The 59,877-nt window shown below is 44.5% G+C and overlaps 1 long non-coding RNA gene across 1 annotated transcript; it reads left to right on the top strand.

The window, feature by feature from the left end:
- Window positions 1-41,766: 41,766 nt before the first annotated feature.
- Window positions 41,767-42,714, top strand: LOC132219921 (uncharacterized). Its single transcript, XR_009449635.1, has 3 exons — window positions 41,767-41,902; window positions 42,164-42,294; window positions 42,608-42,714. It is a non-coding gene; the product is annotated as an uncharacterized LOC132219921 (long non-coding RNA).
- The last annotated feature ends 17,163 nt before the right edge of the window (window positions 42,715-59,877 follow it).

The following is a 59,877-nucleotide window of genomic DNA, read 5'->3' on the forward strand; positions in this document are numbered from 1 at the left end:
CTCTCTTCCTCTCTGTAGAAAATCAATAAAATATATTTTTAAAAAAATAAAGAAAAAGAAGCAGAGAATAAATAAATCTCAGATACTTGGCCACTAGCTTCTCATCCTATGGGGACACAGGGACCTGCTCTTTCATGCCAAAGGCACAGGACACGTTTTCTTTAAGGGCTTACTCCCAGTGAATGTGGTTGAGGCCTTAGTTTCTCACAAAAAGTTTTCAAGGAAATATTTTTGCCCTCAAAATTGCCTCCTTCTTTTCATCTAAAATGATGATTTATTTTATTATTCAGTGATTGAAAATTCATGAAATTTTGTGGTTAGAGCAAAAATGTGTCACACAATTCCATATGCCCATAAAGTGGGGCTGAGGAAATCTGACAGTGAAACCACCATTTCTCCTCCCAGAGTTTAATGGGCCTCCAGCCTCATTTTTTAAAACTTATTTTCCCCTTAATAAAAAACACATATTGCTTTCTTTAAAAAAAAATCTTGTCGCTATAAGGCTCTATAAATAAATATAATGCTCAAAACAGGGTACTTTCTTAGACTAGGTTCAAGATTCAAATTCTCAAATTATTCATAAAAATGATGCTCGGAAAGATAAAGTGACTTGACCAGATGCGTGGTCATCAGCAGAAATGGGGCTTGGACCTAGCACATGAGTTCTAGTTCTAGTACACTACTCTGCCTACAAACAGGGTACAACGTCTTATTCCATTTGAATGAGACTTCAATTATTGAATATTGGATATTAGGAATCGGCTCAGCTTGGAAAAGTCCTCCCCTCATACCATGAAGGCAGACAACACATCAAGAGTGTATATGAGAATCATTTCTGGTTCCTCCAAATCGTCTCTGACCTTGGTTCAAAGGAAGATGATGTTGAGAGGGTAAACACGGACAGAGGTGGCTCTCATTCCATTTCCCATTCTCTGAAGAGAGGAAAGGTAACATCTTGGCAGGAATAATTTCCTCGGGCTCCAAGGCCTGAAGTCCACCAGGACATCATGCTCTACCAGATGAGGACCCTGTCTCACATGCTCAGTTTGGGTGAGAATCGAGTTGTATCATAATGCAAGCCTCATGCCAATTGCATAATTGGATATGTAATCAGTACCTTCCAGAACTTCAGCCAAAAGCACTCCTGACAGCACTTCGATCTTCCTGAATCATCACCAAACCCCATGACTGGATGATTCACTGGCCTCCTCCAGGGTCATGACTATCGGGTGTTGACCCAGAAATGAGAACTAAGTTCATAAGGGGGGTGATCCACTAGTTGGAACTCTGGTTTTTCCAGGGCTTCAGCCTACCATTCCTTGGGTTTCTGAAGCGTGATGGAGGCCATGTTAGTCTCTTTCTCATCAGTCTAAATAAATGGGAAAAGATAACCAGAGACCAACCAGAAAACATAGGGATTTAGCATTTGGGAAGCCCTGGAATGATAAAAATCATACAAATCCACAATCTCCTATCAAAATTCCAGAAAACTCAAAAAGCTCTGAAAATTCAGTTTTTTACTTATTTTTTTGTTTGTTTTTTTGTTTGTATAATTGCAACTAATTCATTTGGTAGCAAATCCTGAGAGAAAAACTCACATAAGATTATTTTTAGTCTTTATTTATCTTATTTATCTTTCTTGATGATGCATAATAATACATTTTGATGCAGGAATATTACCATTTGATAAGGAGATGCTGAATTAGACCCCAATGGGGTGTTTCAGAATATACCACAATTTATTACTTTAATAAAAGCTGAAAACTTTTACACCAAAACATATCTTGCTTCTAAGATTTTATATAAGGATGGCAGCCCTGTAAATCTTCAATTACCATATGTGTTCTGTGCAAAAAGCTCGGGCAAGCAGTATTGTCTCAATTTAACAAATGAATAAACTGAGGCACAGAGAAGTTAAATGACCTGTTATCTGTTGCTGCGTAACAAATTACTTTCAACTCAGTGGCTTAAAACAACAATAAACATGTATTCTTTCACACAGTTTCTGTGGCTCAGAGACTTGAGAGTGGCTCATTGGAGTGGTTCTTGCAAATGGTCACTCATGAGTCAAGATGTCAGCCAGTTACTCAGCATATTTTATGTGAAGGTTTGACTGAGGCTGACAGATCCACTTCCAAGATGCTCACTCACATGGCTGCTAGCAGTAGGCCTCAATTCCTTGCAACATGGACCTTTTCATAGGGCTAATTGAGTTCCCTCCCAACATGGCAACCCCAGAGCAAGTAATCCCAAAAGGAGCAACATGGAAGCCACAATATCTTGTATACCTAGACTCAGAAGTCACATTGCATAACTTTCACAATAGTCTACTGGTTACATAAGCCTCTCTGATGTGGGAGGGAACTACACAGAGGACATGAATACCAGAAAGCGGTATCAATGGGAGCCATCGTGGAAGACTGGCTACCGAAATTGGGTAAAATCATTTTGTTAATATTTTGATGGAAGTCAGAGAAACTGGTCCAAGGTAATACAGCTGATTAGATGCAGAGTAGGACTTAAAGCCAGGCTGACCAACTCGAGAGCCTATGCTTTTAACTATGGCATGATACCACATCTTTAATTTATTTGACCACCCTCCTAATATATTATATATTTAAGTAAATTCCAATTTCTTGTTACTATGAATAACACCGAACACTTTCTACAGAAATCTGTACTACGTTTCTATTCCTGTGTCCATGACTGATTGATCTGGGGGTCAACAACTGATCCAATCAGGGCACGGTAGAAAGTCTTAGAAGATTCCACCACTGATTTCTTCCCTCCCTCTATGCAGGTGCTACTCCTCACATCAAAAGGTGAATTCTATTTCTCCTGTGCTTAAATCTGAGCTGGTCTTCGTGAATTTCTAGACCAATGATATATGGAAGAAGTGATGCTGTCTGACTTCTCAGTCAGTAGAAGCTTTGCAACTTCTGATCGGGTCCCTCAGAGAATTTGCTTTTGAAACCCAGCTGCAGTGCTGTGAGGAGGCCAAGCAGTCCCATGGAGAGGCCCATATGGAAAGGAACGGAGGTCTCCCCACTATGATGGTGGGACTGAGCTCCCAGCTAACAACTGAGAACAGCCTGCTAGTCATGTGAATGTGCCATCTTAGAAGTGGATCCTTTAGCCCCATTTCAGCAGCACCAGCTGATGCTGTACGAGCTACCCAGCTGAGCCCTGCCCAAATTCCTGACCAATAAATGATGAGATAAAATTGTGTTTTTAAGTCACCACGTTTTAAGGTCATTTGTTATTTGCAACAGATAGTTGGAAGCCAATTACAAGAATTTGAAATTTAGGTTGGAGATAAACAGATATTGGAAATTTTAGGAGCTGAGTTTCATTAAAGCGACCCTTGGTGTGCATTAGCATCACATGGAGAAACTGTAAAATGTAAAGTTGTAGGCTACCAACCCTTCCTCAAATTTTTGGTCCAGTTGGTTTGGGTAGAGCCTAGGAATATTTTAAGCAAACATTTTGAACAAGCATCCCAGGTGATTCTCATTTCATGGATTAAAACAATTTAAAACACAATTTAGAAACACATACACTTAGACTTTCCCTCACCCTGTGTCCCCAAACTGTCCTTGACTTGAGTCCCTGACAATCCAGTTTAGGCTATTTGTAGCCCAAAGTCTGGTTGGAACTCAAGTTAAGAAAAGCTCATGTCAATAAAAAAAACTCAGTAACGGAGATGGTGGTGCCTGAATCCTCATTAACCCACAGTTCACTTGAAGACTTAACTATCTTCCTCATTTTAGCATCCTGAAATATCTAGGATTGCAAGATTAAAGGCCTTTTTAAGCTACAATTTGAAATGTGTTTTAATCCTTGTTATATTTTTTCCCCTCCAGCAGGCAAATCTCATCAGCCACCTTGGGGATTCTTCTGGATTATATCACAGACAACAGGATTCTCTCAGTAAGACAGGCCGGCTGTGACTGCCATTATCTGCAGACAGAATTTCAAAGGGCTGGTCAGTGTGTGCGAACTCTGGCTGAGGTGACTGCCTTGGGGGAAGGTTTGCTTTGAGGAGCTCAGATAGGAGAGCTGATTTACAGGCCCTGGACTCCCACAGTCCTGCTTTTGTCAGACATGAATCGGGTCAAGGTCTGTGTGTTCTTTCCTGCTTGAAGGTTTATTTGGGAACAAGAAAAAAGAGGGGGTGGATCTCTGTAAGTTAAATTGGTGAACTAGTCACCTCTTCCCAAAAACAGCCAGTCCAAAGAGGCAAATACTCTGTAAGTGGGCATTTGATGGGGCTCACAGTGGACTTTTTAAATATGGCGTCGACACTAGCAAACTTGGGTAGTAAGTGAAATTTATTTCAACAACCTGCTCCCAACTCTGTTTTTAGTAACACCCCTCTCCGTACGTTACCATCTATCTTCATTTTGTCCTTCTGTTCCTCAGCTCCTCCCCAAACTATGGTTCCCCACCTCGAAGTGGCTTACTCAAGGAAGTACCTGAAAGCTCTCAAAGTGTTTTCTCCTTTTTCTTCTCTCTTCTTCAATCAACCCATTCCCTCCATGAAAACATACCCTTCTCAGTTTCCATTCTCTCTGGACCCTTTCCACAGCTCTCCAATCTGATGACTCATTCTTTCCATAGCACTAATAGGTGGTGATTTTATTATCTTTCATGTTCCAGTTTTGCATTTCCCTCAGGGAAATTGGTAGTTGGAGCTTCAGGCTCACTGGCAGTGAGATGAGAGGGTTAAAGCAAAGCACGGCCCTGTCCTTCTGGCACACTTCGAGGCCCAGCGGAGTCCCAGGCATTAGCTCGGGTTCCTGAGAAGAACTCAGCTCTTACAGAAAGGAGAGTACATTCTTAATATGGGTATAATTGAATACAATTGGACACTGAATTCTGGCATACAGATGACCTTTCTTGTGACTCAGTACCTATTTATTCTTCCCTGTGCAATTAACAAAGTGTATTTTTTAAATATGAGAAATAAAACCATCTCAAAAGTTAAATCAAAAACTGGAAATCTGACACTTATCTTCCCAAGCCATTACTGGCACATTCGGGAAGGTGGTCAACACTCAGGGCACATCACAGCCCTCACCCTGGGCTCCTCATGGAGAAGGAGGCACTGCAACAGACCATGTCACCAAAGCTATCTTCCCAACTGGCCTACCTTGGAAACCAATATTCCCAGCATGACTCCATTTTCAAAGGAAGAAATCTGAACTGGAAATCAGAAGGCCTGACTTCTAACCCAGGGTCTGCTGCTAACTGTGAGGTCTTGACTTAACAGTCAAATAAATGAAGAGTACAAATCTTGGAAGCTCTCTTCACCCTAAAATGTTTAGCATTCCAAGATTGAAGGCCTCTGTTTAAAATACTGTATAAATAAATTCCCTGAAAGGAATGACACATTAATCAGCTCTTACCCACTACCCCTTAACTCAAATGAGCCTCCCAGCTTAGCTTGCCCATTTTCTCACAGGTCCTGAAGGATGCCACAAGGATGGGTAATTTAAGTAGGGTGATGAGAAGGGGAAGATCTAGAAGATGGGGTTTCCTGAAGGAGGAGAGACTGGTGGGACACTCTGATGGACCAGGAGGAAGCACAAGGCTCTAGGGTCTAAACCCTGGTTTGGGAGGTACCAAGAGGAAAGGAAAGCAAGGAAAAGGCACCACACGCTAATTTTCCAGATTTCACACTTCTTTCTTGGCTGAACCTAAAGAAAACCTGCAAGGAGTCTGTCCCGGTGAAAGCTTTTTAGAGTCTTACAGAGGCTTATTAAATGGTAAGTATCTCCAATAATAATGATCCCAAGGAATTCTAGTCCCATCACTGCCTTGATGCAGGTCAAAGTAGAGCAGTTCTTTTTATTAAGCATACACGTTGGACCAGACACATGTGCAAAAAAGAGATTATCATTCCCATCCTATAGGGGAGGGGCACTGAGGTCAGAGAAGGTTCACTTGCCCAACATCACCCAACCAGCGATGGGCACAGACAGGATTTACATCCACACCTGGGTGAAACCAAAACTCGTGTTCTTTCCACAATGGCCACGAAAGGAGAGTTTTAGCAAATGAGTTTTTGATTTCCATTTAAGTGATAAACAAAGACAGTAATGATTAATATTCAATAAGGCCTATTATTTGCCAACCACTGTGCTGCATGCCATTACTTCTCATGACATTTAATCCTCATTCTGCCCCTATGAAACAGCTAATATTGCCCCATTTCACTGCTAAAGAACCTGAGATTAAGCAATTTGCCCAGCGACACATGGTTAGACAGCAAAGACAGGATTAAAGCTAGACAGTCTTAACCACTGCACAGAGCAAACTGCTTTCAGTCCAATCCCCTATAAATACAAACTTGCTTTAGGTTGGTGCGTTAAGCAGATGAAAATACAGTTTTGTTTTAAAAAATATATTTTTATTGATTTCAGAGAGTAAGGGAGAGAGAGAGAGAGATAGAAACATCAATGATGAGAGAGAATCATTGATTGGCTGCCTCCTGCACACCCAACACTGGGTATCAAGCCCACATATACTCTGACTGGGAATCGTGAGCTCCTGGTTCATAGGTCAATGCTCAACCACTGAGCCATACCAGCTGAGCAAGTTACAGAGATTTTAACTACAATCCAAGCTGCTAACAGATCCAGAAATCACTCTGATAGCAGCCTGAAGGCCTGAGGGCTGAATGTTTTCAGAGTAGCAGGCCTGCCCCCAAAGCTATTCAAGCCCCAAACAAAACTTTCTCTGAGTCCCGGATGTTCTTAAAGAACACGGGACAATTTCAATGGTCCCAGGACAAATGGCTGCCACTGGACCCCATCCTGCAGCAGTCTGACCCTCTCCACTCAGGGACTGGAAAATGTTCCTGGCATCTTTGCAGAGAAGGGAATTTGGGGTGGGGAGGAGGCAGAGAGGAACGATAAGGGGAGGAACAAAACAGCGTCTATGTATGTATAGTGCAGAGGGAGGCTGAGCCAATGAGAGATGGCATATTTCCACAACTGGAACCAAAACATGTTTCACAAACTCTGTTGACCTTGCCAAGGATTAGCTGCTAAAGGACATGTTAGGTACCACTTTCTGTTTACAAACTTCTCTTCCTCCCTGCATGGAGACGTGACTTTCCCTGTCCTCACTGAAGGCTGATTATCTGGTTACCTGAACTGCGTAAATGCAATCAACTCCTGAAGACTCTAGGACAAGACAAGAAACAAGGCCTGGACGGGTCCTGGACACAAACAACTGGTCTGTACTCTTAAAAAAAATCAGCTGTGAAAGCCAAAAAAAAAAAACAGCTGAGGAAATGTTCAGATTGAAGAGGCATGACCACTAAATGCAATGCACGATCCTCCATTGCATTTTGGACCTGGGGGCCAGGGGGCGAGGGGAAGGATTGACATAAAGGATATGATTGGGGCAAGTGGCAAAACCTGAATATGGAGAGTATATTAGTTAGATAACAGAGTTTTACTCCAAAGTTAGACCTAAGAGACTGGATATACAAATGGACGATGGCCAGTCCATATATAAAAATAGAGCTTAGATCCATAACCTGCAGCAACCTACCTAGAAAATGAACCCATGATCTATCATAACAGCCCAAGAAGCCAGCCTGCTGTCAGTCAGACCGGCAGGAAGCCAGCTTGCTGTCTCTAACAGCAATCCAGGGAGCTAAACAGGAAATTCTATAAAAAGTGGCCCCCAAATGGCCAGGACTTGATTAGTAACTGACAGTTTTCCTAATTTATGTCTCAGTTCTAACGTAGGACCAATCAGAGAAAGCCAAACATGTATCCCTAGCCAATAGGAAATCCCGCTTATAGTTAGCCCACCTCCAGCTTCCTTATGTCAACAGCCTCCAATCAGGGCCCGGGAAGCCCTCCATTCCTTCCACTATGAAGCTTTCCCACTCCTCTACCTGACCTTGAGACTCTGCCAAACCTCAGGTGCCGACTCCCTTGCTATAGCGAGCTCAGAATAAACAGCCTGTGCTTTTCTCACTTGGTGGGTCTTCATTTATTCCCATGTGGTTATATGAGAAATTGTCCTTATTCATAGGAAATACACACTGGAGTGTTTAGGGGTTCATGCAGTGGTTCTCAACCTTCTGGCCCTTTAAATACAGTTCCTCATGTTGTGACCCAACCATAAAGTTATTTTCCTTGCAACTTCATAACTGTAATGTTGCTACTGTTATGAATCGTAATGTAAATATCTGAGATGCAGGATGGTCTTGGGCGACCCCTGTGAAAGGGTCGTTCGACCCCCAAAGGGGTCGCAACCCACAGGTTGAGAACCTCTGATCTAGAAGGAGCGAGGGAGGGAGGGAGGGAGGGAGGTAGGGAGGAAACAAATGTGGCAACTAGTAGATCTGGGCGAATGGTGTGAGTCCTCCGTACTAGTCTCGCAACTCTTCTGCAAGTTTGAATTTTTACAAACTAAACCGGTTTTTAAAACTGTCCCTAGTTGATTGCTTACATCCTGACCAATTGGATCGCACCTGTTCACCGAAGATCTCGGATGATGGACTTGCATCTTGTCTGTGTCACTTTGTCTGTTCCCCTTGAAGAACCACAAATGCAGAAGCCAGGACCCCCTCCGCCCTCACATATTCCCACCCCCAGCACTTTCCTAACCCTCCCAGCAGTTACCCATGCGGATTCTTGGCTGCGTACAGAACCCGGGTGATCTTGAAGTCCCTTCTCCCTTCTTCCCTGGGCCAAGGGGCTCAGAAGAAGTGGGGCACTGCTCTCATTATCAGCACCTCACATGTACCCTGAGCCTCATGATGCAAGTGGCTCATGGACTGGAGATTGCAAGGATGTTTGGAGATGGGCCATCGGTTTCTTAAGGCTAAGCAGAGTTCTTGGAACTGGCTGGATTTAACCGTTTTACATTCCAAAGCTGCTGTATATGACTATTCCTTAACCTTGACTTCTTACTCTTCTTTCTCCCTTGCAACTTACTGGGGCACCTCTTATTTATTAAGCCTCTTTTATCCCCTCACAACCTTGGCTGCATGTGAGAATCATCTGAGGAGCTTTAAAAAATACTGATGTCGGGTCTCATGTTCCAGAGGCTCTTACTGAATTGGGCCCAGGTACAGCCTGCGATGTGGTTTGTTGTTGTCGGTGATTCTGATGTTTAAGCTCCCTGAAAGCTTCTGATGTGCAGCCAAGACGGAGAGCCACCGCTTCAATGCGCCGTCAGAGACATCGCCAAAGCCTTTGCTCCCAGGTTTCCCATCTTTCTAATTGGGGAGATTTCTGACCATCTTCTCAGACCCCACGGAGGGGGGAACTTCCCTCAAAGAGTTCACTTAGAATTCGCTTGCTCTTTACGAAGGTGATTTATTTACCAGCCTTTTTCTAACAACAAATTAAGGAAAGATGAGATTTGGGAAAACCTGCTCTGGTCGATAGCAATCAAACGTAATACTTTCCTATAAATAAACTCACCCCGCCTTTATTTACAGGGCAACCCCCACTCCCCTCAGGCGGCACCACAGCACTCGGCACCACAACACCCGTCCCCTTGTGACTGCAGAAGTTGTTACAAAGCAGAAAACAACGAATCATCCATCCCGCTGTAGTTATAAGATACTGAGAACGTACATGGGGCAAAGAGATGATGAAATTCCCCAGATTTACAGCAACAGGTGGCGGCCTCTCCTCGCAGGCATAGACATGGTCATCTGACCGCGCAGTCACACGAAAGACAGAACAAGGAGGCCCAGCACCAAGAAGTCTGTTGAAAGAATTGTGGCTTGAATTCAATGCGGGGGCGGGAGGGTGTTGAGGGGAGAAGGAGGAGACAGGAGGTACTGGAAAAGCGTGCGTTTGCCCAGTGCTCAGTCCAGATCATGATTAGAATCCCAAAGGGGGCGTCTAAAGAGATACTTGTCTACCTCCTATCCGCAGCTTGGCCCAATTAAATGAGTCTCTCTAGGCAGGGCCCAAGCATTAGTATGGTTTACATCTCCCCCAGACAGGCTCATGCGCTGCCGGCCAGACTTGGACTATCACCTGCGCGTAGCATCCTCTAATCTCACTGCCAGGCCGGACCCTGAGGGTCCCACACCCCCTCAACCAGGCTCTAGAGCAGCGGTTCTCAACCTGTGGGTCGCGATCCCTTTGGTGGTCGAACGACCCTTTCACAGGGGTCACCTAAGACCATCCTGCATATCAGATATTTACACTACGATTCATAACAGTAGCAACATGACAGTTATGAAGTAGCAAGGAAAATAATTTTATGGTTGGGTCACAACATGAGGAACTGTATTTAAAGGGCCAGAAGGTTGAGAACCTCTGCTCTAGAGCCACATCCCTTCCCTACCCCTATTCCCTTACTGCTCCTTTCTTCTCTTCTCACACCATTTCCCCATTACACACACATGTTCACACCCACACATTCATATACACTCACACTCACATACTCTAATACACACAGGCTCAAGAGCAAAATGCCCTGCAAGGCCATGTGAGTTATTACAGTTTCCTGCATGTGAGTTGTTTTCTTTATTACACTGGGGGTTTCAGGAAGCAAGTATCTCTTTTTACCCTGTGAGGGCCCCACAGCATCTCCCAGAGCCTCCGGCTCAAAATATAAGTGCCAAATGGTTGATGAGTGGATTGATCCATTCAGCCAGAACAGCCAGTTAATAATCAGTTAACTCACTGAGCCCAAGACTCGCTATCCTGAAGGAGCCAGAGAGCTACTGAATATCATGTACCACGGGCTGGATTTGAATGCTGGCTCCAATACCTATAAGCTCTGTGACCTTAAACAAGTGACTTGACTTTTCTCCAAACCTCCGTTTCTGCATCAACCAAATGAGAAAATATTAACCACCACGTCGTGGCATTGTTGGATAGTAGATGCAAAGTATTTTGCATGGTGCCTGACAGATAGTGAACAATAAATGGTTGCTCATTTTCACGGCTACATGTGAGGACTAAAGTTTTCTCTGAACCAATCCCCAAAGCCCAACCTGAGTTTGTATAACATCTTTTCTAAACAGGGACAATGATTAGTAAAGATGGGCTGCAGATGGCACAGGGCCCATCACCCTGCTGATGTACCGCTGGTCTGCCTGGGTGACTCTGCAGCTCCAGTTCCTACTATTCTCACTTTAAAAGAGCCACCCGTGAAGTGTCACTCCATGGCTCTTCTGATTCATCCTCCTTTAAATAATGGGAGGAAGAGCAGGTGATGAAATGTGGAGGTCGATTCTAGACATCGGCCACAGAAGCATGAATGATGTCAGCACAACCTGCTACCAAGGCAAGTGGTGGGTTCCAGCCCCAGAGGTTCTGATTCCACGAGTCAGTCCATGATTCTTCCTAACAACAGCCCAGGTGACTCTGAGGCAGACAGTTAGGAGCCATTCCTGGAGAAGGGTTGCTCTCACAGGACAATAAAGACAGGACACTAAGAAACAGTGGGTAGAATGAGTGTGGCTTCTGACGTCATACAGTCTTACGTTTGAATCAGTTGCTTAAACTGTTAGCATTAGTTTCATCATTTGTAAAACAAAAGCAGTAATTCCCCTCTTCCAGGATTATTATAAAGAGTAAATTCAAAAATACCTGTAATGCACCCAATACAGTGCACAGCATGTTTGGCCCTCAGCACAAGTTTATTCATTACGCACTGAAGGGTACAAAGCAACTTGCCTTTCTAGCCTGGGACACCAGGAGATGGTGATGCCCTTGACCAAGATGGCATAGCTGATTGAAATGAATAGGCAGGGAGCAGATATAGGGGTTCCCACGCTAAATGAGCTGCCACAGCCCAACGCAGACCTTCTTCTGCAAAGAAGGTGGAGCCTGAAGGCCAGTTCTTTGCCTGGCCCAGCATTTCCTACCTAGGCTGAGGGACCTCCTTTCACACTGTTGCTCCATAACTAACTATGTAAGTTCTTCTTCTCCTGAGAATGGCTTTGTTTCTCAATCCATTGCTGGTCCCAAAGACAAGCCCACAGTCTCACTAAGCAATAAACAATAGCACAGATAAATCTTCTAAAATATACAGAACTCCACCAAGCTCTTAGGCTCCTGATCCTGACTCCTCTGTGGGATAGTCCCTAGAAGTCCCTAGAAGCTCTGGATCTCTGCTTTCATTCCTGAGTGGGGTACTCACCAAGCTTCCCCACCTGCTGAGCTCCTCCCTTGGGTGGGGCATCCTGTCCTGCATGAAAGTCCCTCTTCTCAGCCAGAGAGCCATGGGGTCAGACTGTGGTGTCTCTACTAATGGTCCTTTGGGCACCCAGTTGTCTCAAGTGGGTGACCTGTATCATTGAGAAGCTCAGGCCAGGATAACACTCAACTTTTGGAGCCCTGACCTCTGGGGACTTTCCCTCACTTACTAGTAAGAGGTCGATAGGCAGTGAGTCAACAATATTTACCACGTGTTCAGAGCCCAGCACACAAGTGTGACTCATATTCACCCAGCACCCTATTAGACCCTGTCGCCTTGAGGGTCCAACAGGGTTCCAATGACAGCAACAACCCCGAATTTTGGAGAAAACTAAAGATTCCATCACACTACCTCCTCCACCTAGCTCTTTCCCGGGCTGTTCCCAAGAAGATGCTCACGTGTGCTGAAGAACACCCTTTCCTGGGCTCTCATATGGAGTTTGTCTCCTTCTTCAGCAATGTTCCCCAAACCCCTGCTCCATCCAGAGGCAGGCTGGTCTGGCCCTGTTGGCCACAACTCTACCATGCTCCACTGAGTCCCACTTCACAGGGCACTGCAGCCTTCATGCTCATGGTCCTGCACAGAGTGGGATTCTGCTCCGCCATCTAACCACCACCCCCAGGCTCAGTCAGAGAACCAAGAAAGAGAAAGCCCTGGAACCACACACTTCCTGCTGAGCTCAGAAGCCTCATTCCATCCAACACCAACCCATGGTCCACAAACCAGCTGTTTGGGCAGCTCCACCTCCACTCTCTCTCATTCCCAAGGGGCTCCTCAATCTTTCCTGCTCACAGACTTCTGGAAGTCCAGTTTTACTGGCCTCTGGACCAGATCAGACATGTCTACAACCAACAGAAAACACAGCTTAAGCCTTCGAGATAGGACCCTCACGAGCCACAGTTCTCTGAGAAACACCAGGAAAATATTCAGTCAGGCAGAATATAATCCTCAAGGGGCTTAAAATCTAAAACCTAAAGACTTACCGTGGAAATGTAAGATGATAGTATCAGGAAACTGAAACTGGGTGAGGAGGGTATGAGAATTTTCTGTGCTCTCTTTGAAACTTTGCTGTACATCTAAAATTTTTCCAAAATAAAAAAGTTCATTTAAAATAAAGATTTTAAGGGAAGGGAGGGAGGGAGGGAGGGAGGGAGGGAGGAGACATGAAAACACTGAGGGTTCAGATAAGGAAAGACCATGTCTAGTCAGGTGTCTTGGTTAGCTACTGCTACAAAAATATTATGTAATGAAGAACTTAATATTTAAAAATTTTAAAAGGAGACAGCCCTTTTTCCCCTCACATACACTTGTACACTACCCACCCCCCCCCGCCCCGCCCCCGCCACACACACACACAAATCTGCCACCATTACTACCTCCCTATCAGAGAACGAATTACAGGCCCATGATCCTATCCTCTTAAGTGGGTTCAATGTTGCCATCTGGGGTAACCATCAGTACTACTCACCAGATATTTCTGTCTCTCTACCTTCTGGGTTCACGGCAGGACTAAACTTCCTGGCCCCTTGTAAGCAATAGAATCATGTGACCAGTTGCAGCTGATCAGTTGTGACCAGAAGGGATGTGTTCCAGCAGACATTTAATTACAGGATAAAACTCTCCAGAGTTCCCTTTCCCTCTGCCTCAGTGATTACCTACATTCAAATTGGTGACTATTATGTCATTCTGACTTGACAGAATACGGAGCCTCCGGATGATCCACAATACATACCATATATAATATGGGTAGGAAATAAGCCTTTGTCATTATAAGCCACTAAGATTTTGGAGGTGTTTGTTATTGCAGCATAACTTAGCCTCTCTTAATTGTTACACCCTCTTTTCTTGATAGATATTCTAGTCATTCTCCTAACTGGTCTGCTGGTGAGCCAGTTATAGCATTCTGCTACCTGCCCTTCATTCTTCCTAGATACTTTCTAAATGCCTCCAAAATAAGTCAGTCAGATAAAGCTAAATACCATATGATTTCGCTTATATATGGAATCTAAAAAATACATATAAATGAAAAAAAAGACTCATACAGAAAACAGACTGATGGTTGCCAGAGGGGAAGGGGTTGGGGGGACTAAGTAAAAAAGGTGAAGGGATTGAAAAGTACAGATTGGTAGTTACAAAATAGTCCTGGGGATGTAACATATAGTATAGGGAATATGGTCAATAAAATATTGTAATAACTATGTGGTGCCAGGTAGATATTAGAAATATCAGGGAGGCCACTTCGTAAAGTATATGATTGTCTAACCACTATGCTGTACACCTGAAACTAAAACAAAATACTATTTAATGTAAACTGTAATTTTAAAAAAATAGAAACATTTTTCAAAAATAATAAAAGATACATTTTAAAAAGAATGTCTTCATGCCTTTGCTTGGCCATCTCATTGCCCAAATGTCCTTCCCCACATGTGGAAATTACATTCATCCTATAAGGCCCTGCTCGGACTAACCCTGTAGTCTTCCATAAGACCCAGATTGAAGTGAATTGCTCCTTCTGTATTCTATAATAGTTAATTTGATTCATTATTATAGATCAGTGATGGCGAACCTTTTGAGCTCGACGTGTCAGCATTTTGAAAAACCCTAACTTAACTCTGGTGCCGTGTCACATATAGAAATTTTTTGATCTTTGCAACCATAGTAAAACAAAGACTTATATTTTTGATATTTATTGTATATATGTAAATGCCATTTAACAAAGAAAAATCAACCAAAAAAATGAGTTCGCGTGTCAGAGGTTCACCATCACTGTTATAGATCTTATCATACCTCAGTAGGGAGAGTCAGACTCTCTGCTCCCTGAACCGTCAGTTTCCTGAGGACAGGACCTGGAGCCGGTTCATCTTTAAATTCTCTGTAGGACCTACAAGCACCTGGCACATAGCTGGTATGTTCCTACGTTACGATCCCCAGCCTTAAAATGCACTGCCTTTGAGTCTTCAAACATCAAACAACCCATTTATTAATTCATCTCCGGCCTACAAACATTGAGTGCCTACTCAGGGGCAAGCTTTAACTACACTGGGTGCTGATAATCAGAGATAAATGACATGATTCCAGTCTCCTGTTGGGAAAAAGGGACATAGCAGGTAATTTTAAAAATGTACAGCTATAATCAGTATAACTTGCTTCATCAACTTAAGGTCAAATGTACTCATTTGCTTTTGTTTCTACAATTAACAACTCAACTCAATTAACAACTCAGATGATTTAGGCCAAGTGGGTGGCGGGTGGACAGAGGTGGGAACGGAATCTTGCTGGCAGGGTCCATCCTTCTTCCACATCAAGCAGAGCAGAACCAGATTTGGTCCCTGCAACCCACACTCCTTCCGGTGTTGCTGTGGACCACGGGGCCCACACAGTTGAACATACAGTGTTTGTCTGGGTCTGTAGGGCTGTACTCATAGATACAGATCCTGCCCATCCTGCAACGCTGCCTCTGAGCACGTGTCTCTCTGTGGCTTCCACCCTTTGCTAAGCCACTGTTCTCCAAAGCCTAAGCTGTGGGCCAGCCCAGATAGCTTGGCCAGGAGAAACTTCCAGCATTGGTCACAATCAGTGCTGGTCCAGCCCTCCCTGACCAACCCTCAGTTCCTTACAGAGCTCAAGGCCCAGCCTAGACTCCCCCTTGCTTGAGATCATTTTATTTCAGGGGCCATGTTGCCCCTTCCCTATCACAAGCTTGGTCAGAGCCATCCTAGTCTACCCTGAAAGAGCTCTTTAACTTCCAATATCAAGATTTCAGAAATTGGGGTGTCAGCCCATGGCCGTCCTGAAGGCTCTGGATCATTACTCATATAGGTTCCTCCACCCCTTCCCCCAGAACTTTGTGTCCTAAAGAGAAAGATGGTTTTTGCTAAAGTTACCTGCTCACTCTACTCTTTGGACCATAGGCATACACTAGCTTTATGTTCACATAAATACGGGGACAAATTTTATGACCCTTCATGGGACAAAAAAGAGTAGCAGTCTCTCTAAAAAAAAATTTTTAAGTGGTTGTCCCTATTATATATATGACTAGAGGCCTGGTGCACAAAATTCATACACTTGGGGGCGGGGGGCGCGGGGGGGAGGGAGGCCTCAGCCCGGCCTGTGCCCTCTCACAGTCCAGGAGCCCTTGGGGGTGTCCGACTGTCGGCTTAGGCCTAAGCCATCAGTCAGACATCCTTAGTGCTGCAGCGGAAGCAGGGGAAGCTCCCGCCACTGCCACTGCCACTGCGCTCACCAGCCCTGAACCCAGCTCAGGCTTCTGGCTGAGGGCACTCCCTCTGTGGGAGTGCACTGTCCACCATGGGACAGCTTCTGTGTTCAGCGTCTGCCCCCTGGTGGTCAGTGCATGTCATAGCGACCGGTTGTTATGCTGTTTGGTCGATTTGCCTATTAGCCTTTTATTATATAGGATGGTAAAATATTATAATAGGCTAAGCACCAGATGCTATGGAGCCCAGCAGAAAAATATCTGATTCAAACTGGTGTCATCAGAGGACAGAAAAGGGAAGTCAGGAAAGGCTTCCTGTATCAAATATCGGCTTTATGATGCCCAGGTCATGCCTATGCTCTATTCTGAGTGCCTGTAGACCAAGGAGCTGGCATGGATGAACTCAAGTCCTCAGATGAATGTCAGCTTAAGAACAAGCAGAGTGTCCATGGATCTGTAACAGACCATAAAGTAAAGCAGGAGGTACAGTCTCGGTCAGGACAAAGGATAACAAGAACAGGAATTCAGGAAGCCAAGCACCTGAGTCCTGGCCCCAGCGATTACAGAGATGCCAGCCACCATTTTCAAACACTGAACTTATTGTCCAGGCCACCTTTTAGGAGCTGAGTAAGCCATGATGAATAAGACAGACGAGGGGTTCAGGCCAAATTATTCAGCTTGCTAAGGACGCCAATTCGGGAATAAGTACATGACACAGAAGCACAAAAGTGAAGGGCTTACCTATACCTGAGAAGGTCAGGGAGGGCTTAGGAGGGGGAAATGGTGTTGAAGGTAGATCTTTAGGGCCTCGGCTAGTCCAGATGATGCCCTTGAACAAATCTGGAAAATACCCCTGCCCCTGGGCTGTCACAGCGTCAGTGCTTGGTGAGAGGAACATGGGCTGGGTTCCAGGCCCCCCCCTGGGCAAGGTGCCTTGGCAGAGTGTGCAAGAAGCAAATGTGTTAGAGGTGACCCTGGCCCTGAAAGATGAGTAGGAGAGTGCCCCCAAACAGAGGGAGAACGGCATTCCAGGCAGAGGACAACTATCAGGAGAGCTCGATCCTGGGAATCTTTTAAACCTCCAGCCTCAGCAGGAAGTGGGCCCAAAGTGCAGGTGATCTGGGGTTTATAGGTGTGAATTTTAAAACAATGGCCACCAGTTAGAGAGCAAAGGGGGAAGCATGCTACCGGAGATGCGTTCTGAACGAGAGCTGAAATGACAGGCGGCTTTGTCAGTGGCAGAGAAATTATTCAGCGAGTTTCAAAAATGTAAAAAACACCTGGGGCCCATTTATTCTTTCTTTTTTATTTTATTCTTTTTTAACTTTCTCTTTCTTGTAAAATAGGATTGGAGAATAGATCTCCAAAAATAATTGTACTTAGATCTTCATTTCCCCTTGTGAGTTTGGAAAGAAACAAACTCATCTTACTTGGCTGGATTTGACCTTCTCTGTGGTAGACATATCCCCGCCCCCCTCCCCCCGCAAAAAAAAAAAACAACAACAAAAAAAACAGAGATGAGTCACTAGGAAGAACATTTTAATCAGACCATCGCAATTCATAGAACAATTCAAGGAGATAAAACACTTGTGAATGTGGAGTTTGAAACCAGCCCCCATGGGAAGATACCCCAAAGACTTGTATCTCTATCTACGTGCACGCATGCGCACACGCCTCCTCCCACCACCACCACCACACACACACACACACACTGAATTGTTGCACAATTACAGGTAGATCACTGAGTCTCCCTGGATTCCCATTTCCCCATCTGTCAAGTAAGGGATAACAGGACAGGAATTCAGGGAGCCTAGCACCTGAGTCCTAGCCCCAGCAATCAGAGATATGCAGCTGATTCAATGATTCCTATGATGGTTAATTCATGTGTCAACTTGGCTGTACCACAGCATCCAGGTATACGGTCAAACATTATTCTGGATGTTTCTGTGAGGGGGCCTTTGGATGAGATTAACAATGAATCTGTGGAGTGTAAGAAGGACACACAGAAGAAAAGAAGGGAGATTAAAAATGGTGGCAGAGTCAGTGGATGCTGCCCGGACATGCTCCCAGAAACAAACTGGTATTACAACTAAAATACAGGAAAACTTCCTGAATAATCAACGGAAAACTCGCAGGAAAGAACCCTGACACCCGAGGACCGAAAGTGGAGACAGCATAGAGACGGGTAGGAGGAATGAAGGCGTGCAAGGGCTGGGTGGGCTCCCACAGACAGCAACTGAAGTCCCAGAGAGATATCTCAGCTGTGGGGGATTACAACTCTGGGATCTAATCCCCAAGCTGGGCCCCTCAGCAGAGAGAAACTAAACTGAGGGGGGTAACCACATAACATCTGGCTGTGAAAAGCAGCGGGGCGCTATCTGCCAGAGTAACAGCTGAAAATTCAGGCACCTTTTTAAAAGGCCAACGCACAAAATTCCCTGTGGAGCCACCCACCTTGTGCTCCGGCAGAGGGAGGGTGAAGTGAGGGCAGAAACACTGAGTCTGTGGACTCCAAGTAAAGCAGCTTGCCCTCCTCCATGTGGGTGGGCCTCATCCAATCAGTTGAAGGCCTGAACGGAACAGATTGACCTCCCCCGGGCAAGAGGAAATTCTGCCAGCAAACAGCCTTTGGATTCAAACTGCATCTCTCTTCCCCCTGGGTCTCCAGCCTGCTGGTCTACCTGTAGATTTATTTTAGACATACCAAGCTTCTACAATTGCAAGAGCCAATTCCTTAAAAAGAAATAAAAATACATAGTGTGTGTGTGTGTGTGTGTGTGTGTGTGTGTGTGTGTGTGTGTGTATACGGGGCGCACATTCTATTGGTTCTGTTTCTCTGGAGAACGCTGAGCACTACTACCCCCAAACTCCTCTCCAGTTTTAAGAGGCCGGGAATCTCGAGAGCAGCAGATGGGAAGGAAAAGTTAGGCCCATTTCTCAGCCTGCAGCTCCCCAGGGCAGGGATGCCAAAGTGATCAGGACAATGTCTTCTTTCAGGAAGATTTGTGCAATGGGCCTCCTCGGCACAGCAATAAATACCAGTAGTTCCAAAACTGTACACCAAGTACTGTGGGGGTATGGACAGAGATAAATTGATATGAATGCCGCCAGGAGGAAACCCAAAGTGGGATATTATGAAAACAGCTTCACATTGCACCAGTTTTGCCATCTTCTGTCCATGCCTCCCCAGCTACTTGCCACATTGTGAGGCTGGTATCCCAGAGGCAGGAAACAGTTTTGTTTTGTTTTACTGGTGATTGATGAGGTGTTGCTGCAGAGCAGAGCATCTGCTGCAGGGGACGCAGGAGACCATCTCTGCAAGTGTCAGTGGAAGGAGAGAGGAGGGAGAGCAGAAGCAGGCTAACACTGAAGCCCATCTGAGGACCACAGCAACTCGGAAGGGCCCGCCCCACGCCAGCTGTTGTCTGGAAGCCCAGGGACCCTTTCATGCCTTGCATTTAGCTGAGTGCCTGGCATGTGATAGGCAATCAATGTGAGAAGGAAGGATGGAAGGAAGGAAGGAAGGAAGGAAGGAAGGAAGGAAGGAAGGAAGGAAGGAAAGGAAGGAAGGAAGGAAGGGGGAAAGGGAGGAAGAGAGGAAGGGAAGGGCCTTTCTCATTCTTCTTTTACCTTGACTACTTCTCAGGTGAGCTTGGAAGTAGGAGGAGAAGGGTTGGGAAATTATGAACCACTATAGGTATATAAGCCTTAGGGTTTTGGGTTGTTTTTCTCCTCCTTTACTGGCTGCATCTGGGAGTCCTTGGGGAGAAATGTGAGAAAATACACCATTCCACGCTCTGAGAATCCACTAGTATTCAGCCTCTTCCAGGCAGTTAGTTGATAGCCAAGCTTTGCTTTCAAGTATGACAGTGAGTCCAACATGACTCCCAGGCAGATTAGGGAGAGCAAGAGAAGAAAGGAGAGGGGGCTGAGTGGTTATGGAGGGAGAAATGAAATAGGGAGCTGAGAATCCGGGAAGGCCCATAAATAGAGCTTGTAAAATTCCCATGCTTTATAAAAACCAGCTGAGAGTACAAATTGGTATGAGTTTTAAAAAAAAAACACTCTGGTGTTCCCTTTGACCCACTAATTCCATTTCTAAGCATCTGTCTTAAGGAAGCAATAAGAAATATGGACAATGATTTATGTATAAAAATAGTCACGTTGATGTTCTTTATAACCAAGAAAAGACCTGGAAGTAACTTCATGTCCAATATGAAGGAAATAGTTGAGTAAAACATGTTTCATCGATACAATGGAACATTAGGCAGCCATTAAAATAGTGCTCACAAGAGGTCATACAACTATGGAGAAACATGATGACATCATGTTATGCAGAAAAGACAAGATACATGCGAATTCACTTATATAGAACTTGATCACAAAGAGAGAAAAGTGTCTATCTTAGAACCAAGCCTGGAAAGAAACTATCCAAGTGTTAACAGGAGTTGTCGCTACATGATGGGATTATGGATTTTTTTTTTCTTTTCAGTAGCTTTCATGTAATTTTCTACAATGGGTCAATATTAATTTGTTGACCAAGAAAAAGAAACTACAACAATACTAATTAAAGTTAGATAACAGAAGCCAACTCACATAAGATCTGCCATATTTTGTTTTTGGGTTCACAGCCCATTAGGATGATTCTCAGGCTATAAAACACTTCCTTTCTTCCCCAACCACTTAACTTTTACCTGTCTGCCTCCTCAGGTAAGATTAGGAATGAAGGTTTTGCTACCTCCTGGTCCCAGGGCATGCAATTCCCTTCTTTCCCCCACCTCCTTGTGGTGACCTAACCTAGATCCATCATACCTGATCCACGGGTGATACTTCTTCTAAAGAGTTACTCTCTCGGGTAGGTGTGTCTTTGAAAGGATAAGATAAAATGCATATTCAATGAGTAGGATGTGCGAGATACGTTGGGATCATCCACCACCTGAAAAGTTGGAAATGATCACCTATGACTTACCAAGACTCATTAATCCACCTAGACCAGCGGTTCTCAACCTGTGGGTCATGACCCCTTTGGGGGTCGAATGACCGTTCCACAGGGGTCGCCTAAGACCATCAGAAAACATATATATAATTACATATTGTTTTTGTGATTAATCACTATGCTTTAATTATGTTCAATTTGTAACAATGAAAATACATCCTGCATATCAGATATTTACATTACGATTCATAACAGTAGCAAAATTACAGTTATGAAGTAGCAACGAAAATAATTTTATGGTTGGGTCACAACACGAAGAACTGTATTAAAGGGTCGCGGCATTAGGAAGGTTGAGAACCACTGATCTAGACTCTCTGTCTGAACTTTGAGTAGTAAGTACTACAGGTGTATTTGTGAATAGCTCCAGCACCTTCATACATCTAATGCAGAGAAACAGGCAGGTGCATCCTATTACGGAATTAATATTTTCTAATCAAATACAGAATTGCTCATTATTCCGTAAATAGTGCAACCTTTTTATTCATCTCAGTTTCTGTCTGCAACAACATAATAAACAGTAGAACAAAGCTCACATAAGTAATTTAAATACCTTTGTCACTACACTATTTCACAGCCAAGTTCATCTAAACCTCAGGTCTGCTCCATCTTTAAAAGCCTGCCTATGCCCTGACTGGTTTGGCTAGGTGGATAGAGCGTCGGCCTGCGGACTGAGGGGTCCCGGGTTCGATTCTGGTCAGAGGCATATGCCCGGGTTGCGGGCTTGGTCCCCGGTGGGGGTGTGCAGGAGGCAGCCGATCAATGATTCTCATCATTGATGTTTCTATCTCTTTCTCCCTCTTCCTTCCTCTCTGAAATCAATAAAGATATATATATATTTTTTTAAAAAGCCTGCCTAGAGGAAGCAGAGTGGCATCATTACTAGTTGCTGAGTAGATGGCCAAGTACATGATATTATTTTTTTAAATATATTTTTATTGATTTCAGAGAGGAAGGGAGAGAGAGAGAGAGGGAGAATCATTGATCGGCTGCCTCCTGTACGCCCCCTACCAGAGATTAAGCCCACAAATCGGGCACGTGCCCTTAACTGGAATCAAACCAGGGACCCTTCAGTCCATAGGCTGATGCTCTAGCCACTGATCCAAACCAGCTAGGGCCATGATATTATTTTAATAAAGGGAAATTGCTTCAATGAAGCCAAGAGCATGTCCACCTAATGATGGAATTTGGTTTGTTGGCAACTGTCTGATGAGAAGATATTTGGGGTTAGATGATCTTCCAGGGCAAAGCAAAACAAATCAAACAAAAACTAGTCAGTCCTCTTGTCACTTTCCAGGGTTGGGAAATGGGAACCCACTGAAGTTTTTATCTAATGACTTGGCCTGCCAGGAATGTGCCTGGTCTGCTTCCAAAGGCTGTCTTCCTGCTTTGGGCTGTGGCGAAGGTGGTGATCATCAAGAAATCCCTCTAAACAAACAAAAATGAGGCAGGGAAAGGAGAGGATTATAAGGGTACAGTGAGTCCTTGCTCAACACTGGCAATAGGTTTTATGGCTTTAAGCAAAATGACATACAGCAAAACCAACTGTACCAAAGGCTAAGTGATAGAAACTCGAGTTAAGTTCCTACGTATCTCATCAACATTATAACTAAATGATATTGAACTGAACGTTGAGGACCTGCTGCGCTAGGTATGTAACTGCTAAATTTCAGCTATCATGGTAAAATGACAAAATATATTGTCCAAATGACAAAATGACATTGACAAGTCAAAAAATAAAGGTGTAATGACATTTGGACTTCTGGTTATAACCATAACATTAATTTATGAAAAGTAATATCAGAAGAGAGGGTAGTGTGCCCCTCTAAGAAGTGGGGTGGTGGGGTCAGGTAGAGAAGAAAGCTTTTAATTTTACATATACCTTTTTCTACTATTTGAAATCTTAAATCAGAAATATGTATTATTATTACTATAATAAAAAATAAAAGAACCACAAATTATAAAAATTTATATATCCATATATATGTCCATATATGTGTGTGTGTGTATATATATGCATGTACATACACATGTTTACATGGAAACATGCATATATGTCTATATGCATTCTTTGAGATATTTTTTCCTTTGAGGGTGTTTGTAAAACTCATATAGATACCTATTTTCAGACAACTAATGCTGTCTCTTGATCAAGGTCTGTATGATTTGTTAAAAGTGACTCTGAGAACTTCTAGCTAAAGATCCTTCTACTGCCGGTGGAGAAGGGAAAACAGCCTGTCCACTAACATTTATGGAGTAGCTACAAGTACCAGAAGACATGGTGCTAGACCTTGAGGCACAGGGATGGATAAGTCCAAGGGCTTCTGATTACGATGAAGGACAAAAATGTAAATGGCTTAACTATTATCACAACACAAATGCAGTAAGTGGCCAAACTAAAGGACAATTCAAGACTACGCAGAAAGAAGCACCAAATGGCCGGTGTGAGCTCTTCCTTGGGAGGGGGAAGGATGTTCTGGAAGGCAGAGAACGGGAAGTCACTTCCACTTGCCCAAAGGGTTGGGACCCAAAAGATGCCCCGCTCAATTCTCCCCAACCGCCATCCTGCTCCAGCCAGATTAAGGTCAAAGCAGAGCCCAGGGATCCAGGCACAAAGAGAAATCCTTTCCCAGCCTCTGCTTCACTGGACCGGGTTATTTTAGGAGCCAGGGAACTAGAGGATGTTTTTCATTTTCCTAGAATATAGATCCCTGGAAGTCTGGGCTAACAAGTACATCCTATTCCTGCTCATGAACACACTTCTGAAACAAGAGGCACATGAAAATACCTCCCTAGTAACCAGTGAAACAGCAATCTGGTGCTTCCATTTCTTATTCATCAGATTGGCAAACTTTCTAAAGACTGAGAGAACCCTGTGCTGTTGAGGACATAAGGAAAAGGACACCTCAGTCACCGTAGGTGGGAGTATAAACTGGCTTAACTTCTTGGTAGGGCAATTGGAAGCATGTATAAAAAGTTCAAATGCAAACCCTTCCACCCACAGCTCCACAAGGATATATGGACAAGGATATCTTTGTGCAGAGGTATATAGACAAAATGCTCACAATAGCAGAAACTTGTCAATAATCTAAATGCCCATCAATAAAGAAATGGTTAAATCAACTCCAACGAATCCATACTAGGGAGTATCATGTGCAACAATGAAAAAGAATAAGGAAGATCTCTTTGTCTGTCATGGATATAATGGTACATGAAGAATGCAAGTACCATTAGAATAGTACAATGTAATCTTATTTCTCTTTTTAAAAATCTGTGTTTGTGTGAATGCAAATGTATGAGAGGAGGGTTGCCTATTTGTTGTTATCTAAAATTTTACAATATGTATTTATGTTTGACTTAAATTTTTAAGTGAAAGAAAAATAAAAGTATTTTCATGACAATAGAAAGTTGAAAGAATTTTTAAGTGAGGAGAGAGTTACTTGGTGAGTTCAGCCCAGTCCAGGTGTTGGTCTTAGACTGACTGGCCAAGACACTTGATTATATCATAACCAAGAGTGGCTTAGTCTCTCAGCAGCAAGTTCAAACTAACTAAACTTGCAAGAGACTGAAGGAGAAATATCAATGTCATTGACAGCAGGGTTTCTGCACCTTAGTACCATAACATTTGGGGCTGGACAATTCTTTGTTGTGTGTGATGGGACAATGTGAGATGTTTAGCAACATCAGGCCTCTACTCACCAGAGCCAGTATGTCACCACCAGCTGTGATAACCAAAAATGTCTCCACATCTTGCCACTTGTCCCCAGTAGGGAAATTGCCAGAATTATCCCAATTTGAAAACCACTGATTTATTGCAATGAAAAATACAATTGCCAAGACAACTAGGTGCTCACTGCAAGAAACAACATAGACAACCAACTTCTAAAGAAGGGGGCAGGAGGTAGGGGGGTAAGAGATCAACTAAAGGACTTGTATGCATGCATATAAGCATAACCAATGGACATAAGACACTGGGGGATAGGGGAGGCTAGGGGACTGTCTAGGGCGGGGGGATAAAATGGACACATATGTAATACCCTTTGTAATACTTTAAGCAATAAAAAAAATAAAAATAAAAATAAATAAATGTTGAATCTACATCAAAAAAAAGAAAAAAGAAAAAGAAAGGTTGCTGACAGAGCAGGAAATCAGAACAAAGGCAGCTTATTGGAGGGAGGGGGGGTGATTTAAATATTCATTGGCATTGCTCTGGGATAGCCTGGGGATTCTCCCTCATTCCAGGAAATACCTGTTCCCGGACAGGAACTTGGTTGGGCACTGCCGCTGCCAGCTCTCTCCCCTCTGGCCCACACTGATTCATTGCTCCCCTTCTGATCAACACTTTTCCCCAGAGACACCAATGCTGTCGATTGTGTTATGCTTCTCAAACATGCCAATAACCTTCAACAGCAGGGCAGCATCAACCCACGGAAGCAGGTGACCTTTAAGAGAGGCAGAGCCTCAAATGCCCACTTCCTCCCCCCCACCCCCACCCCCAAGTACCTTATTTCTTTGAAGTTGTATTCCACCTTAAAAGTTCATGTGATTTTGCCTTCTGTTCTATGTTTTATTTATATATTGATAGCGATACATGCATATATGTGCTTGTTTGCTTTAACAAGAAGCAAGTAAATTTCCCCAATAACCTTTGGGAAGGCACACAAGTTTATCCTGTGGCTTCATGCACTCCCAGGCACGCTCCAAAATAAAAAGAATAGACAACTTCCTGCTCTTCCTTCATCTCATTCGGAAAGAATATGTCCATGAGCTGGAAAAAGGCTCACGGAAGCTACTCAGGAAGTCATCTCTCTCTAGGGTGCATCCACTCCCAGGTCTAAGGAAAGCCCTTCCGTGGCTGCCTGTGGCTCACAGCTTCTGCCCCAGCCAAGCTCCAGCCACATCAACAAGGGAGTGACGCTGTCTCAGGGCAGAATTCCAGTTAAGATAACCGAGTGGCTCGTTTTGGTTTCAAGTAATATAGCCTCCGGAGATTTATATTTTTAGAGAAATTTCTCATAGCCAGAAAGATGGGAAGCTCTATTTCTGAATCCTTGGGATTTCATGTTTTAATTTGAGGGGGTGGGGGAGGATCTTAAATATAGAAGTCTATTTCAATAATGGCTCCTTTAAAGCATGTATCAAGACTGGTTTTTTCAGAGGACGGTGACGTATGGATTATAAGATAAAGAAAAACCATGGCAGGGGAGGTGCTCAAGAAATGTGGTGCTTTGCTTGCCAGTCTTCGAAGCTGGAGTGCTGGACCCAGCGGTGCTGGGGTGGTTGCAGTTAGGACTTCATAAATCTCGTGTCAGTGTCTTCTGGAAGCCTAAATTCATGTCTAGTTCCCATCTCTCCTCTTCAATCCCATCTTTATTTATATGCCATAAATACAAAATCTGAGAAAGGGCAGAACCGGACACAGCTTTTCTCCTCTGTTTCTTCCCAGAACTGGGATGGAATCTCATGTTTTGCTGTTGCCTCCCTTACCCAGTTCTATACGTGATTCTGATGTGCTTTCATCCTTAAATAGTCTCTTAGTAGAACAAGATTTTTTTTTTTTTTACATTTCCCTTTAAAAACAGCCAAGAGAAATGGGCTCTACATTTTCACCTTTTCTTCCCTCCAGAAAGTTTTTCAAGGACTCAAATCTCAATCCTACTGAGCCGGCGTGGCTCAGTGGTTGAGCATCAACCTATGAACCAGGTCATGGTTTGATTTTGGGCTCAATCCCCAGCGGGGGGCATGCAGAAGACAGCTGATGAATATTTTCTCTCATCATTGATGTTTTTATCTCTCTTTCTCTCCCTCTCCCTTCCACTCCAAAAAAAAAAAAATTAAATTAAAATCTCGGTCCTGTTTGTCCTTAGTACCATGATACCTAGGGAGGGAACCAAAGTGAGGGCAAATGTGAAGCCCTGAAGAGACAGGTTTGTGGAGACATAACCATGTTGGTTCCTGCCGTCTCCAGGCCCGTGGAAAACATGCTCAGTCTCGCCAAGGAATATTTATGCAGAGGGGAGGTAGGGAGAGAGGAGAGGTACAGTTCTGGGAGATCGTGTTCCATGTTAAGAAACGCAGGCTCAGCACCAATTGGGTGGCATGCCAGAACAGAAAAGGAATCCAGCCAGTAAGAGAAATCAGGCAGGGAAAGGTCACAGCACCATGAGGATGGTAATACATCAGGAGGAAGGGTGTCTGTCTGGAGACAGACAACTTGGGTTTGAACCCCAGCTCTGCCAGTGTACTAACTGTAAGTTACTTAGTGGCTCTCAGCTGTAATTTTCTCATATTTGAAACAGTGATAGTAGCATTAATTCATTCTGCAAATGTTTATGAATGTATAGTTGTGTTAGGAAAAACCGTCTTTCCTCCTGTTTCTCCTTTATGCTCACATTGCTACCAGATTCACAACACAGCCAACACCAGTTGTGTGTGGGGTTTTCCCCACAACCAGCAATTCTGCCACCAGCTGTAGGACCAGCTGGGTGTCCTACAATTTAACTCAGTTCTGACACTACCTGGAGATAGCATCAGATTCCACAGCTGAGGGCCCACAAGAAGGCCTGCCCCCTACCCTCTTCAGGGTGCCAATCACAAGTAGTAGGTCCCGGGTTACCCACAACTTCAGTCCAGCTTGGCTACAAATCAGAGGTTCCCAGGACCTCCCCCTTGGATTTGATTATTTGGTAGAACAGTTCACAGAACTCAGGAAAACAATTACTTATGCTACCACTGGATTACCTTTCATTGCCTCTGATGAAGGGTACAGATGAGTAGCCAGATGAAGACATGTATGGAGTAAAGCTGGAGGGCCCCAAGCACAGGAGCTTGTGTCCCTATGGAGTTGGGGCGTCATACTCCCAGTACATGAATATATTCACCAACCTGGATGCTCCTCGAACACTTTACTATTGGGATTCTATGAAGACTTCCTCACAAAGGCATGATCAGTTATTAGCTCCATTTCCAGCCCCTCTCCCCTCTCTGCAGGACAGGGGGTAGGGCTGAAAATTCCAAGCTTCTAATCACAGCTTGGTCTTTCTGGTGGCCAAGCCCCAAACAGGAGGGCACCAAGAATCACCTCATTAGAACTAAAGATGTTCCGAGTGCTCTTAACACTTAGGAATTTACAGGGGTTTCAGAAGCTCTGTGCCAGGAACCAGGGACAGAGATCAATATGTACTTTTCATATTATCTCACATATGCCAGGCCCTCTTCTGGTGCTAGAGGTGGGGAAGGGCAGCATAGTCACTGGTCTTGGGGAGTTTACATCCTAGGGAGGAAAGACAAGCAATAGAAAAATATATAGAATAATTTCCATAATAAATTCTATAAAGAAAATAAAAGATACTATGGTATGATAGAAAGTGATTGGGGGTTGGGGGGTAAAACATTAAAAGACAACTGAGCTGATACACGAATCATGGAAACAAACTAGCCATGTGAAGATGAGAAGAAGGGTGTTGGGCAGAACCTAATTCAGAGGGTATTTCATAAGGACTCAACAAGATAAAGTGTGGAAAATCTTAGTACAGTACCAGACACAACAAATGGAAGTTACTCATCAAATGTAGGCAGCCATTGTGATTCAGAGGGCTTGGAAAAGTTCCCAGAGTCAAGTCATAGGGAAAATGAGAGAGGGATTGTCAGGAACATTGGGCAGGAAGTTGCAGCTGGAGAGTTGACTGTATAGCCTCAACCATGGAGAGCAGACGGGACGTGGGAGCTGTGGGGGTTGTGAAGGGAACCTGGAGCGCTCACAGCCCATCTAGAAGGAGAAGCCAGGGAACACTCCACTTCCTCCATTTATCCTGATCCCTGTGACTTGAGTTTGCCACCCTGGCCTGCACATGGCATTCCTCTCAACTCATTCTGCCCATCACCTCCCCTCCTACACCTGGGCTGCCTCTGCCCAGCCTGTCCTGGAATCTTAGGCAGGAGGTGGACAAGAAGTCAAAGGCCATCTGTCTAACCTTCCTGTTTTACATACCGATAAAGAAACTGGGGCCCAGGGAGGTGATGAGATTCTAGTAGGAAACACAGTCTTGGCTGAAGACTGTACCTCCCCTCCCCAAGAAGGTTGTCTTCTTCCACTGTGGCTCTCTATGTCTGTCTACAGCTCAAGAGGTGGCATGCCAGAGCAGTAGGAGAGAGAGGGACCCCTGCCCAGCCAACCAATCCTGGTGGTCCATGGGACACCAGTGTTGCAGTGGGAATATCCCACACCCAGAGAAATAAAGCTCCAGTGCACCTAGGTTTTCAGAACTGTCAGAGGTATTTGGGGGCAGGTTGTGGGGATAAAGAGGGGGCCTTGGTGTTATCACCACCGGGGGTGCTGATTGAGCAGGCCATGCACACATCAGGGCAGGACATTGTGCGCAGCCCAGGAAAGCAAATCTGACCAAGTGAACAATTCCATCCAAGAGTGTTGATGGTACAGCCTCAGACACACAACTGCAGAAGAGCCCGAGAAAAGTAGTGACACCCATACCATTTGAAAACTGCTTTCACATTCCTTGTCTCAGACAGTTTACAGAGGAGACAACCATGGCCCAAAGAGGTTAACTGAGATGTTGTGACTCCCTCGTGGCCTCCTCTCTTAGAAGGCAAAGCCCATGGTGTTTGGGGATGGCTTCCATTTGTGATCATGCGTGAAACGATGAGAGAACAGCATAATAACATGCACAATCTCAGGAGGACCTGCTAGTCAGGGCTCCGGACTTTTGAACAACTTCTAAATGTAATTTCTGGATGACACTGACTCTTTCATCTGTAGGCTTTTGTAAATACCACTTCGTCTACCTGAAATCCTCTTCCTCTATCTGAAATCCTTTTCCCCTCCCCACCATGACCCTCACTCACCTGTCTAAATCCTATTCACTGTGTCACAACTTAAAGCTCTGACACCCATGTGCAGGTGCCCCATCCATGTGCCTCCTTGTCACGTGAAACCTCTTAGAGCAGTGGTTCTCAACCTGTGGGTCGCGACCCCTTTGGGGGTCAAATGACCCTTTCACAGGGGTCGCCTAGAACCATCAGAAAACACATATATAATCACATATTGTTTACAGTAGCAAAATTACAGTTATGAAGTAGCAACAAAAATAATTTTATGGTTGGGGGTCACCACAACATGAGGAACTGTACTAAAGGGTTGCGGCATTAGGAAGGTTGAGAACCACTGTCTTAGAGCATTCACGAACCACATTGTCCTTATAGTGATATTACTGTGTTTCAGTCTTTCCCATTGGACTGATGGCAGAGGCTATGGACTCAAATAGGTACTCACTAGGATGTCATTTACAGACTCATGAACAGGACCAGAGCCCTCTAAGAGCTCACAGTGTGATGGGGAAGCTCACTGCCCAGGATGTTTATTCTACAGCAGACTCACCCTAAGAGCTCAAGGCCTCTTATGGCTCGTACTCTCTCTTTTAGGAATGTCTACCCTCCTTCACTGTCAACAACTCCATGCTAGTCAGATGAGATCTGGATAATGCCAACCCATTCCGGGAGCCAGCCAGCTCCTCTCTGCAGACTGGGCACCAATCCATCTGATTTCTCTTCTCCACTGGCATGAGAGGTCCAAAGGCAGCCAGGAAATCGGTCTTGGGAATGTTTGTCCTTCCTAGGCCCTTGGGAATAAATCTAAAAATCTGATCCAGGGAGACAAGCTAAGAACCCATTCCCTATTTATTGGTGGGGATTCCTTACTTTCACTCACTGGGCCGACCTGTCTTTTCTCTCTCATTCTCCCAGTTCTTTATCACCATTTGTAGGTTAAGTTTTGTTTTTGACAGTGACTGTATATATTGGCTACAGTGAACATCTTTTGGGGTGTCTGCCCAGTTTACACAACTCCTTAAGCATACCACTTACTGGCATACCTCATACTCTGTCCCTCACCAGTGTTGACTGATCCAGGATTGGGCACCTGGGAATTGGGACTAAGAGAGTCTAGTTCAGTCTAAGCTGGTCTCTTAAATGGAGGCGATATAACTAAACAGCTGCATGATGACCTTCTCTTACCCACTAAGCAGACTGGGACACATGGAAGGCTGGTCGTCAGAGAAAGAAAAAGAAACCAGAGACACTAGATGAAGATGTCTGGATTGTTTTTCTCATTCCTGGTTGCAGCCTCTTCCTGAGATCTAGTCATTTTCCTTTCCGTAGTTACCTCTTCCACATTCAACAGTTAATCACTGAATACCTACTATGTGCCAAGCAAGAGGGTCTAAGCACTTGATCTAAGTGGCAGAAAAAAAATAGACAAAATCCCTGCCCTCATAGAGAGTACAATATAATTAATCAAATAATGCAAAACTAAATATATAATCACAAACCGGTTTAACTAGTATGAAAAAAGGACAGAGTGACTTAAAAATATATATGTACCAGGAATACCTGACCTAGCCTGGAGGATCCAGGAAGGCTCCCCTGCAGGAGTGGCATCGGGTGAGTGCATGAGGCCGAGAAGCACCCATGGGATGGCAACAGGATTCCCAAACCAAACCAGAGCAGCAGTGGCAGGGTTTCAGAACAGAAGCGACCATGGGAATGCAAAATTAGCCGTCAACAGGGAGGAGTCTGGGAATTCAAGTGAATCTTATCTAGATCTTAAAAAGCAAGATGATACTTGGGTCCATCGGATTTAACTGGTTGGGTGGTGCTTGGGCACTGGGAGTTTTTAAACTCCTCAGGTAATGATAATGTGCAGCTATCGTGGAAAACCGCTGACTCCAGGACCACAGTGACAGCGAACAGACTGCGAAACCATGGCTTGTAGCTCCCCAATCCTCACGGTCAGGTAACTTCTCCAGCATCATCAACTGGCCCATTCCTGTGATCAAACCTTGCACACTCTGTCATACTGATGAGGCTCCTGCCAGGTGGCATGCTGGGAATTTAGACCAAAAAATAAATAAAGAGAGTGAACCTGAACCAGCCAAGGTGTGATCCAGGCTCACTGAATAGGAAAGAAAAGCTCAGGTTCCAGGGAAACAGATAGAAGGCCAAGAAAGGGAAGGAGGAGGACAGCTGGACTGGGGAAGGACATACAGAACTGAGAACAATTCTCCTTAGCCACCTAACCTCAGTCGCAGAATCCCAGGAATTTAGGAGGCAGAAAGCCGTGCAAGGGTGCCCCTGGGGTCTTGCATGAGAGCCAGAGAGAGGTGTCGTGTCAGTGGCTGCAGCAGTGATGTGCTGGTAAATGTTTAACAATCCACAGTCAGAGAAAAGCCCTGGTTTGTTGCACTTGCTAATTTCCGTGGTGTAAATGCTCCTGCTATGTGACACTGCTGAAAGCGGAGCTGGGAAGAGAAGTGCACCATTGGCACTTGCGAGGTGGTGTGAATCAGCTCTGGCACACCCCTAGCCACAGAAGTAATACCCTCCCCCCCACCCCTCATGAGTTTTGTAGGCTGGTGTCATCCAGGAGCTGTGGGAATGTAGCATTCACATTTATTCATTGACGAAAGAAAATAAATAGCACTTTCTGTTCACTGACATTCTAAATGTGAGAAGGGAGAAGATTATTTGTCTTATAGTTTCCCTGCCTTCCTAGGAGGATGAATCCCAAAGAGAATGTGTTTAGGTAGCAGGAGTAGCTACTGAAAGGGGCGGGAGGATATTTGGGGAAGGAGGAGACATGAGGTTGCTTATGTTGAAAGGAGCTTTGGGAAAACAACAGAGATGCTTAAATTTTTTAAAGTTTTGCTATGTGGTATGCAATATTATCATCCAGATTTCCCTAAGAAATTTTCAGTACAGTCTGCATTTATCACCAAAACTATTGGAGTTCAATTGGGTTTGAAGGAGGGACCCAGTAGGGTGCTGAGTTGTTTTCAAGGTGGACACAGAGTGAGAGGAGGGGCTGCCCAAAGGGTCATAGTTACATGCAGGCTAGACGGGAAATAACAATAAGACCACAACAACATTAGCAAGCCCCAACCTTGTGCCCAGCTCTGCTCAGCTCACTTTATGAATATTAATCCATTTAATCTCACAACATCTCTATGTGATAGGAACTATACAGATTAGCAACTGATCTGAACCCAGACAGGCTAGTGTATCTTTTTAAATAAACAGTATATATTTCAATATAGAACATCTCAGATCTTTGTAGTTAGGATGCTTGCTCTAAGATTCAGATATTTCCAGGAGAGCTGGAAACTGGTCGCCCCTATGGTAAGCTGTTTGAAGTGAAATGAAAGCCTTACCTTAAGGGGGGCTCCAGACATATCTGCCAGGGAGTTGAATATTTTCTTTCTGGGGCTCCTGAAATCGTAACAGAAATGCCTTGTACACCAGCTGCATACAATTCCATTCAACAGACACTATTAAACACCCTTTGAGGGCTACAACAATGAGAATGACAGTCTCTTATGCATCTCACCCAGCCAGGGAGAGGAGACAGGAAGTGGAGTGGAAAAGCAAGTATCCCTTAACTATGTGACAGGGAGAGTGAAATAGGTGCATGAGAGGCACATCAAAGGTGCAGCTAAGCATGTGGCATAGAAACCATGATAAAATTAATAGGTCTCCACTTTGAGGGGTTCCAAAAGGCACAGGTAGAGAGTGAGGGCATTTCATGGTGAGAGAAACGCCCAAGCTAAGGTGCTGGGATGGCATAGACCAGGGCAAGGAGTGGGACCATGGGCACAAAGAGAGAGCACGTGACAGAAATCAGATGCTAGTTTTAGGGAGCTCACAGTCTTCTTCACGTTGTTTTATAATAATAAGCCATGATATAATGATAATAAAGTTATTATGAAAATCTGAAATGTAATATCTTAATCAATAAAAAATATATTTAAAAAAACAAAAAAAGAAAATCTGAAGAGTCAACAGGACTATTTTAATTTTGACAAAATAAAGAGCACCTTAAAGTTTAAGTAAACAAAACCATACTTTTATTAACCTTGATTCTAATAATTAACAATCAACTGGTTCGTTGAGGTTTAAAATTTTAAAGGCTAAGCATACTCTCTACAGATTTGTGACACGATGCATTTTATAAGTACCTCCATTGCTTTCTCCTGCTCCCCATCTAGATTTTTCCATCTTCCTTTGCCAACTCCTCCTCCCCCCCACCCTCACCCCACCACCACCACCACCACCACCCACTCCCTGCTCAGTTCTTGAGGTTGCACATCAAAAGTTGTCTTTCTGTGCCAGGCCTTTGGTGTCTGAGATGACCCTAATCGGAGCTCAGGTGATAATGGTTAATTATGATCTTCAGTGGAAATATGTTGGTTTAGAAACCAAAAGTGCAGGTAATGGGAGAATTTCAGGCCAATTAGAGAGATTGGGGTGGGGTCATCCAATTCTCCTTATTCCACCTACAGGGCTGGCATTGGTTGGGAAAATTTCTTTAGGAAACCATAGGCCAAATTTCTTAAAGGAGAAGATAGAACATGGCTAGAGTGTCCTCTGTGCCCTCTTGTGCCCTGGTCCCTGTTTTTCTTCCTCCCCTGAGGAAATGCAGAGATATTTTTGGAATGTAACTCTAGATAACTCAGGCTATCAGGTTACATTTCATCTGGCAATCCAGACAGGCTGCATGAGCCAGGGTAAAGGGAGACCAGCGGTGGGGGAGGGAGGAAAAAGCCACAGGGGAGAGCAGAGTAAAAAGAAAGGTGATGACATGAGGAGCTTCTGGAGGCAAAGACCTGGAAATCTGGACCCAGCGGGTTCAGCTTCTGAGCCAATGTTCTTCTGAAGGCCAAGGGCACTGCCAACAGCCCCATGGGAATCTCCAGAATTTCCTAATTGCCTTGGCCAGGGGCCACAATTCATTATCTCTAGACATTTCACTGTTTACAGAGCCCTTCGCAGACAGAATGCCTCACAACTGCCCTGGGACAAGGACGGCTGCCATTACTATCCCTGTTACAGATGAGTAAACTGAGGCTGAGGAATCCAGTGATTCGCTCAAGGTTACGCAGTGAGTGAGAAGGGACACTGGAACTTCACTCAAAGTCCGCTCATTTTGAAGCCAATCTTCTCCCACCTGCCCCTTCTTCTCCACTATCATGAACAAACGACTACCCAGAATTCTCTCTGATGTTGGTGAGTTGATGTCCTCTCAGAGATCTACTATAACAAGTCTATGGTACTAGGCAATGTCATAGGAAATAAGGAGATTGGGAAAAACTGTCCTGTCTCCTCAAGTTACTCACAAACTTGAGCAATTTTGAAATTACGATGCAGAACCTTTTGGCCTATGTGCTTTCAAACACAACCATGAACTCCACTCTCCTACAGTCATTCATTCAACAAATATGTCTTGAGCACCTGCTCTATGACAGGCCCTGTCCTAGGTATTAAGGTTACAGTGAGGACAGGACAATTAAGCTCTTGCTCTCATGCAGCTCATATTCTACCAGCAAGAGATAAATAAGAAACCAGGAAAATAAACAAGTGCGTGCTAAAACTAAAACAGACACAAGTAGAGCTTTTCTTGGGCAAAAACAAGCTCAGATCAAATGAATATCAACTGGGCTTCAAAAATCAGCCTACAGTCTTCTAAACTAATACCAAGAGTTCCTTACTTACCAGATCATATAAAAACAAGTTCCTTTATTAGAAAAACCACACACACAAAAATCACATGAGAACTTAGTCAAAGGGGGATGGACTATTACAAGGCCTAATGAAAGAGGTTATTGCTAATAAACCACAGCTCCACCTTCAAGGCTGTAATGGATGCAGAGCCTGAGAAAAGGGCAGATTCTTTCAACAGTGGAATGATCCACGAAGATGACATTATTGTTATAACTTCAGGGTCGAACTGGAGACTCTTGTAAATCAAAATTAAATTACACTTTCAGTATCACAAACAAGGATTTCAGCTTCCAGGGTACCAATATGTGTTTGTTCACATGTGGCTTTTAGATTTCAAAGATAAAACCATCTGAAGCTAGCCCAGCCCAACCCACAGAGAGTGTTCTCTTTCTGAACTTGATGTACAGTGGGGCCTTGACTTACGAGTTCAATTCGTTCCAAGACCGAGCTCGTTAACTCAAATTACTCTGTCAACTCAAAGCAAAAAATCACCTAGAGACAGCTGGTATCTCAAAAAACTCGTTAGTCGGGACACTTGTAAGTCAAGGCCCCACTGTATTTGACATCCACTGTGCTTGTTTGGCAATTAACCAACCATGCACTGTCTGTGAACTCAAATTATTGTCTTGCATTGTTCCTTATCTCTTCCAATCTTAAACTTCTCATGCAACAATGCATCATCTACCAATAACTTACAGGGATCACCTCTCACCTTTGTGCTGTTTTAACCTTGCACTATAATATAGCCTTCATTTAGTCCACAATTGGTTGAATGCCCACTATGTGCTGGACACTGCATTTAGACACTAGGCAGGTAGCCTTCTTAGAGATTTCAGCCTCCAGAAATAGGTATACATTAGTCCTCACTCAAATGAGCCTACAGTTATACATTACAGATCGAGACAAGTGCAATGAAGGGAAAAAAATTAAATTCCATGAGAATGGATTATATTCAGGAAACCCAACCTGGACTGGAAGGAAGAAAAGGATTTCCTAAGAAAATAGAACCAGAGCTGAGATGGGAAGCAGAGAAAGAATGTGCAAAGGCCCTGGATGGGGAGAAATGTGGATTAATATGTGCACTACACAAATGTTTGCATTGTAGACCAGCACTGGGGCCAAAGCAGAGAGAGAAATGGGAAGGAGGGGAGTGAGGCAAGAGACTTAGGTGGGTCCTTGCATATATACCTTTGATTTATGTAATTTTATGTAGTGTACATTTTTATACTCACATCTGTATATATAAAAACCTAAGTGACCATTACGACTGAACAACCAGAATGACCAGAACGACCAGTCGACCAGTCGCTACGATGTGCACTGACCACCAGGGGGCAGACGCTCAACGCAGGAGCTGCCCCCTGGTGGTAGTGCATTCTCACAGTCAACCTCCTGTGGTCGGCCAACCTCCTGCGGTCCCTCCCCCACATCCCTCCCCCGGCTAGCAGGCCCAAATCGGCCCTGCCCTGATCAGCCCACCCTGATTGGGATTGGACGAGAGGGCCCCGATCAGCCAGGCCTAGGGACCCCACCCGTGCACGAATTCGGGCCTCCAGTATACTATATAGAGAGAAAAATGTTTAAAGGAATTAATGACAAAAGAAGCACTTTTTAAACTCTTGTTTTGACAAAATGCTGATAATTGTTGAAGCTCAGTGATAGGCACATGGAACTTAATTATTATACTTTCTTTCTTGTGCATGTTTGAAAACCATGATGTCTGCCTACTATCGTTAGTTAATATCTCAAGCACACTACACACTTAGGGTGAGGTTTGTTACCAACAACAGTACATGTTGTTCCACATTCCTTATCATAACTCCATGAGGTAGTTAACTATATTTGCCTGCATTTTACAGATGAAAAAAAGACAGAGAGGTCCGATACCTGGGTAAGGTCACACAGCATGAAGGATGGAGCAAAGATTGTATTCAAGACAGCAGGGAATAAAGCACACTACACCATATTCAAGAGACTTGAGTTTGAAGCCCAGCTTTCCCAGTTCATATCTATGTGGCCTTGGGCGACCTCAGAGCCTCAGTTTCCGCCTCTGTCAGTGAGGCATGAGATGATCTCCAAGGCTCCTTCCAGCTCCGACATCCTATGAATCTACTGAGATACAATCTTCCGTCCACCTGTCCTCCACTCTAACCACACACTTTCCCTTGAACACAGTTTAACTAGCCACTCTGAGCTCTAGCTCAGAGAACAGGCACTATTTCCAAAGGACAACCAGGTATGACGAGGGTTGTGTTTCTTTAATTCTTAAACTGAAAAGGCTGCTCTGGGTATTCAAAGACCTGGGTGGGAAAGAAATAGCAACCTGCTGAGTGGACAGGGCAATTCGAAGTCACGCTGGTGTGCTCTAGCACTGTGTTGCCGTAACCAAGGCTTGGGAGGCTTAGTGCTTCAGCTGTTCTATCAGCTGGAAACTATTCGTGTTTCTCAATTCTCAGTTACTCTGCCTTAGGCAGAATTATTTTCCACACAGACACAGGACAGGTGGCCTGGGGTTCCCACATAGCACCCAGGAAGTGGTAATGACCTTTCCAGAAGAGGACGCGCCTTCTTCTATAACCTGGAGGTGTCTTCCTCTGAAGCCTGCCTCTTCTTGATTCATCTCAAGTCTGCTCTGATCATCCCATTAATAAACTACACCCAGCTCTGGCCATGGGGGTCATAAATCTCAGTTTTGCCACTTATTAAGAACAGCACCTTGGTTAAGCCAATTAACACCTCTAAGCCTCAGCCTCCTCACCTGTAAAATTGATATTATAGTGTCTTACAGGCTCATTGAAAATATTAAATAAGAGATTATTACATGGGAACATGTTTAGCATAGGGTTTGCATACTTTACGCATTCAATAAACATTTATTCAATCTGTAAACTGGGAGGGGAAAGTCAAAAATTTTATGTCACTCAGAGAAAATGATTTTGGAATTTCTTCAACCCTCAAAGGTAACTAGAAATGTAATTCCATTTATTCATGCAAGTCTTTATTGAGTGCCTACTATATAGCAGGCTTTGTTCTACGCACTGAGGAGAAAGGCATGAATAATACACACAAGAACTTGCTCCCATGGCACTGATTTAGGCTAAGCCATTTGAACTTTTCAAAAGTTTAAAGTCACTGAGCCTGGCCTCAGTGGAGGGCAGCCACACACTCTTGCGATACTTTCATTGGTGGCCCTATCAGAGAGCCCCTTCCAGTGCTACAAGGACTACAGCTTTGATTCAGTGTGACATTTCTAATGTCCTCGGGTGTCCTTTCTTGCCTGAGTGGACAGGCAGCAGAGTGTCACACAGCCTCTCTCTCCTCAAATATGATCCTCAATGATCAATGAGGAAGAGTTCCTTGTCCACACAAGTTCAAGAAACAATGGATTGAATCAAGTTCAATAGAGTTATTTGCTGCAGGCCTTCTTAGTCTTCAGTAAGCTAAGGTACTTGTGAATCTCAGAAAGGATTACAGTGTGAAGCCTTTGACCAAAGTCCTGCTTTGTCCATGGAACACTTCTTTATTAGGGGTGTGTGGTAAATCTGGCCTTTTGCAGCACACATTTTCAGAAATGCTGGATCCTTGGAAAGAAGTCAGGAGCCCCCAGTTCTGTACCCAGTATGTCACTGCCTCCCTCTGCGATCTCAATCACGTCAAGTCACCTCCTTAGGTATTGGTTTCCTCATCTAGAAACTGTATTCATGGTGTTAATGTGGGGCGGGATGATGAAGAGGAGGCAGAAAGCTGGACCATTCACCTCAAAGCTCTCCTTCAGGAGAACCAGTTTCTCATTTGGAAGGTCACCGAGCTCCCTGGTGTGCAATCAGGCTTATGTGTTCCAGCGGCCACTCAGCACTCCACACCCCCAGCTCTGAATAGGATGAGTTATTCATCTATCCCAAGGGTCACTCCCACTCATTCCCCTCAATCCCATTAACAGCCTCTCTATTCTATGGCCCACCAGTTCTTGAAAGAATTGCTCCACAGCTAGTCAGTTGGGACCTTAAAGATGCTCCAGAACAAGCAAGAGTCAGCCCAATACCTTCCAAACCACTTCTAGAGGACTCAGTGAAAATTATACAAATAGTATGAGCATATATATATATATATATATCGTCCCAATGAGGAATGATATATACATGTGTATAGAGAGACAAAGACATATATATGTCATCCATCAAGAAACAGAGAGAGGGGAGCCTGAAGAAAAATACAATAAAATATTAGCAGTGGTTTCCTCTGGGTCATGGACAATGGATGACTACCACTTTCTTATTTAAACTTTTCTATATTTTCCAATCATCTGTCAATGAGCATGTATTATTTTTATGATATAATAACAAAACTAACTCCTCCCCCTTTTTTAAAGGGTCATCTAGTGCAGGTGTGGGGGTGAAAGAAGCTTTCCAGCAGGAGTGTTCACATTGCCCCAGCGAAAGTCCTTTGCGTTCCTGTCTCCCATTACCTTGGCTTGCCTCCCTGATTCCTAATCTTCAACACCAACTCCTAAGCAAAGTTTTTAATAGCTCCCCAACTGAGTTCCTGGCATTCCCATGTGACCTCCCGCTATCAGCTTGGCTGGTCCCAAGGCCTCCGAGTGGCCACATGTATTTGTGCAGATTGTCCACTGCACAGCTCCAGGGGTTACAACGAACACAGATGACACTATGAAGGATACCTCCTGAGTTGTGCAGTACACCATCCACACAGCCCTGTGCGGCAGCCCAGCCGGAGGCCCTGAGCCATCAGCCTGGTCTTCTAAGCATTCTTTGGGGGAAGTGCTGCTCAGAAGATGGCGGAGCTGGGCTTGGGGGGCAGTCACCTAAGGCACTGCGGTGTGGGCTCTGAAATCAGACTGCCCGGTTTAGACACTGCTTCTTCCACTCAGCAGCTGAGTGACCTCAGACAAATTATTTCACTTCTCTGTTAATACAGCTTCAGTTCCTGTAAAATAAGATAGCACTAGTACCTACTCCCCAGTGTTGTTCTGAGGATTAAATGAAGTTAAAATATAGAACATTTAATCAATTTCCTGTCCCAGGGTAAGTGCTCAATAAATGCTAATTATTATAACTGTGATTTCCTCTGAAGTCAACACAGAAAACTAGAGACAGGGTCTTCAATGCTAATTAAATGTTGTATTCTTATTCAGCTTTATCTGGGTGGGATGGGGGGGAGGCCCGGGAGGGGATGAGTTCCATGGGACCAGAGTGGATCATGGGTGTTCACCAAGGCGGCATAGGGTTCAGAGAGTCAGAGCATCCAGCTGAGTCGAGGTTGGTTAGGATTACTGCCTAAGAATAGATACCGACAGCTAAGGCAAGAGACAGGAAGGAGATGAGGGCGGTGAAGCCCAGAGTCAGGATCAGGTAGGAGCTCTGAACACCCCTGGGACACTCTCATCATATGGACACCGGGTCTGGATCAGGGTTAATGCCTTTTCTTTCTATAGTAATTAGGGTCGGCTCCAGCTGTGAATTTTGAAAACATGTAATAGTGGCTTGAACAAGATGTGTATTTTGTCAAAAAGTAGAAGTAGAAATCCCAAGGCTGACTTGTGGCTCTGCTCCTTCCAGCTCATGCCTGCACCTCTGCAGGGTCTGGCTTCGTCCCCAGGGTCCAGTTGGCAGCCACAGCTAGGCAGCAGGATGCAAAGGAGGTGAAGAAAGGAAGTGGGGTGGGGCCCTACTGCTGTAACAAATGACCATAAAGTTAACGATTCAGCACAGCACTAACTTATTATCTATAATTCTGGTTGTCAGAAGTGTAAAATGTGTCTCATTGGGCTAAAACCAAGGTGCCAGCAGGACTGGGTTCCCTTCTGCAGGTTCTAGAAGAGAATCCATGTCTTGCCTTTTCCAGCTTCTACAGGCCACCTTTTCCTTAAATCACAACTTCCTCCCATCCTCAAAGTCAGCACTGGCCAGGTGAGTCTGTCTCCCAATGCCATCTCTCTGGTCCTGATTCTTCTGCCACCTTCTTCCCCATCTAATGATTCATGTGATTACATTAGACCTACCTGGATCATTCAGACTAATCTCCTTATTTTAAGGCCATCTTATTAGCATCTTTAATTTAATGTGTAACCTCAATTCCCCCTTGCCATGTAATATAACATATTCATAGGTTCTGGGGATTAGGACATGGGCATCTTTGGGGGGGGGGGGGCATTATTCTTTCTACCACAGGCAACCATGGCAAAAATTCTATCACTATAGAAGAAAGATAGGTGCCACACTCCCCAACAAGGCTATGATCTCAGAAATTGGGTATCCCCCCCGCCCAGTTCCACCATAATGATGTGCTCATGGTGGAGGAGGTAAGCCTTCGTGTTTGCCCAGCATCTCTGAAGGATGCTCTTCCCCTATGTGTAGTCCAGCTGGTTCAGGTGGGGCAGGCCCATCCTCTCGGCTGCTGGTGGTGCCAATCTGAATTCTCCTACATACTGCGATTGCTTCAGGAAATGGGCATGTCACCCAAGCCAGGTCTATCATGTCATTCCTGGGCTGGAATTTTGGAAATAATGGTCTCCTTTCAAAATTTCCTGCAGTCACATGCCCGGGTCCTGAAAACAGTGGTGTACATCTGTTCCCAGACTTAAACACCCACCAGCACTCTTTCCGTTTTCCCAGGTGGATGGAACCTTCTCTGCTGTGCAGGGCTGGAAAGCCTATAAGACCTATCTGGATTCTAGTGTCTTTGAAGAAAGCAACACCCTCTTTGGTCACTCATTCAATGAGAAATTCATCCTTGTAATCTTGGAATTTTGAATAAAATCAAATGTGAAATCATAGTATCTATGGCAAGTTACAGATTGCCTCCCATGTGTCAAACACTTTACATCATTATCTCCTCTAAACCTAACCACAACTTATTATCCCCAATTTACAAACGCACAGAGGGTACGTTAATTGCCAGGGACTTTCTTACAATAAGAAAGTATGTGCTCAGAAAGAACTCAATCCCACTGAACTAATTAATACATAAATTCTACCTAACAGTTAACTCAAAATGAGTGACTTGTCAACATATGACAAGAGTACCCATCTGTGCTACCAATGGGACAGCTCAACCTCTATGTATCTTCTATATGACTCTGTTATGAGAAAAGTCCCATGGTGACACATAGTTGGAAGACCACTGGGATTGTAGAAAGAGTCCAGATCTTGGAGACAAAGGGTCTGGGATTAAATTCTGGCTCTGCCGCTAACTGGCTATGTACCTTTGGATAAGTCAGGTAATCAAGCTGAGCTTCAGTTTACTGAAAAATGGAGCTACAAATACCCATTGCTGTGGAGTGCTGTAGGGATTTTAGAGAGTCTTGTTAAAGTACCTAGCAATGAGCTTATAGTCAATGCTCAGTGCATGGATTGATAGTAGTTAGGTACTATAATTGGTTGATCTGAGACAAAGAACTAGTCTCAATGAGTGGGGGGATGGTAAGGGCAGAAAACCTCTTGAAAGAGACCTGGGAGAGGGACTGTTAGGGGACTGTATGGGCAGAGGTCATCAGACAGCAAGGTGAGAGGTACAGGGAGGTTATAGCATGGACCAGGCACTTTGGGAAGAGTACTGAGAGCCACAAAAGATAAGTGGTTCCATTACCAATGGTGCCAAGGACCCCATGGCCTAGAACCCAAGGGCTGGCTGGATTAAGAACCACCTCTAAGACCTTTCTCCCAGAGGGAACATTTGCCCGGATGCTGACCTAACACCAAGACCCTTGGGTTGACTTCCTATGCAAAAGGGCTGTGGCTCTTGAGCAAGTTCACCTGCTCTGCTCTTCCATCACTAGATAAGCAGCCCCTCTGCCTCCCACCCACTGCCTCCCTCATCTCTCTCCAGAAGTCCGAGTAGAAACATTCTCTAGAGCTGCCTCTTCTTGCAAAACCATGGGAAGGAAGCTCTTAAAAAGCAAATATTTGGTCTCATAAACATGTCATAAATCCATAATCAGTTCTCTACATTCTTTATGTTTTTATTGATGCATCTAATATTGTTCCACCCTTGACTTTGAACCCACATCTTCTGGGTCCAAATTACTAAGAAGTGGCTATTCACAGGAGATTTTATTACTATTTATTACTTTTTTGTCAACGGGACGGTTGCTTCTTTTTTATTTACCTCCAAGAAAAATATATTCCCTGGTGCACCCAGACAAAATGTGATATTAGATATATTTTTATTTTTCTGCAGAAGTGTGATATTGTCTAACCTAAATCTCCAAGAGGTCAGCTTGCCTTAAGGGATTCAGAGTGGTGTCTATTGCATGGGAACCTACATCAATTTCCTTCCCTTAGAATGAATGAGCTCAGGACAAGTGTCATCTGATGTCCAGCACACCCCTTGCAAATCTATAATAATAAAAGCATAATGCTAATTAGACCAGACAGCCAAACAACCTTCTGGACAAAGCCATGGTTGCAAGGGCCAAGCTCCTTGCATGAATTTCGTGCATAGGGCTTCTAGTTCTATCATAAATATGCATGAACCACAAAAAGGGATGGGAGCCAACTCTTGATTAACCAGCCTTCAATCAACCAGAACTCTGAGTTAACCAAAACTTTTGTACTTGGCTTCAAAGAAAAAGACTAAGAACATGGAAGAAAGAAGCTAATACTGGGAGGTTAGCTTTAGAAACAAATGTTTCAGTGGCTGTTATTTTGAGCCAATACTTCAGTAGGAGCTTACAGGGTGCCAGTCACTGTGCTGAGTGGCTTACATATATCTAATGTAATCCTTACAACAACTCTTGAAGGAAGGAAGTACTGTTATCATCCCCATTCTACAAATCAAAAACTGAGGCCTAAAGTGGTTACATAAGTTGTCCAGTCACAGAAGACTGACCTTGAGCCCAACACTCTAGCTCTAGAATCTACAGGCTTGACTTATACCACCTTATTCTAGGAATCAATAAATTCAGGTCCAATGCCTACACATTTTACAGGGGCACCTAGAACTACAGTTGAGGAAATAAATTCCCAAGGAAAGGGAAGGGGTTGGCCTGTGGGCACCCAACCAGCAACTGACAGAGCCAGAATTTGAAACAAGTTCACCTGCAGGACAGTACCCAGAGGTTGCACATTCAGAAAGATGACAGCCAAGTTCCTCAGTTTCCAGGACAGGCCTCTCTACTCTTCCTGGGGCTCATTAAAATAGGACAGTGAGACCTTAGCTTTTGGGCAAATTTCCAAGAAGAAAATTTGGAGGGGAGTAAGTTAGTCACTTAATTAACTTTTTAATTTATCAGTCAAATAGCAGGACCTAATTGAAGTTTCCCTTGGAAGTTAGATTCCATAACCAACATAATAGCTAGCATTCAATAAGCACATACAATGTGCCAAGTTCTATCCCAAGTAATTTACATGTTTTAACTTAGTTAATCCTCATACAACTTGATGACATGGGACTGATAATATTATTCCCATTTCACAGGTGATAAAATTGAGGTGCAGAGAGATTAAGCACTCTGCTAAATTTATCAAATATTTGTCCAATAGTGCTTCCACATATATTTCCTCATTTGATGTAAGAACAAGCTTATAACTTACAAGCAAATTTTATTATTTTTATCAACTCTATTTTAGATATGGAGAACCAAGGGGGTTGTGTGTGTGTGTGTGTGTGTGTGTGTGTGTGTGTTTAATTGACTTCAGAGAGGAAAAAAAGAGGGAGAGAGATAGAAACATCAATGATGAGAGAGAATCATTAATCGGCTGCCTCCTGCATGCCCCACACTGGGGACGGAGCTGGAAACTTGGGCCTGTGCCCTGACCCAGAGTTGAACCGTGACCTCCTGGTTCATAGGTCAACACTCAACCACTGAGCCATGCTGGCCAGGCTGGACAACCAGAGTTTTGCCTGGACCCTGCCACTATTAAGCTATGAACCTTGAGCAGGCTCCTGACTACTTGTGGCCCCAATTTGGGGGCCTATAAAATGGTTTGGGGTGAAACTGGATTCTCTCTAAGAAACCCCCAGCTGGAATACCCAAGATAAAGAGAGATGGCCTTGTGCTCTGGAATGTCCTTCCTCTACAGCTAACAAACCTGAGATCTCTTGGCTTAAGTACAGGGAGCTTGGCATTTCCTTAGCGGTTCTGAATAATTATGCAGCTTAATTATCCATGTGCCCAAGGGCAGAGGAGAGAGGGTGCATTTTTATACAGATCTAATCAATGACGGCTTAATTCAGGATGAAGCCTCTCTGATGGTGCAATAGCTCTATTTCCATGAGCACCGGATGGATGGTCTGGGGCCAGCTTCCCTGGAGATTCATGTTGAGGGAGTTCACTCATGAAAAGTCCTGGGGACATCAAGGAAAAAGCCACGCGTTTCTCAATATATTCCCCCTTAGTACAAAAGGGGGAGATGGGTATGCCACCAGGCTACTCCCCTCAAGGTCTACAGCAACAGGGGGACTCCCCAATCACACATGCATGGCAAGATCAGAGGCTGAAGTCCTCATGTTTTTCTGATTATCTTTGTGATGTGTAAAATTATTTTGTAAAGCATTCAACTCTGCTTACATTTAAAAAGGCACTGTGTTCTGGCAGCATTTGCTTTTAAAACAAAAGGTGGGAGATAAGTGAGAATTAATAGGCCTCCTGAGTACTTGGTGACCTGTCATGGCTTTGACACCTGACATTTGGAGAGTGGGGAGCAGATGAAAAATAACACAGCAAGACTCTCACTGACTCAAAAGGTTCATGGAACTGGGCATTTTTTCAGAAGCTATCAAACAATTAAAATGTATCCAATTTGGAAACCTGACTTTCTACCTATTAGGAGAGTGAAATTATTTTTTTCTACCCAACACTAAATATCCCTGGTCTAGAGAACTCCCCACTAAGAGTGCTGGGTAAGGCAGAGCCCACCTCCACTGCAGAAGTCTAAAAGGCCAGATACTTACTTTCCCACCTTCCTTTGCAACCAACTCACAGCCAATCAGAGAGTCCCCTAGGCTTTCAATCAGAAGCTGGTGATACAAAGAAGGAGGGCGAATGGAAAGGCATTCTGGTGAGGCCGCAGCAGTAGCAGCAATGTCTGATATCCAGGGACATGATGGCAGCCGTGGCAATGTCCTATGGTCAGGAGAGACGTCAACAGTGTCCTCACTAGTCTGCTTTTAGACACGATTCTGGCCTCTGTCCTGCCAGCCACCTTGCCTCCTTGTTCCAGCACATTTTCTAAGCCTGGGTCTCCCTGGTGATTCTGTGAATTCCCCAAAAGCCTTTCCTTAAATTACTTTTCTTGTTTTTTTAAAAAAATATATTTTACTGATTTTACAGAGAGGAAGGGAGAGGGATAGAGAGTTAGAAACATCAATCAGCTGCCTCCTGCACACCCCCTACTGGGGATGTGCCCACAACCAAGGTACATGCCCTTGACTGGAATCGAACCTGGGACCCTTGAGTCCGCAGGCCGACGCTCTATCCACTGAGCCAAACCAGTCAGGGCTACTTTTCTTCTTAAATCAGCCAAAGTTGGTTTTCATTGTTTATAATTAGGAAGCCTGGTGATGTACTAGTTATATGATTTGGGCAAGTTGCTTAATCTCCCTGACCCTCAGCTTCCCTGTGTGTAAAATGGGGATCATACTCCCAGGTCTTTCATTTATTTACTCAGTAAACGTGTAATCGTTGAACATCTACTAGCTGTTAGGCACGGTCTAAACTCTCCTGGGAAAGAAAGACACCAACAAATTATCATAGAAATAACTTATTATAATTGTGTAAGATTCTATGAAAAATTCCTAGCAGGATTATTTAAAATGGAAAAAAAGAAAAAAAAAACACAAGGCAAATGTCTATCAACTGATGATGGAGAAAGAAAATGTGGTATATCCATACAATAGAATATTATTGAACCATAAGAAGGACTGAAATACTGTTACATGCTTCAATATGATGAGCCTTGAAAAAATTATACTAGGTGAAAGAAGGCAGGCACAAAAGGCCATCTATTATATGATTCCATTTATAGGTAATGTCCAGAATAGACAAATGTGTAGAGACAGGAAGTAGGTTAGTGTTTTCCAAGGGCTGGGAGGAAGGGAGAATTGGGAGTGACTCGTTAAAGGTCACAGAGTTTTTCACTCTGTGATGAAAATGTTCTGGGATTAGATCATAGTGATGTTTGTATAAATCTGTGAATAAAGTAAGAACCACTGAATTGTACACTTGAAAAGGGTCCATTTGCGGTATATGGAGTATATTTCTAAAAAGGACTCTCGCTCTTGCTCCATTACTCATCACTGCTTCCCTTGGTGCTGGGCCTTCTTTCTCTCCTAATGCTGATAGTTCTCCTCAATGCTGCTGAGAAAGATGGCCTCTGGTATCCCGAGATGCACATGCTTCTGGCCCAGCGGCCCCTCAGAAAGACCCTCCCTCTCTCAAGGTCTCTCCAGATGAATTCCAGAGAAGGCCTGATTGGCCCGCATGCCTACCTGTGGATTCATCACTGTGTCCGGTAGGGACTGATTGGCTCAGCCTAGTTACCTGGCAACCCCTGTGGGGAAGGAGGCTGGCACTGCCATGAACAACCCCACCAGAACCACACAGACAGGGGGAAATTTCCCCCCCAAGGAGGGGCTGTTATAAAAAGGGGTGAGTGGGGTGAGACGCTATGCTTGACCACAAACATCTGCCCTGCTTCACTGTGCTCACTCCAGGAGCCAAGCTGTCCCGGGGTGCCAGAAACCCTCCCGAAAGGACATCCAAGATAAGACCTAAAGAGTAAGTGGAGCCCGGCCGGTGTTGCTCAGTGGTCGAGCATCAACCCATGAACCAGGTCACAGTTCGATTCCCCGTCAGGGCACATACCCCGTGACAGGCTCCGTCCCCAATGTGGGGCGTGCAGGAGGCAGCCCGTGGGTGATTCCTTCTCATCACTTATGTTTCTCTCTATATATCCCTCTCCCTTCCTCTCTCTGAAATCAACAAAAGCAGTTATTTTTTTAAAAAGTGTAAACTAGTGAAATAAAACCCAGTCCCTGAGGAAGAATGCTACAGGCGGCGGGAATAGCTCACAGGGGATAATACTATATGTGAAAACGCACCAACTCTAAACCACTAAGTAACCGAGTTGTTCTCCTGGGGCCCGGGGGTCCTGACCCCCAGACGAGGTCTCCTGTGCTCTGGAGAGCTGGGACCCAGAACCCGGCCTCAGCTTGCCGGAGGGAGCGCCACCCCGCGGGCCATCACTGCGCGCACCTCACCCGATTCCTGAAGACGCTCCCGCTGTTTCCATCACAAGCAAAATAGGTACAGTCTTGCACCAAAAATGATCTCCAGGCCACCGAGGGAGCGCACACATGGACAGTGGTCCCATAAGCTTACAATGCAGCTGAAAAACCCCCACTTCCTAGTCATGACGTCAGGCCGTGGTGACGTCACAGCCATCCTGCAGTCCCACCTGACGTCCCAGCAACGCATTGCTCGCGAGTTCTTGGTGACGCTGGTGCGAACGAACTTACTGGGCTGCCAGCAGTGTGGAAAGCACAGCACACCCAAGTGTATGCAGCACATGATGATAATAAATAATTCTTTCTACTTATAAAAGAATTGATGCAAAACGGTATGCCTTGCGCTGGCAGCAGCCTCATCCTTCTTGAGTTCACTGCGTCTCTTAATTGCGTTGTTTTCTTTTGTGCTGGATGTAAGTCCGTGCTGTTCTAGAAGTTTAGTTAGTATAGCCTAAGCGCAGTGTGCATAAAGTTCCACGGTGCCCAGCGATGTCCTAGGCCTTCACGTTCACTCATGACTCACTCACTGACTCACCCACGGCAGCTTCTGGTGCTGCAAGCTCCATTCATGGTAAGTGCACTATACACGTATACCATGTTTTATCGTTTATATCATACTTTTACTGTACCTTTTCTATGTATAGATATGTTTAGGTTCCCAAGTATTTACCCTTGTATTACAGTTGCCTACAGTATCCAGTAAGGTAACATGCTGTACAGGTGGCAGCCTAGGAGCAATAGGCTGTCCCATGTGGCCTGGCTGTGTGGTAGGCTAGACCATCTAGGCTTGTGCAGGTTCACTATGAAGTTCATAGAATAAAATCACCTAACGATGGATTTCTCTGAAGGTTTCCCCATCGTTGCAGCGCATGACTACACTATGTTATGCCTAGGGTCCCACCTCTCTTCCCAAGGAAGAAACGTCCCATAAAAGTTGCAAGCAGATATGTTCACAGTCCTCATTTTCATCGAGGTATGACTGTGCTAAAGGACGATAACATCAGCTCAAGCACATCGCTTGCAGTTTGGAGCACCTGGCAAAGCAGGTTTGTTGTATTTTCATTTGAAAAAGGGAGAGGAGGAGTTTGCAAGACTGGACTGATACAGAGGCATAGTTTTTACAGGACTGAAAGAGAGCATAAAAGTCATCTACCCCCTCATCTCAAAGATACTGGAAGGCTCCAGTGCTGTCCCCTAAGCTGCCCACGTCTGGCTTAGTCAGGACCCATTTGCCTGCAAAGGAGAGAAGCCAGTGAAAAATCCACAGGCAGGGCTGGATCAACTGAAAACTTGGAGAGGAATAAAGAAATGTTTGGTGAGTGCAGATCCTAAAGGATTATAACTTAATGACAGTCAATTGGAAAGGTAGAGTAACAGCAAAATTCTACTACATACCTGTAGAAATCAACTATATGACATAGAAATGATGTAACTTGCCATTTTAATGCTAGGAGGAAAGTATATTTGCCTAAGTTTCTTAGGTAAAAAAGACTTTTAAAATAGCCCCCTCCTCTTATTTTGTATTATTCCTGGCATGACTTCTTCCTGGAAAGGTGCATGTGAATCAAACGTTTGTAGATGAAATTGATATAAATATTACAGGAACCCTTGCTTTTTCAAGAAACACCACTGCCTATCCTTTGGGAAAATTAAGGCTGCTTCAGTAGAATAAATAAAATGGTCATTTTATGCTTCAATAAAATTAAATCAGCTCCTAATTTGTTTCCCACAGGGGCCCAATAGGTTATGAAATTCTGCTCAAATAGTTTAACTTAAGAAGTTTAAAGAAGGGATCAGGTACAGAGGTGTGGACAGAATTAAGGGAGCCTGCAAGAGGTGAGGGCAGCTGGAAGCGGTTGTTACCTCTGTGTCTTAGGGCCAAGAGGAGGAAAGTGCTTTCGCAGAATCCAATGGGAGCTGAAATCAGGGCGGAGGAGCTGCTGGCAGGAACCAGAGTCGTGGAAGGGCTCAGCCTAGGGCGCTGAAACAAGGAGGAAGAGAAGGAGAAATACTCTGACTGGTCTCCTCTCACTGTTTAATCTGTTGCAGGTAATTTTCATTGACCAAACCCAACAGAAAACCAGAGGACAAGGAGCCTGGGGGAGGTGGTGTGTGGGGCTCTGCCTTCCTGGAGGACGCTGAGAGGAATCTGCAGGCTCCACCCCTTCCACATCCACTCAGCATCCATCGTGTCCCTCATTCAGATGAAGAGACTCTCATCCCCAACGTTACTGAGACACAAAGTCCCATAAACTGCCATGTCACGGTAAGGAGATGTCGATATAGTCGCACTCTCACTCACAACCTAAACTGTAACATGCCCTTCACTCCAGGTAGTAGAGAGGCAAGCAATCAATGAGAGAAGACATGCTACAGCCCACACCTCAGCCGCTGGTCATGCAGCAGAAATCAATAATCCTTCTTCCACCACCATTCCACCTTCTCCCTACCCTCAGCACCTCAAAGGCCTGGAATTTTGTTATTTGATAGGATAAAGCCAACCTTTCATTTCCATAGGATCAGAGCTCTTAATGATCCTGTACATGCTGAGTTGTCACACTTTTCCACTAACCATTCTTAGTGTATATGAGAGTAGTAAGAAGCGACCAGTGAGTTTTCTGGGCTCTGGATATGGTCCTTCTTGCCTTCATTGGGTAGCAGTAACCTAATTTTCCCTGTTAGTGAGAATCAGTTGCTCTACTTAATACAGTAACCTTCTGTCTGCTTGTTGGTTCAGTGGCATGAATAGTCTAAATATTCAAGGACAATGTCAACTTCAATGGAACCATGTCTGTGCTTCCTCCTGGGCCTCCAAACCCACCAACCCAAGATTTCAGGGATGGGAAGCCAAAATGTTCTAAGTGAATTGTTAGGTGTAATAGTCTAACATGAGGTGGGGCTACTGCCATCTCCTTCTTTGTTTCCGAGACCAGGCATTCTGGAAATGGGAGAGACACTGTGTTTACTGAATTCTGTGGGACAGGAGCCCCAACTTTGAGGATGTTATTTCCTGGCGGTCTTTAATGGTCATTCCAGGTTCTGTAAAACTTCTGAGTGATGGGTTACACAGTAAGATCAGCTAGCCCTTGCTGGTTTGGGCTCAGTGGATAGAGCAGTGATGGCAAACCTTTTGAGCTCGACGTGTCAGCATTTTGAAAAACCCTAACTTAACTCTGGTGCCGTGTCACATATAGAAATTTTTTGATCTTTGCAACCATAGTAAAACAAAGACTTATATTTTTGATATTTATTTTATATATTTAAATGCCATTTAACAAGGAAAAATCAACCAAAAAATGAGTTTGCATGTCACCTCTGACACGCATGTCACCTCTGACATGCATGTCATAGGTTCGCCATCATTGGGATAGAGTGTCAGCCTGCGGACTGAAGGGTCCCGGATTAAATTCTGGTCAAGGGCACATGCTCAGGTTGCGGGCTCGATCCCCAGTGGGGGGCATGCAGGAGGCAGCTAATCAATGATTCTCTCTCATCATTGATGTTTCTATCTCTTTCTCCTTATCCCTTCCTCTCTGAAATCAATAAAATATATGTGTATATTTTTAAATCAACTAATGTCAGCACGAAGCCAGCACTAAACTTCTTTTGCCATCAATGAGTTCCTCGGTTACTTAGAGGTTATATTATGTAGGACACCAAGACAATCAAGGTCTCTTCAGACTACACAATGGCAGTTATGTTAATAACTAGTCAGCTATATCTCTGGTCCTGAGTCACTTATATGGAAGAAGAATTTTCTTCCTAACAGCTCCCTTCTCTGCCCTTACTCTCCCTGTTGCCCTCATGTAACTTTCAAGAGGCAAAATGGTGTCATAGGAAGAGCCCTAGCTTTGGAGTCAAAAGTCCTGGATTCAAATTCCAGCTCTTCCCCTTTTGAGCTGTGTGATTCTAACTGTGCAGTTTCCTTGTGAATAAAATGGAGATATATACCATGTAGGGTTTTGGGGTGAATTAAATAAACCAATAGGCACGCAATAAATATGACTCCTTCCAGCTAAATTCCACATCTGAAACATCAATTTCAGAAACAGTTTATAACAAAAGGGGTACCTTAGGGAAATTTATAAAATATCACCAGTTGAACTTTCTCTGGGCTTAGCCTTGCTGCCCTGATGATGTTCATTCCACAGTTTTATAAGCAAAATCTAAAGCTCTAAGCTTTTCAATTCCTCATCTTTTGCTTTCGCACATGGACAGCTCAACATTCTTTTCTGTCTCAATATTTCTAAATCTGCCAATTTTGTGTAAACTAAAATCCCCTGTCTGGGCTTGAGTCCAGTCTCCTCAGCAGATGATTTCTTTGGTAAGTCCTAATACTTACAAATCATCCTCTCTGTTCTAATTCAACTCTTGGCCCAAGTGCACACATAAGCACATGAGACTCAGGGGCTTACAGGAGTGATGGGTGGAGGAGACATTATGTGTTGGTGTGTAACCCAGTCTCTGAATACTTCTCCTACATGGAAGTTCCCCACTGTCAGGATTAGTGTTTATAAGCAACAGAAATCGACCCTGACTCTCCTAAGCACAAATATTTTATTGGAAGACTATCAGGGCCCATAGCATCGTCATGAGGCTAAAGAAATAGGCGTGGAAAACCGAGGTGGGAGCTAAGAAGACCAGACAGCAAGGACCGGGGCAAATCTGCTGCAGCAGAGACCACCTGGGGTCAACACTCCTCCAACCATGCTGGCCACAAATGCCCTCCAACGAGGAGCCACCAACCTCCTGTCACTCCCCCCATCCCCCCTCGAGAGTGTGTGATCGCTTAAGCTTATCACATGCCTGCCCCTGGCTAGACCACAGCAGGGAGTGAGAAGATCTGGTCCGTTTAGGTCCTGTATTTGAAAGTAAGCACAACCTTCAACCAAGACACAGGAAGGCATCCCTCTGAATCAGAAGGCTAACAGGGGGTTCTAACTGAATGGCCTAAGCCGGCAGTCGGACCTCCTTAGCGCTGCCGTGGAGCTGGGAGACACTCCTGCCACCGCCACTGCACTCACCAGCTGTGAGCCTGGCTTCTGGTTGAACGGCACTCCCCCTGTAGGAGCGCACTGACCACCAGGGGGCAGCTCCTGCATTAAGCGTCTGCCCCCTGGTGGTCAGTACACATCATAGTGACTGGTCATTCCGCTGGTCAGTTGATTTGCATATTAGCCTTTTATTATATAGGACTAGAGGGCTGGTGCACAAAATTCAGGCACGGGGCGGGGGGGTGGCCATCAGCCTGGCCTGTGCTCTCGGGGGGGTGGCCATCAGCCTGGCCTGTGCTCTCTTGCAATCCAGGGCCCCTCAGGTAGGGTCCCTAGGCCTGGCCAGTGATCAGGGCCTATTGGGGCTTTCCTTCCCCTGGCTGCCAGCAGCTGGCCCCACCCACCTGCCGCAGTGCTGCCAGCTGGATGGCCTGGGCCTCCCTTTGTGGCCACGGTGGGGCCCCCCAACCAATCATATCACACCTGCCTTGGCTGGCCTGGCTCCAGTGCATGTCATAGAGTGGTCATCCAGAAGGTCGTCAGGACGGTCGTTCTGCTGTTTGGTAGTTCAGTAGATTTGCATATTATTCTTTTATTATTATAGACACACACACACACACACACATATTTTCAGCACACACCCATTCATTTGTTACTTTTAGGCAATTTCATCTTTTGCTTATTTGTTTAAGGTTTTCATAACTGATCTGTAGTGAGAAATAGCACTATTTATAACATGTTTTCAGGATGTGAAAATGGAACATTTCATTTCATGGTACAGGACCATGTGCTATGACCACTAGCAGAGGAAAACCATCTCCTTCAAGATGGGTCAGATCAGTGAGCGCAAAAGAGATGATCCTTCTGAACATTGTTCCAAATGGAGTTCCTGCCTCCTCAGACCCAGCTGAAGACCAACTCCAGGAAGCCTGGCCTGACGACTCCAGCCAGGTTGGGTAGGTGCCTTATCCTCATGGATGTCCCAACAACCCATGTGCAGATCTCTATCGCTGCACATGTCACAGATTTGGAAATGCATACTTATGTCCCTCTGTCTCCCTGTGGCCTATATGCTCTGAGAGTAAACGTTCGTGTTTGTGTTTCCTGAGATGCTTTAGAAGAGCACCAGAAACATAGCAAAGGTCTGATGTATCCCTGTTGAGACAATGATATTCTATAATAAATTTTATAGCCTGGCCCTGGCCAGTGTGGCTTAGTTGGTTGGACATTGTCCTGTGCACTGAAAGGTTGCTGGTTTGATTCCTGGTCAGGGTACATGCCCAGGTTGTGGGCTGAGTCCCCGGTGTGGGGTGTGCAGGAGGCAGCTGGTCAGTGTTTCTTTCTCTCTCTCCCTCCCTCTCCGTTCCTCTTTCCCTAAAAAACAAAACAATAACAGATCTTTGAAGAAAAATAAATAAATTTTACAGCCTTTAAGATGCTTTTTTAAAAAATAAACAGACCTAAAGATAACCACTCCTTTTGTTTAGTTGACGGAGGAGGGGGGAAAATCCAATTTATGTACCATCTCTTCAACACATACACAATTTGAAGACCTTGAGCAAAGACTTTTCTGGAATACCATTTTTAGCCAAGCAGATATTTTAAAGACTAAATTATTTCTTAAACTACTATCAACAGTAAACCCTGATTGAAAATATTATGTCCCTTAGGGACTGAATTTCTCAGGCAGTAGTCAGAATGGGAAAGAAGATGAACATTCTGTACTTCTTGTTAAATTATTTTCTTCTTCCTGAAATGAATAAACTGTTGTCTAAAAGAAATCATGGGCTCTTTTTTATTTTTATTGCTATGGAATCAGCTGAGACAAAGGGTAAAATGGTTTTCAGCCCATGGTCCACAACTTGGACATTCAGTTCCACATACACTGACACCTCATATGTGCCAGGCATCAGGCATACATACAGCAGTGAACAGAGTACATCTGCAGACTTTTGCTTTCTGGGGGAAAATGATGGGTTTAAGGCAGGCAGAGATATGCAAAGCACCCAAGAAAAAAAACAAAAACGGAAGACTGTACTTTTCTATTTCCCAATGAAAATTCGTAATTATTGTTAATGATTGCCCTTCAACCAATGATGTCGCAGAAGCATACAACCATCTCTATAACACGTGCGTGTAAATAAATGTAAAAACTGAACAGGTTAAGTGACTTCTCCAGAATTTGACAAATCAGTAGCTGACTCATATGAGGAAACACATTTAACATGACGCAGAAACCTCTTCTCCAATCACTAGGCTTGACAAGTCCAAACATGCAGTGACTACAGTTTGTCGAAATATAACAAGCTGCGGATCTGCATTTTATCTGATGGCCAGGTAAGGACGCACAAAGCACCTGATTGTTCGATTCTGCTCTTTCTCTGGGATCCTGGCCGACACTGAATAGTAGCCTCTTTAGGGGCACAAATACCTTTATTGCTTTTCTTGTACCCGTTGGACCAAACTCACTGATGAGAAGTCCTGATAATATCCAAACACTGGAATGTGTAAAACATAGGATTTGAATTTTATGTTGAAATTTACATTTCTCAGGGACATTGGCCGGTCCAGCAAGATTCACGGAGTATTCTAACCTTTGGGTTTGATCTCAAGGTGCCCACTAACCAGGACTGCTACTAACTAGCTCTGTGTTTGAGTGAGTTTCTCTTCTTTGGACCTTAGCCTCGTTATGGGAAAAAAGGAGGAATTGAACTAGGTAACCTCTAAAAGTTTGGTTTGATTTCAAGCAGACTTTTGAGTAAGTGGTTACTAAACATAGCTGAACTTCAGTCACCTCATCTGTAAAATGGGGATAAAAATACCTACTTTGCAAAGTTCTGTGAACATTAGTGATGACAGTAAATAAACTACCAAACACAATGTCTGGATGAATTTTAGTCTGAGCTTTTGTTGCATATGAGAAATCTCAGCACTAAAATTTGCTGCTCAACCATTCAAGATACCACTTGAAGGGTTGTAGATAGGCTTGTTTTGTTTTTGTTTTTGAATACTTTTATTGATTTCAGAGAGGAAGGGAGAAGGAGAGAGAAATAGAAACATCGATGATGAGAGAGAATCATCTATCGGCCACCTCCTGCACGCCCCCCGCTGGGGATCGAGCCCGCAACCCAGGCATGTGCCCCTGACCAGAACTGAACGCAGGACCCTTCAGTCCGCAGGCCGGAGCTCTATCCACTGAGCCAAACCAGCCAGGGCTAGATAGGCTTGTTTTAATCAATTTCAGGCACTAACACAGTATTTAAAGCTTTACATCCATAATAAATTTACCAATTGGGCTATGAAAGAAGGAGGATTATAGCAAAATATCCTTAGCCCTCTCTCACAAACAGAACCAGGACCACATTTGAGGAATACCAAATGATTCTCATTAAAGTAATAAGAAATTTTTTGGTGACATGTGTCTGACAGATTCATGGCAGCCAGAGACCCAAAAATAACACACAGCCGGCAGTTCCTGCTCAAACACACCTAACAGACGTATTTCACACTGTTTCAAGGATGCTCCACCCTAGACAGACTGGGTGGGAGGTCATATGCAAATTGCTGTGGCATTAAACATGCATTCCTTGTGACAATACTGACAAGTTGGATTTAACATACTGAGTTCCTCCAGCTCTTCCTTCAAAAAAGTCGCTCTAACTTGGACAGGGCGAGCCAACAAATTTGGTTGATTCCAGCCCCTGCCCCACCCAACAGCTAAAGTTATTTTTAACTTACAGCTACTGTTGATAAGTATTTTTCATACACACACACACACCCTTTCAGAAAGAGAAACTGCGAAAAAACAAACATCATTACATTTCAGTGACAAATGGTCAGTCCCTGGGTCAAAGCTATAAACGAATGTCATTTTGGTTTAGAAACAACAGAGCATTTCATATGTATCCAAGTTTTTCAGTGCTCTTTACAATTTCTCTAAACTGCCTTATGAGGCAGTGAGTAAGCTAAAATTGTACCAGGTCTACCTTTGAATAATCTAGAATTCTGAACCAAATAAGACCCATTTCCATAGTTCAAGTGCAATAAACAATAACTAGTTATATGAAAACTATCATTTCATTGTACAATTTGCTCCAATCAACACATTTTCCTATATCTGGAAATTAGCTGAGTGAGCTACACTCCATGACCTCAAAAGTTAAAATATGGTGGGGAAGATAGACAGGGCCTTAGAGAAGTCAAAGATGGGGGTGCCAACTTTGCATAAAAATAATAATAATGACTACCATTGGTGTCAACACCATCATGGGTACTTTATACAGATTATCTCAATAAATCTTCACAACACCCTTTACGGTAGCTACTGTCACTATTCCCATTTTACAAATGAGAGAAATGTGGCACAGAGAGGTTACGTAACCTGCCCAAGGTCACACAGCTATTTAAGTGGGGAACTATGATTTGAACCCAGTCATCTGGCTCTAGTTGGAATTGGCAATAGACATGGGTACCAGCGTGGATTCCACCCCAGACTAGCTGGGGGTTCTTAAACAGGCTATTTAACTTTTTTGAGTCTCAGTTTTCTCATCTGTAAAGTGGAAATGACAATACCCAGCTCACAGGGTTTTATGAGGAGTTTTAAACAAAATGACCATTGCAAAGTGCACAGAGTTGGTGGACTGGAAGGTATGGATGGCTGCAGAGGAAGGGATCTGGATGAGTCAAGCCGGAAGCTAGCAGAGGGACTTTTCACTCTGCTGTGACTGCTCTGTGCAACCTAAGCACCAAATGGCTCAGCCTGTGAAGCATCAGAACTACAAGTCATGAAAGGCCAAGAAGCTACTCTGATGCCAGCAGCCTCTCACATCCATTCACCTGTTCATACTCTGGGCCTGGCAAGGTGCTGGGATGCATCTTGTACAGGATAGACTCGCTCTCATGGAGTTTACATCCTGCAGAGAGGAATAGTTACCCACCCACCCCCAACAAGTGAAAGCAAACAGTTTAATTTCAGATCCTACTAAGGGCGGTGAAGAAATTGCCTTGTGACCTGGGTAAGTCATTGGCCTAACCTTCTCTGGGGACCTCGCCCGGCATTCACAGAGCAGTTCCTTTAGTCCTGATCAGCCCGGGCGCAAGGGCATTCTGGGCCCCTCTCTCTCCCTTAACCCTCACCAAGACGAAAACTCCTGCCCTGTTATTTCCCAGAGAAAACTCAATAGCCCAAAGGATGCGGAACAGTGGGAAGGGGAGGAGGGTACAGCGGTTCTTCAAGGCAAAAGCCCAGCCCCAGCGCCCTGAAGGAGGCTGGAACCGAGCGCGGGCTAGGACATCCCTAACCTGCTCCCTGGCGGCTGTGCCGGGTCAGGCGCTGCTCGCTCGGGGTGCTCAGGGTGGGCTCAGGGACCGTCGCTGCTCTCCGCTCCCAGCCGACAGGGAGCGGATGCCACTCGGCCTCCTTTCCTCTCCTCGTTCGTTTGACACCCGGGAGACAAGCCTGAAAACCGACCTGGAACCCGTTACCGACAGTTCTTGGGGCAGGGTGGGGTGCGGGGCTGTCCCTCCTCCGTCCAAGCGCGGGGTCTAGGCTAAAAGGGGTCAGGAGGCTGCGCCCCAGCCCACCCTGCTCCTGGCGGCGCTGCGCCCGGCCTTGCTCTGACTGCCGGCCTCGACTCTGACAGCTCGGGGTGCTGTCCCTCCTC

This window comes from Myotis daubentonii, chromosome 17, assembly GCF_963259705.1.
Source record: "Myotis daubentonii chromosome 17, mMyoDau2.1, whole genome shotgun sequence".
Lineage (NCBI taxonomy): Eukaryota > Metazoa > Chordata > Mammalia > Chiroptera > Vespertilionidae > Myotis > Myotis daubentonii.